General features: G+C 43.0%; 1 protein-coding gene across 1 annotated transcript; it reads left to right on the forward strand.

Annotated features, from left to right (window-relative positions):
* Positions 1-13,486: 13,486 nt before the first annotated feature.
* LOC145813085 (uncharacterized) lies at positions 13,487-21,252 on the forward strand. Its single transcript, XM_082908350.1, has 5 exons — positions 13,487-13,759; positions 17,950-18,997; positions 19,094-19,761; positions 19,942-20,157; positions 20,260-21,252. Exons 1-5 carry the CDS (start codon positions 13,487-13,489, stop codon positions 21,250-21,252), a joined length of 3,198 nt encoding a protein of 1,065 aa, XP_082764476.1.
* The last annotated feature ends 50,837 nt before the right edge of the window (positions 21,253-72,089 follow it).

A 72,089-nucleotide genomic window follows, 5' to 3' on the forward strand; every position in this document is an offset into this window, starting at 1 on the left:
CAGAAGCAAAAAAATCTCCCTCTCTCCCTATATTTAAGCCTTACAGTGTTGTTTCTTCATACTTTTGCACACAAACACCTACTCAAACACCTTCATCTTATTGTTGAGGTACTTGGAAGCCTTATTTGAGTAGTTTTGGCTTGGTTTTGCCTCAGAAGTTGCTGTTTTTGAAGTTGTGCTTCAAGGGTGAGTAATAGCCTCTTTAAAGTTTTATTTTCATTGCTTATTTGGCCCTATTTGCATGATGTTTTTGGCCTAACTTGCAACTACAAAAACCTTTGTTTTAGAGTGTTTAAAATGGTTGTCTAAGGCCTTGTTTGAGTTAGGGGTGGTCTACCCCCTTTTGTGCCTTGTTTTGCCTTGCTTTGAACTATCCTTGAAGGCCTTTGAGATCACCTTTGTTTGGCCTTTTCACCACTGAATTCCAGAGGAATTACAGTGGTGGAAAGTGGGTTTTGAGACCCAAAATGGATGGGGGTGGTCCCCCCTTTTTGTGCTTTGTTTGCATGTGTTGTTGGCTTAACACTTTGGCATGTTTTTCTACTTTCTCAAGGCTCTATCTTAGCATGTTTTAGGCCTTCTTTTAACATGATATAACTCTATTTTGGGTTCGTTTGATTACTTCTTGCATGCTTCACACACTTGTAGTGCAATCCTCCTTATGCATCATGCTTTGTGCCTTTAATTCTAGCTTGTTTTAACTCTGCTCCAGCAGGTTCTTAGCCTTGCTTTGACTTGCTTAAACTCTGTTTGGAATGATATTGGCCCTTTGAGGCTTGCCTTGTATGGCCATAGTGTAATGCCCTTTGCTAGTCTTGTGTCTTGAGACCCCTAGCATGCCCTATTTGTGACATTTGTGTGATATAGCATCATTTGGTATGTAAATTCAGAGCATAAACTTCTATCATACTCTCATGTTTATCACTCTTTCATTGCGTTTAAGAGTTGTGCCTTTATGCCTTGTGTTGGTGGCCTAATACATGAGCATGCATTTCTCTCATTTGCTAGCTTAGTCCAAGTATGTTTTTGTGACTTTTTGGACCTGCCACAACTTTGTTTTGGGTTGGTTTGATCATTGGTTTCTTGCATCTTACACTTGTAGTGCAATCCTACATGTTGGCCTAACATGCATCATGCTTTATGCATTGCATGTGTTTGGATCGGACGTTAATCCAATCATGAGAACGAGGGATGTTTCATACTTGAAGTGATGAAACGTGCCTCATTTCTTTGTCGCTGTCCCCCTTGATTGTGCATGATAGGGTGGAGGCCTCTTGAGTCTTGTGTGTTACTTGTGCATTCGTTAACTTGTACAAACTCGACTTCTTGGCCATCGTGCATTGCGATGCTCGGTTGGTGGCTTGAGAGTAGAGTAGCGTACTCCTTTGAGTTTGAAAAATGATAAGGAGTTAGGTTGTACACACATACCCTGCAAATGCCTTGCCTTACCCCTTTTGTACTCTGTTTGTAGCAAAACTGGAGTATGCAGAATCAACTGGCCGACCGGCCAGAGGAAGTGGGCTACAGCCTCCTTAAGTGGTTGACAAGTGGCCTATAGCCTCCCCTGGTGGCCGACAGTCCACCAGCTTGAAGATGATTCAATGTGATTCTGGTTCTGGAGCAGAAGTAGTCTGGGAATTGGTTCAGTGTTCAGGAATCAAAGCGAATGCAAACAGAGGCAACCAGTGGCAAGGCAACGGGATTTCAGGATGAAGCAACCGAGCATGCATGCATCCCTCGCCCTCGAGGCCTTTTAACTGCTTTACTTAGCTAGTCAATTTGTTGGTTCTGTACTTAAATAGTTAATGTGCTTAGCTATTCATTGGTGTTTGTAATTAGTTAACTATTTAGTTAATTAGTTTTGTTTTGTAATAAGTAGCTTAGCTTAATGTAGCTTAGCCTATTTATTCAGACCCTCCATCGAGAGGGCAAATTTTGTAATAAGGGTGCATGTGTGTGTGCATGTCTTCCAACCCCACTTTTTTCTCCCTTTTACTTAACCGCTTTTGATGGCTAGTTTTAGGGCATTTTTCAATTAGCATATCTTATGCTTGCATGCGTGCATCATTCATTTGTCATGCATGCACCGGGCTCGGCGCACCATTCAAATTACATCGTATTTCAATACACTTTCTTGAATACGTGTTTCAAAGCATGTTATCAAGTGTTGCATTCATATGCCATCTTAGATAGCCGAGCCTATTTTAGTTGCATTTTTGCATGTGTTGCATTAGACATCTTAACATCGCTAGGATCATACATGATTTCTAACTAGTTTTCTATTTTGGCTCGGAGTACACTGTAAGTGTTTATACTTTAGCATCCTTGCATGCGTATAAGTGACTGCCATGATAGCATGCTTGCCATGAAGCTATTTGCTTAAATGCTAAACTGCATGAATGCCTATGGATGAAGGCTTCATTACTTGAATTGGAACAATTCATCAAAATGTGAGTTTTAAACCCACTTGGAGTGGCAAATCATCATGTTTTAAGCCCACCTTGTTAGGTGGCAAATCCGCGTTTTAGCCTATTTGCGAGTACCATCTTCAAACCACTTTCGAAAAATAAACATGAGATGTTTTGTTCCAAATCGAGCGATTTAGTCTATACTTGTGTGTTGTGCGCATCACATAGTAAGTTAGCTAATAATCAAACAAGAACACATGTGTTTTCAAAAACGGCATATCATGTTAGTAGAGGCCGGGGGTGCTCATTTCAGGACCTTCCCCACTCGTACCCAAGTTCCCAAGCCGAGGCAACTTTGGTGACGACAGACACGTGGCCTTAGGCACAAGTCAAGGCTTCCTAAATTTCCCAAAACAAAATATTTAGGTGGCGACTCTAAAATCTGGCAAAGCAGTCCATGTTTGGCGCTTTTTGATTAAAATCGATTTTCCAAAACGATTTGCCAAATTTGGACTCTTTGGTGATTTATCAGTCTTACATTGCACTTTGTGAGATTAGATTCAGAACCGTTTGTATAGATGTTAACTGGTTGTTTTTGTTCTTTTGGGCGTTATTTCCTATTCCTACGGGCTGTGTAGGAAATTTAATTTCTTGGGTTATCTTGATTGTGCTTGAACTTGCGGATGCACCAGTTTTGTTTCACTTCCCTGGTGGGTGCTACAGTTGCGTGGGTTTTGTTTTGGCATGGCCGTAGGTTCCTGGACCAAATGTTTGGTTTTTCCTAGTCTGCTAAAATCGGTTGTTGCTCTTGTTCACTCTCTCTATCTCTAATACATATGGATGGTGAATAGGCTGGTGGGTTCAAGTTTGGCTGTTTGTTTCTTTAGCTTCGCTTTTTCCTGTTTGGTTTCTTTGTATAACTGTGTTAGGTCCTTGGGTTTGCCCCTTGTATTCTTGTAAATTTTCTTCGTTTATTTATGTCTTATTCACCCAAAAAAAAAAAAAGATTCAAAACCGTGACAGGAATTTGAATTGTAGTTGCTAGTACCCAATTTGCGCCCTCGCACACGGAGAGTTTCAGGCAGTCTATAGATGCCACCCATCTCAGGATCGAGAGGTTGTCTTTGTCCTCTTCCTCGGCTGTGCGGACTCAGAGTTATCACCGTCGGCACCGCTGTCTAAATCTGAGTCGAAGCCAGAATCAGAGCTACCTCCACTCCTACCCTCAGAACCAGAGCCGATGTAGCCACCTCCACCCTCAGATGACTCTGACTGGGGACTCGTTGGCTCCTCATCCGCACTGGTCTCGTCATCGTCATCGCGCGTGGCAGGCTCCCGACCTCTCCCTCGGCTACATTCCAGAATCTCTCTCCCTGCAGCTGGAGAAGGCTTTGATGGTCCCGTCTATAAGGGTGTGACCTGAAAAGACAGTTTGAATACATCATCTACAATATATGTATCAAATGCAAGTATGGTGTGCAGAGTGAGTACATGCAAAAATCAAATATAGTATGTGAATGTAATGTGTCAGATGTGAACTACGCATGCAATGTATCAGCGCGACGGAGCAACGTTCAGGTGAGATGTTAGTTTTGGTATATCAGTAGAAATATGATAAACAGAATGCAAGAAAACTAAAAAATTACCTGAATCCCGTGGGAGTTCAGCATCATCTCTGTCCTCAAGATTATGCCCTCGAATGAGGCCATCACCTTGTGTAATCCCTCGATAGACTCTACGTAGGGTTGCGAATGCAAGTTGAAATCATGAGTGCATGAATGAATAAGAATCTAAGTGAAATTGAAATGAATGAAAGCTGTAAAGTGTACCGGTGGTGCACCGGGTGTCCTGACATATCGGTGATCAGGCAATAAAGGCTCAAGCAGAATCTGATAAGGCACCCTGGAGTACCGCCAGGTAATTAGTTCGGTCGGAGGATCAGGCCATCCAACACGCTGCCTGGAGGGAGGTATCTCACTGGCCCTACCCCTCGGTGCCTGGGTCCTGCTTGTCGAGGGGACATCTGCTGCATGGGCCCTGCTCGTCGAGGGGACATCTGCTGCCCGAGCCCTGTTCGATGAAGCAATATCAGCTGCCCTCTCCGTGTGACCGCGAACACCTGTCAACGGGGGCATCAGGTATGTCTGGAGATAAGCAGTGTAGTCCCTCTCCCCGATGAATCGATCTGCATCTGCGCCTCACATGAGGTCAGCCATCTCTTGAGGGGAGAGATCCTCTGTAGCTCGCACAGAAGGCGAGGGCAATAAGGGAACTGACTATAGTGGCAGGCCTAGTGTCTTTCGCATGATGCACTCGCTAAGGAACTAGGCTTGGCCTACCCGCTCCCCGAGCAGGATCCGATTCCGGGAAGCACCCCCAAGCACCGGCAAAGTGAAAGTGGGCAAACCCTGGCATCGATGTCCAAGGCTGCGATGTGACCTGCAAATAGCAAAGTGTATAGATTGATCAGTTGCCATTAGATATGCAAAATGAACTTAATCTGAAAGCAGAAAAACTGTGAGTTTTGAGTTACCTCGGTCACTCTCACGGTGTCAAAATACTGACAAAGATATAAGAGGGTCTCCCGGGCCCTTGGCTGGCACCGACCATCATATCTATGCGAGTACGGTACCTCGAGCGGCGGCTCGACCTCTGGCCCGGGAGCAAGCGCTGGGAAATAGGCGTATACCCACAGCTGTGAAAAATAAGACAGTGGCAGTGAGAATACAAAATATACAGAAAATGCAGAATACATAATACAAAATGTAGTGTGTACAGTGTGTGGAGTGTCCAGTGTACAGAAAGTGCAAAGCAGAAAGCATGGTAGAAAACTGTAAAACTGAAAAGTAAAGCATACCTCCTAGGCTCTCTAATAGCCGCCCACCCTGTTCTCGCCCCTGCAGGAGGTCGAGCTCATGTAGCAATAGAGGGTAGTGAGGCCGGTGCCCCCCCAATCATAGTGTCGAACCTGGGATATGTCCACTAAGGCGCTCAGAAGATACAGTCCGACTGTGTTCGCCCTGTCGACGAACAATGTAGTGTCGAAGAGAAACATGAAGAAGCCTCAAGCGTACTGCTCTGTCGTCTCGATTGTCGTGTGCTCTCCCCCTCTAAAGTGGTCTGAGAACCAGGTATATCGGACCGTGCCTGATCGGAAGAGGAGCTGGTGTGCTCCCTGCAGATAAGTCCAACCAGCCTCCCACTCATCTATGTCAGAATCGTATGGGATCGGCCGGCCTCCCACCCTTAGGCCTATCAGCATCGCGAAGTCGTATGGGGTCATCGTCATGTCCCCGGAGGTAGAGAAATGGCAGGAGATGGTGGGACCATCTCTCTACCAGTGCGCCTAAAAGGGTCTTGCTCGCCATAAGACTTGAGAGCCCCAAACAGAATAGGCCAAATCCTCCGTCGTCAACAATCTGTCGGACGCTGCCAGGGAGGTCCATATACCACTCCCTTGCCGTGGTGGACCCGTATCCATGGGTGAAGCGAGAGTCTACCTGTGTGAATGAGAAGAAATGCAGTGTGTGAGATGTGTTCAGAATGAGCAGAAATGTAGTGTGTGCGATGTGTTCAAATGAGCAGAAATGCAGTGTGTGAGATGTGTTCAGAATAAGCAGAAATGCAATGTGCGAGATTTGTTCAGAATGAGTAGAAATGCAGTGTGTGTGATGTGTTCAGAATGAGCAAAAATACAGTGTGTGAGGTGTGTTCAGAATGAGTTGAAATACAGCATGTGAATGTGTTCAAAACGAGTAGGTGAAATACAGTAGGAAAGTGCGAGCTATGCAAGAAATGTAAAGTGCATCACGGAAAATGTAAGAGTGCAGTGTATATGTAAACACCCCATTTTTGACCGTCCTTAAGACTTGGATGTTCTTGTAGCAACAAGTTTGATTGCTCGTTGAGTACTCGACTTTCGCGACGGAATGCTCTAGGTTTGATCCTTCCAAACCCTATTTCCATTTTGTCTCATAGTTGGACCATGGGTTGGTCTTTGCATAGTGATGTTCTTGATGGACTGCCGGCCATCATTGAGGGCTGCCGACCATGGGATTTTCCATGCCGGCCATCAATAAGGCCTTGCCGGCCACCACTGTTTCAGTAGATATTTTTGTAGATATTTTGACAACTGTTTGCACAGATGAGCTCATCTGCTTGCACGTGGATGGCTGGATTTGTTTGAAGGCTTCTTGTATCTCCTATATAAAGAGCTCATCTATATGCATGCAAAGGTTTACAAAAATTGGTTGTGCTAATTTCTCTCTCACTCTCTCTCTCTCTCTCTCTCTCTCTAGAATCCTCTCTCTCTATATTTTGTGCATGAAAGTGTGCTTTCTCTACATATTTGGACTTGCACCCTTAGCCAAACACCATTACCTCAGAGTTGAGGTTCTTGGAGGCCTTGTTTGAGCTCCTTGGAGTGGTTTTGGCTCAGAAGTTTGGTTGTTTTCTTGCTATTTTCTTGTTGTGCTTCAAGAGTAAGAGTTTCACCCTTTTAAGCTTTGCTTTAGTTCATTGCTTGGCCACCTTTGTATGCTACTTTAAAGCTGGTTTTAGCTTCAAAAAAGTTCTATTTTTAAGGTCTTAAAATGTTGGTTTGTGCCTTGTGTGGTTAGGGGGTGGTTCCCTCTCTTGGTCTTTGGCTTGTAAAGCCTTTTGAGCCATCTTCCTAAGCTTTTGGAACACCCTTTGTTTGGCCTTTCTACCACTAAAACTCAGAGGTTTTTTTAGTTGTAGAAACTTGGTTTTGAGGTCCAAAATAGGAGGGGGTGGCATCTCCTCCTTGTATCTTGTTTGCATGTGTAGATGCCCTAATAGTTGAGCATGTTTTTCTACCATCTCATGGCTTGATCTCAGCATGTTTTTGTGACTTTTTTGACATGTTATAGCTCTGATTTTTGCTGGTTGAGTCATTTGTTGCTTGCTTCTTACACTTGTAGTGTAATCTTGCTTACTAGCTTAACATGCTTAATGAGTTAGCCTATCATCTTAGCTTGTGTTAGCTCCATCTCGACATGTTTATGCTCATGTTTCAACAAGCTTTAACTCAGTTTTGAGTGGTCTTGGTCATATGAGGCTTGCTTTGTATAGCTATATTGTAAATACCCTTGACTAGCCTTGTGTTTTGAGGCCCTTAGCATGTTTTTCTTGTGATGTTTGCATGATATAGCATCATTTAGCATGTGACTTCAGAGCATATTTCTCTGTCACACTCTCACACATATCACACTTTCATTGTGTTTCAGGATTGTGCCTTATGCCTTGTTTATGAGCAAATACATGAACATTTTTTTCTTACTTTTCATGCTACCATCTCAACACATTTTGGCCACTATTTTGGCATGTTTGACGTCTGTCCGTAGTTGGTTTGGTCGTTTGTGCATGATATTGCATGGTTCTAGTGTAAAGCTCTTCACTAGTTTTAATGCTTAAGTCTTCTAACATGTTGTACATGAGTTGTTTGCATGTTAGAGCCTTGTGTTTCATGCCATTTCAGCACTAAAATTCTGCAAACTCCCTTATTTCCTCACTTTTGATTTGTTTTGAGGGATGGTTAGTCTTAAAGTTGCGCTTAAATGGCTTTAACCCTCTTTTGAGAGTTCCTCCTAGTCAAAGGCATGGTCTCTCTCATGTCTTAAGTCATCTTTTGATTGACCTCTCTCTCATTAGAAGACTTTCACATTGGACAAATCAATTAATGAATGGCTTAGTAAGCTAAAATGTGTAAACAAGAATTGAATCAAGTAAAACATGCCAAGATACCCATGTTATGTGTGCATTGCATTGTGTTCAACCGGACGTCATATTGAACACAAGGAAGATTGGTTCATTTCATACTTGAAGTGATGAAAATGAGCCAATCCCCTTTTTCTCCATTACCTTTGACTATCCATGATAAGGTAATGGTCCTAGAGTCCTGTTTGTCTTGCATTTATTGAATGTGTACATGTTGGATCTTTGGCCATCATGCGTTCAAAATGCTTGATTGATGGTTTTGGATCCAGTGGTGCAACTCCTTTGATGTTTTAAGATGATAAGGAGGGACATGGTACAAACATACCCTCGGGAGACACTCCATTTTCCATTATTTTATGCTTTGTTGTAGTTTGGTGTTGCAGCACACCAGTGGCCGGCAATGCCACACCAGTGGCCGGCACTGCTTCAGCATTGGCCGGCAGTGCACATCCTTGGTCAACAGATGGCTGGCAGTAGCTTCTCATGGTCAGCAAGCCACTGGTGCATTCTCCAATAGTGTTTTGGTAAGGTTCAGCAGAAATTTCTTGGAGACACCCTGCAAACAGAGCCTCTAAAGAGCAAACCGGAAGGCGTTTCGGGGCAGCAACCGAGTGCAAGCATCTTCCATTATCCGAACTAGAGCTGAGATAGTGTAGTTTGTAGTTGAATGCTTTACTTGTTAGTTAGCATGGTTTTCTAATTTAATTAGTTAGTTTGCTAATTAGTTAAAGTGTTGTAATAATTAGTAAGTAGTTTACTAGTTATTTAATTTGGTTTGTAATAATTAGACTAATTAGGTTAATTAGATTATTTGATTAGCCAAGCATGCGTGTGTGTGTGCATGTCCTCCAACCCCACTTCTTTCTCCCTTTTACTTAACCGCTTTCGATGGTTAGTTTAGGGTCATATTTTGATTAGCATACCTTATGCTTTGCATGTTTGCATCATTCATTTCTATTGCATGCACCGGGCTTGGCGCATCATTCAAACTGCATCGTATTTCAATACACTTTCTTGAATACGTGTATCAAAGTGTTGCATTCATATCTTAGATAGCTGAGCCTATTTAATTGCATTTTGCATGTGTTGCATTAGGCATCCTATATAGTTAGGATCATGCATGATTTCTAACTAGTTTTCTATTTTGGCTTGGAGTAAATAGCCACATGGCAAGCATGCTATCATGACAACACTCACACTCATGCAAGGATGCTAAAGCATAAACACTTACAGTGCCCACTTGAGGGTGGCAAATCCGCATTTTAGCCTACTTGCGAGTAGCGCTCTCAGACCATTTTCAAAAACAATCCAATTCTCAGGATTGAGTCTATACTTGTATGCGCGTCACATAGTAAGTTAGCTAATAATTGGATAAGAACACATGAGGTTTATAAAACTACATATCATGCTTAGTAGAGGCCGATCCTTTGATCGGGCGAGCGGGGGTGCTCATTTCAGGACCTTCCCCTCTCGTACCCAAGTTTCCGAGCTGAGGTAACTTTGGTGATGACGGACACGTGGCCTTTGGCACGAGTCAGGGTTTCCTCAATTTCCCAAAAATAAAATATTTAGGTGCCGACTCTATAATCTAGCAAAGCAGTCCATGCTTGGCGCTTTTTTTGATTCAAAATCGATTTTCCAAAACCAATTACCAGTTTTGGACTCTTTGGTGTTTATCAGTCTCACATTGAACTTAGTGAGATTAGATTTAGAACCGTGACAGGAGTCCAAACTGTAGGAGACCAATTCGTGCCTCTCCGAAAGAGGGGCGTGCAAAGAAAGTCGTGTGCTACAGTTTCTGGTGACTCTGCTGGGGATTTAGAGAACTTCACTTGAACATCATGATATGTTGTTTTATTCACACTTATGTGTTTCTTTGCATTACATTTGCATTGGTGCGCCTAAGTCACAGTGTTTGTCGTCTGTTATTCTTGAACATTTGCTGGAGGCTTGCTTGGAAAAGCGTGCCATGAGGTTGACTGGTTGCGGGCTCTGCCATGATGGGAACACAAACCTTGGATCTGGATCACCGCCGTACCGTTTGATCTACCTTTCACTTCTTGGTGTTAGGTGCGAGAGGTATATTAGGTGGTCTTACTGAGGCACCCTTTTCGACTATTTGACCTAGTTGCACATCGGAAGCCATAGAGACCATTCCAAACTAGGATAGGTTGCTTACCCAAATGTAGGTTGTTTGAAACCATTTGCTTGCGTAGCAAACCCCTAGTTCCTGACAAAATAGAACAAGGAAACCCTACCCCACTATAAGGGTGTTTTGGCTCTCACTTGCTTGATATGTGTTGTTAGGGTGTGTCTTTACAGGAATGTATGTATCAGTTGCAAGTCTGGGTATCAGTCTGAGGACATTAGTGTTTGAGGGCATCAGTTTTGAGGCAGAAATTTGGGGGCAGAAATCAGTGTTTGAGTGCAGATCGTTTAGCTTATGATTGTCAACTGTGTTGTCTTTATCAGAGCCGAAATGCTCTCCGTTTTCTGATTGTTGTTTCTTTTCTTTTTTGCATTATTTTCCTTCTTGCAAGCTAGTGTTTTCATCATTGCTTCTGACGAGGCAGATACCCCCAGAGCACTCTAGATCAGAGGTAGGAGACTTCGTAGATCTGGGGATCTTATTGACGAACAACCAATGTTTACTTCATTACCCCCAGTTACAAGACGGAGGGCAGTCAGGCATAGAGTACCAGTACATCAGTCACTAGTTCAGCGATCATTATCTGTTTCACCTGTGCGCAGTTCGGATCAATTTTCTGTTTCTACCTTAGAAAGAGGGTGTAAACCGATTCAGACAGATCAGCACTTTACAGACAGTATGGAGGAAATGATGCGTTAACTCCAATAGACCGTGGAGGCTAAGCAGCGTGATGTTGTTCTCCAAGCAGAGGTTATCGCTCGTCAGACAGAGGTTGTAGCCCAGCAGGCAGAACTAATTGCTAGGCTTCAACAACAGCAGCAACCACAACAAACCGGGGAATCTTCTTCGCATCCACCCCCACTCCTACCTAGGGTTCCAATACCCAGGGATACAGTTACCGTCCAGGAGAAAACGGATGTTCCAATAGGGCCGGTCCAACCACTAGTTCTACCACAGATTTCAAAAGCACCGGTCTACCCAACAGATACACCGTTCGAATTTGAGGTTGATCCAACAGCTTTGAAAGTCAGTTAACTTGAAAAGTTGTTCAAGCGAGCTCAGGGAGTCAACTTGATCCCAGACATAGAGGATGGATATACAGACTCGGCGGTGACATTGCCAGATAGATTCAAAATGCCCCACATAGGCCGTTTTGACGGTTCGGGTGATCCTATGGTTCATTTGAGGCTATTTTTTGACATTCTGCGCCTGATGGGCTTGACTAGACTCCAGAAACTATCTCTCTTCAGTTGGACCCTGTCGGGTATTGTGGTCATCTGGTACCCCAAACTGGAGGATCAGTGAAGAGGAGTTGGGAGGAGATGGCCGAGGCCTTCATCGCCCAGTATGCTTACAACACCCAAATCGAGGTCACGACTCGTGATCTCAAGGCGACCCAACAGGAGCCAAAAGAAGCCTTTTCTAACTTTGTCACTCGATAGAGGGCCGTGGCCTCCATGATGACAACTCGGCCACCTGAAAAGGATCAGATAAGGATGGTTGTGCGCAACCTACAACCCAAGCTAATGCAGAAAATGATCGTCTTACCCCTCCCCACTTTTGTTGATTTGCACGAGATTGGGGTACAGATTGAAGATGCTATGAGGCAAGGTCTGATCGACCAAGAAAGGGAGCAGCCCAAGACGGCGTTTACACGCAATTCGAATGCATCTGCAAGTAGTAGCACAGCCGGAAGAACTTCTGACGTCGGCATGGTCACCACCACGCCAAAAATAGCTACACCCTTCACCGATGCATCCAGAACCAACTCGCAACCGACAAAAAATCCACTCCGGGGTCAGAGGACTTTCTCCCCGATCTATATGTCTTTATCAGCGGCCTTAAAAGTCTTGATCAGGAAGGGGCATTTGAAGCCCTTGGAACCTCGCCCGCTATTAAATAACCTCCCTCCAACACATAACCCGGCCAAATATTGCGCCTTCCATCAGCAGGACGTCACGACACCGACCTCTGCTTCAGACTCTGTCATGAGATCCAAGATCTCATTGACGACAAGGTGATTGCGCCTCCTGAGAAGCCAAATGTCACCACTAACCCTCTCCCACCACATAACAACCCCCTCCTCCACCCAGGTAGATAAACTTGATCCAAACCACGACCGTTCCATACAACCCTGGCATATACATCACTCCCTTCAACCTGCCTAAGCATGAGGTGTTCATTCCAGATAGCACAGACTTGTGCATGATGAGCAGCTCTTTAACCCAACCCACGCCAGTGGTGGTGACTGTTGAAGACAAAGCTGGGGTGACCTTGGTGGAGAATGAGAATGTTGGTTCAGAACCTAAGGGATCTGAGGGCTTAACGGAGGAAGCATACAACCCGTGCGGTTATATTGTGTCAATAGACCAAGCTAAGCTGGGGATAGAATTGCCAACTGGGATGGAGGTACATGTTGTTCGGGAGGATGGGCCGAGTCAAGGGTTAGATGACCTTGCCGAGCAGGAGGAGACATTGCTAATCTGCAGTTTTTTAATGAGCAGGATATAGGGGATGTGAGCATCAATTGGTTCGACCTGAATGGATCGACAGATAATGTAGGGTGGCTCGGTGACGAGCTAGGTGTTGTTGAGGTGTCTCAATCAGAATAGGGTCAGTTAGGAACAGGAACAACTGCAGAGGCCGGAACGGCTGGGAATTAAGAGGAGTCGCCAGAGAGCACCGGTGCTGAGAATTTTGCTCGGGACTTGGGTAGTTTGTGTACAGTAGACACCGAACAGAAAGCCGCGCTAAAGTGGTTTGAGCAAGAAAGAATCAAGAATGATGACAGGGCTAGAAAAGCCAAGGCACCTGAGGGGGCAGAATGTGTTGTGAACACAGAACAGCTACATCGGAGCTGGATAGTTGTCTGTCGGTTGTCGAGGGGATATGGTGGGAAGACGATGACTTACGTCTTGCCCATACTGACGAGGACTGGGGTCAAAATCAATCAGATGACACCTGGTACACTAAGGAGATTGACCATATGACCCAGACAAGGCGGTACTTCAAGCCCCCACATTTGGACAAACCGGAGGCGTCAGTGAAAGACAAGGAAGTAGAGAAACAAAAAGACAGACTGCTAGAGGAGGAAGTTGTACTGAAGTAGCTACAGAAAATTTAGGCAGACATCTCCATCTGGGGACTGCTTATGGCCTCAAGAGTTCATAGAGAAGCCGTCCTTTTAGCCATGGACAAGGCTAAGTTTTCGATCGATATGACTCCGGAGCAGTTAGTGGGATTGGTGTTCCCGGGTGGCGGTTCACCAACCTTGACATTCACAGACAAAGAATTGCTTCCTGAGGGCTCTGAACATAACAAACCGTTGTATATCTCTGTTGAGTCTAAGGAGAAATGGATACCGGTTGTCCTGGTTGATACGGGATCTGCAATCATCGTATGTCCGTCGCAAACGGCGTATGCTATCGGGTGGAAGCCTGCAGATTTCGCACTAACAGCCCAAGTAATCTGAGCCTATGATAACACCAGTTGAGAGGTGATAGGGACGGTACGGATCAAAACTCAAGTTGGCCCGGTGTAGCATGACATTAAGTTTCTTATCTTAGATGTTCCAGCCACCTTCAATTTGCTACTTGGACGGCCTTGGCTGCACCAGGTGAGAGCTGTCTCTTCCACCTTACACCAGATGCTGAAGTACCCCCATGGGAAGGGGATGGCAATTGTTTTTGGGAACTCTTCCATACATCCACCGCCAGAAGTTTCTATACCGATTTTGGAGATTAAATATAGCGTGGAGGATGTCTTCTTGTCAGGATTCACCTTGGCTAAGGACTAGGTAGTACAGGATATGCTGGCTGTTGATGAGGGACTGTATGTCAGTGCATAATCTATTTACCTAATGAACAATCTTCAATACATGCCCAAAATGGGACTATGAAGGAGTGGCCGGAAGGGCGTCGCTGCATTGGCCGAAGTGCCACACAACCCTTATACCTTTTGTTTAGGTTATTCGCCTACCAAAGAGGATTAGGCAAGGAAGGGAAGAGAAATAGCTGGAAGAGCCAAGGCTAAGCAAGCCGGGAGGCACTACGACTTGGTGCACAGACCTATCTAGGGAACCCTGAATGGATGCTTTGTCCGGGAGGGGAAAGATTTCCCATTTTGCGGCTTTCCGGAGCCATGGCTGAATTCAGAGAAGCAGCGTTTGCCTAGCTTCGAGATCTTTTTTGACCTTCAGTTACCAGGGGATGAAGTTGCAGAAGAGCAGACTAACCCACCAGCTATGGCTGAGCAGTGCAAGGAGGCTGAGTTCGAGGGCACAAAAATTGAGATGGGGTAGCGCTGGCTTGTCTCCTCTTAGATCCTCAGATCACCCCAGAGTGCTTGGGGGACGATTTCTCTGTTTCCATGATTGGGGATCAAATGGCTGTGGGCCTTTCTTCTGGCATTTTGGATGCATCCATCGCACCCTCCCTTGTCTGCAATATGAGGAAGGCTCTTTATCTAGCAGTTTTGAGTCAGGTAGCGAACCAGAATCTAATTCCATAGAGTCTGTGGAGTTGGAATCAGATTCTAGTTCGTCTGAGTTAGAGTCCGGTATTCCTAGGGTTGATAACCTGGATGCCATTGTTAAGTCCAGGTCTTCTTTTTCAATTTCCTTTGTGTCGGTTGTAACCGAAGAATCAGACGAGCTGGAGGCTATTAATGAGAATTGTATAGCTGTGGCTTCTGAGTACCTTTTTGTGCCTTTAGTTTATTGCATTAATTAGGACTTTCAAAACTTGATGAAATCAACGAGGAAGAAATTCCTCCAGTTTTGAAACATTTGATTGATCAAGAGCATGAGAGGTTTGTAAAACCTTTGGTTGATGAAATCATCTGAATTAATGTTGCCACTAAGAAGGATCCACGGCTGGTCCAGATTGGGTCTACGTTGTCTTCGGAGGAGCGCAAGTGCTTAGTCGCTTTATTAAAAGATTTCAAAGATGTTTTCACGTGGTCCTATGGAGACATGCCTGGAATCGATCCTGAGATTGTACAGCACCGGATCCCTCTTGACCAAGAGGCCTGACCTATGAAGTAGAAACTCCGACGAATCTGCCCAGACTAGGCTATGAAAATCAAAGAATAGGTCACCAAGCAGATTGATGCAGGGTTCCTGTTAGTGTCTGAATATCCAACTTGGTTGGCCAAAATAGTTCTGGTGCCGAAAAAGGATGGCAGAATTCGGGTATGTGTGGACTTCAAGGATTTGAACAAAGCCAGCCCGAAGGACGACTTTCCTCTGCTGCATATAGACGAATTGGTGGACTTCACTTGTAATAACCCAACCCTCACACGTGATTTCTGTTATATTCTTAGTCCTCGATTGGTACTTTTAAATGCTTACTGTGTAGTTCCGTGAAAAAAAAAAAATTATGATTAAGGAAGTGAAATCCATGTCTATGAATGTCTATCTGTCTCACAAGGAAACTATCTGTCACCATTAACACGTTTGAATTAGAAATTGGAAGCCTTAACAGCTTAATTAGCTGAAATTGATTATATATCCGTAATCAGCATAATTTTTAGGTAATATTAAGCATGTTCGCGAAATTTTAATTTTGGAAAGATTAAATGATTCATTTTTGTCTTATATGCCTTACTTATATATATATATATATCTAAGACTTTAGGAGCCTTGATCAAAAAAAAAAAAAAACAAACGAGAATACTATTTTGGGGGAAAAAGAGGAGAAATCGGGGGAGAAGGGATTCAACAAGAAAGCTTGGCAAAATTGTTAGAGGTGTAGGATTGAATTCAAGGTAAGCTCAAATCCTTCTTGTTATGGCCACTTAGAGTTTGTAATTGATGTGTATGTTTGATTCATGTCTAATTCATGCTTGATTAATGAGGGTTTCTCTTAATTGGTTGCTTAGGCATCTAGATTGGGTGTGGTATGAAAGTATACTTCAATCTATGGTTTTCTATCATCACTTCATGGAATTATGCATATATCATGTGTTATGTTTCAAGGATATGAAGAACTTGAATCCAAGAATGGAAGTAGGGAGAGAGATGGTTTGTTGAAGTTTTTAATCTTGGTTAATTTACTATACTCAAGGTAGAATCCATGTTATAGTGATGTTAGGTGGGAATATTGCATTAACCTAACCTTAGGTTGCATGTAAAAATGGAGTGAAAACCAGGTTGGGACTCGAATGGAGGTTCAGAATTTGCAGAATCCGCTTGGTCCGCTCGAGCGGCGGAAAGCCTGCTCGAGCGGGAAAAACCACCTCTCAGCAGTTTTGTGTATTTTACAGTCCGCTCGAGCGGCCAAAGTGGCGCTCGAGCGGGGGACTCATTTTCAGGAAAAATTAAATGTTTGTTCAGTTTTGAGTGCTTGCTTCTCTGATATTTTTGGAATATTTTACAGATGATTTTAAAGCGGTTGTAAGCATGCAAGGTGTAAGACTCAGGAAATGCTTTATAAAAAAAAAAGGAAACTAAGAAACTAATGTATTAATTGTGTGCAGGGCCCATTCCAGAAGGAAGCAACACGCCACCTCAACACTGTGAGTAGTAGAACCTATGTAATATTCTGTAATCATGTCAATGTTTCAAGGCATGTAAGGCAATTATGTTAATGTCTCAAGTATGTAATATACTTATGCATGTTTAAGATATGTTGGTGTTAAAGCATGTAAAGAAAAACATTCACAAGTTTCAAGTGCATTTTCAAGGGCCAAGTGCCACAAGTTTCAAGAGCATTTTCAAGGGCCATGTGCCACAAGTTTCAAGTGCATTTTCAAGGGCCTCGCGCCACAAGTTTCAAGTGTAATACAAGGGCCTCGTGCCATATGTTCAAGGGCTTCGTGCCATCATGTTTCAAGGGCTTATAGCCACATGCTTATGTCACGGGAATAGGCCTAGCGCCACTATGAGCTAACCGCAGAATCAGACAAATCATGTGCATGCTGCATCTTTTTATGTATTGATGTATTTAAGCTTCAAGTCGGACGTCTTTCATTATGTATTACTACTCATTGAGCCCGACTCACTCTCCATTATGTTTGTTTCTGTAGGTTACCAGTCAGGGGGTCAGTCCTAACTTCGACGCTGTCCCTTTTGTCAACCTTTACATGTCCAGGCACTACACCAGGCCATTTATTTTTGGGAAGCTGCTAAGATACGGGTCTACTTTTTGAGAGCCACCTATGAACGTTGTACATAACTCTCATATTCCTTTTGTTATGCCCAATTATCGGGCTAGGACTGTAAATGTATATGTTTGTACACGATATTCAAGGATATAGTTTTAAACTTTATCCGCTTTTGATGGTGTATGTAATGCATGAGATCCTGGCATATTAGGAGTAGCTCAATGGAGTATGCTTGTAATTATGTTATATGGATATTTTTTGCTTCCGATAAGGCCCCGTACAGTGTGTACATCAGTTTTTATGTCAGTTTTTGCTTAGGTCATGCCCAAACCTTTAGGGGCGGGTTTTTGGGTTGTGACAGCGGTATCAGAGCACGAGTTGCTATCTTACACACGGATCCATTGAGCTGTAGGGTGTCTAGAAAGGATTTAGGCCTCATGCATGACATCCTAAAAATGTAAGACAAGTTCGATGGCAACATTAAGTGTACTCTGATAATACTAACCATGTAGCATTATGTCAATAGTATTTAAATTAATTGTTGTGTAGATCATGGTGAGAACAAGAACCGAAGATGTGGAAGATGCCACCTCAGCACGACTGGATAGGATGGAAAGGATGCTTACGGAAATGGCAGAGACTTTACGGCAACAACAGCAACAGCCTCACCAACAACCGCCACCACCACCAGTACCCCCACCTGTAGTGCAAGATTTTCACGCTAAAGACCGAACTATCACTCTTACTAAGGAGTTTAAAAAGATGAAACCGCCAACTTTCAAGGGAGGAATAGAACCGATGAAAGCTAAGGCCTGGGTGTTAGGCATAGAGAAGTTATTTGAAGTCTTTCCCTGCACCGAAGCTCAAAAGGTACAACTAGCTGCCTTCACTCTTGAGGACGAGGCACGGAGGTGGTGGATGCTAACGAGGACAATCCATCCAGAGTTAACATGGGACAGATTTTTGGGGCTGTTTTATGATAAATATTTTCCCCAAAGCATGCGGGACAAAAAGGTGACTGAATTTGAAACGCTCAGACAAGGGAACAAGACTGTTGCTGAATATGAGGCCCAATTTGTAGAGTTAGCCCGGTTTGCACCGCATATGGTGGACACGGACTATAAGAAGGCACAAAAATTTGAAGGGGGCTTACGGGGTGCTATCTTGGATCGAGTTAATATGTTAAAGTTGCCTACCTACGTAGATGTGCTGGAGAGGGCTGTTATAGCGGAGGGAAACCTTGCTGCTCAGAATTGGATTGCCGAATGGAAAGGAAAGAGGCAAAATAATCATTGGTCAAAGGGAGCGGCTACTCCACCAAACAAGAAACAAAACTTAGGGACTTCGAATACTTCTGCCCCTAATCAGGGTACAATTCCTGTTTGTTCGGAATATGGAAAGAGGCATCATGGGATATGCCAATGGAAGTCTGGAGCCTGTTATCAGTGCGGAAAAACGGGTCATTTGATAAAGGATTGCCCTCAGAGGAATCAACGAAATGGTAACAGGGCTGCTACTAGTTCAGCAGGGTCTACACCAACTACTAACACCAAGGCACCGGTCAAACCTAACAACAATAAAGACATAGCGAGACAAGGCAGAGTGTTTGCATTGGTTCCAGGAGATGTGCAGAATGCAGCAACAGTGGTGTCAGGTACATTTATGGTTCACGGTCATTCTGCTTCTATCTTAGTTGACTCTGGCTCTACTCATTCCTTTGTGTCAAAATTATTTGCACAAAATTTAGATAAAACCGAAGAAACACTGTCTTATATGTTATGTGTATCTTCACCTATGGGAGATTCTGTACTTTGTGCTTCTGTCTATTATGGTTGCGAACTCGAGCTTGGGGATGTCCGGGTGTATGCCAATCTATTACCTCTCGACATGACTTATTTTGATATTATTCTGGAAATGGATTGGTTGGGTGAATATGGTGCAACTATAGGTTGTCTAACTAAACGAGTCAGTTTCCACTCTCTGGGACAATTAGAGTCTACCTTACAGGGGCATGGTGTAATTTCTCCGCCTTATTTGATCTCGGCAGCAAAGGCATGTAAATTAATTCAAAAGGGGTGTCAGGGGTATTTATGCAGTGTTTTGGAGGGACAAATAGTGAATGGAACGGTTGACATGATCCCAATTGTGTGTGAATTTCCGGACGTCTTTCCTGAAGAATTACCAGGGCAGTTGATAGACCGTGAAATTGAGTTTACCATTGAAGTAGCACCGGGAACTCAACCCATATCAAAGACTCCGTATAGAATGTCGCCAGTTGAGATGAAGGAGTTGAAAGTGCAGTTGCAAGATTTATTGGACAAGGGGTTCGTTCGTCCGAGTGTGTCTCCGTGGGGTGCACTGGTTCTGTTTGTAAACAAGAAGGATGGAACACTCCGGCTTTGTATTGACTATAGGGAACTTAATAAAGTCACAATCAAGAATAAGTATCCATTACCAAGGATTGATGACCTATTTGACCAGCTGCAGGGGGCACAAGTCTTTTCCAAGATTGATCTACGGTCTGGGTACCATCAATTAAAGGTCAAGGCTGATGATATTGAGAAGACAACTTTTCGAACCCGGTACGGTCATTATGAATTTTTGGTTATGCCATTCGGAGTTACTAACGCGCCAGTAGCTTTCATGGATTTGATGAACCGCGTTTTCAAGCCCTATTTGGATGACTTTGTAGTGGTCTTTATTGACGATATTCTCATCTATTCGAAGAATGTAGATGCTCATGAGAATCATCTTCGGGTGATCCTTCAAACCCTCCGGGAAAAGAAATTGTATGCAAAGCTGAAGAAATGTGAATTCTGGCTACTAGAAGTGGCATTTCTGGGGCATATCATTACAAAGGAAGGAGTTTCTGTGGATCCACATAAGATTGAGGCAATCGTGAATTGGCCAACTCCCACTAATGTGACTGAGGTGCGTAGTTTTATGGGGTTAGCTGGTTATTATAGGAGATTTGTTCAAGATTTTTCTAAAATTGCTGTGCCACTTGCACAACTAATACGAAAGGGAGTTGCATTCGAATGGTCAGAGGAACGAGAATCTGCTTTCCAGGAATTGAAGACATGGTTGACAGCAGCACCAGTTTTGGCCTTACCATCTGGTGCAGAAGGATTTGTAATCTACAGTGACGCTTCGCTCAAAGGGCTTGGTTGCGTACTTATGCAAAATGGAAGAGTCATCGCCTATGCATCTAGACAGCTGAAACTCCATGAGAAGAATTATCCCACACATGATCTGGAGCTAGCAGCAGTAGTCTTTGCTTTAAAGATATGGAGACATTATTTGTATGGTAGCACCTGTGAGGTATACACTGATCATAAAAGTCTCAAGTATCTTTTTACTCAGAAAGAATTAAATATGCAGCAACGACGGTGGTTGGAACTTTTGAAAGATTATGACCTGAAGATTCATTATCATCCTGGTAAAGCCAACACAGTTGCAGATGCACTCAATCGGAAAAATATGGGGATTTTGGCAGATATGGCAAGTATGGTTACAGGACAAAAGGACTTGGCAATTGAATTGGATAAGGTGGAACTGAACCTTGTGTTACATGGTCAAAAAGCCCTAATAGCAACGATAGTAGCACAACCAACCTTACCTGAAGAGATTAAAGTGCACCAAATGGAAGATGAAACTTTGAGGAAGATACATGATGAGTTCGAAACAAAACCAAAACCGGGATTCGGTGTGGTAGATTCAGTGCTCAAATTTCAAAACCGACTATGTGTTCCCAATGTGATGAGTCTTAAACAAAAATTGATGGAAGACGCGCATACCTCAAGGTTCTCAATGCATCCAGGGAGTACTAAAATGTATCAAGATTTAAAGTAGAATTTTTGGTGGCCAAGTATGAAGAAGGAGATTGCGGGGTTTGTTTCTAAGTGTTTGCAATGCCAACAAGTAAAAGCGGAGCATCAAAGACCTGCCGGATTATTGCAACCTCTTCCCATCCCAGAATGGAAATGGGAACATTTGACTATGGATTTTGTTATGGGGTTGCCACGGACTCCTCGAGGTATGAATTCAATTTGGGTCATTGTGGACCGATTAACTAAGTCCGCCCACTTTCTGCCAGTAAAAACTCAGTATAATGCAGATAAATTAACAGAGATTTATGTAAATGAAATTGTGAGGCTTCATGGTGTTCCGGTCTCAATTGTGTCAGATAGAGATCCTAAGCTTGTTTCTAGATTCTGGCAAAGCTTACAGGAAGCAATGGGTACAGAATTAAAGTTCAGCACGGCGTTCCACCCTCAGACCGACGGTCAATCCGAGAGGACGATACAGACCCTTGAGGATATGCTCCGAATGTGTGTACTAGATTTTCAAGACAGTTGGGAAACCCATCTCCCGTTGATAGAATTTGCATATAATAATAGTTACCATTCAAGCATAGACATGGCACCTTATGAAGCTTTGTATGGAAGACCATGCCGTTCTCCCGTGTGCTGGGCTGAAGTTGGAGATAAATCCTTATTAGGGCCTGAAATTGTACAGTTGACCACTGAAAAAGTTCACGTTATTCGGGAAAGATTGAAAACTGCTCAAAGTAGGCAGAAAAGCTATGCTGATAACCGACGGAGAGATTTGGAATTTGACGTGGATAGCTATATTTTCGTGAAAGTCACTCCGATGAAAGGGCACCCAAGATTCGGAAAGAAAGGTAAGTTGACACCCCGGTATGTCGGTCCTTTTCAAATTCTGGAAAAAGTGGGTCCGGTAGCTTACCGAGTTGCCCTTCCACCACATATGAGTCAAGTGCATAACGTGTTTCATGTCTCTATGCTTCCTGGGTACCTTCCGGATCCGTCACATGTTATTGACTACCACCAAATTGAGTTGAACGACAAGTTGATTTATGAAGAAAGACCGATTCGCATTTTGGACCGACAAGTAAAACAATTACGAACCCGTGAGATTCCAATGGTAAAAGTTGAGTGGCAAGAACATTACGGGATCGACGCAACATGGGAAAGAGAAGAAGAAATGCAACATCAATACCCACACTTGTTCCAACCCTAAGGTAACCCAAGTTTGGAGGACCAAACTTATTTAAGGGGGGGAGAGTGTAATAACCCGACCCTCGCACGTGATTTTTGTTATATTCTTAGTCCTCGATTGGTACTTTTAAATGCTTATTGTGTAGTTCCGTGAAAAAAAAAATTATGATTAAGGAAGTGAAATCCATGTCTATGAATGTCTATCTGTCTCACAAGGAAACTATCTGTCACCATTAACACGTTTGAATTAGAAATTGGAAGCCTTAACAGCTTAATTAGCTGAAATTGATTATATATCCGTAATCAGCATAATTTTTAGGTAATATTAAGCATGTTCGCGAAATTTTAATTTTGGAAAGATTAAACGATTCATTTTTGTCTTATATGCCTTACTTATATATATATATATATCTAAGACTTTAGGAGCCTTGATCAAAAAAAAAAAAAAACAAACGAGAATACTATTTTGGGGGAAAAAGAGGAGAAATCGAGGGAGAAGGGATTCAACAAGAAAGCTTGGCAAAATTGTTAGAGGTGTAGGATTGAATTCAAGGTAAGCTCAAATCCTTCTTGTTATGGCCACTTAGAGTTTGTAATTGATGTGTATGTTTGATTCATGTCTAATTCATGCTTGATTAATGAGGGTTTCTCTTAATTGGTTGCTTAGGCATCTAGATTGGGTGTGGTATGAAAGTATACTTCAATCTATGGTTTTCTATCATCACTTCATGGAATTATGCATATATCATGTGTTATGTTTCCAGGATATGAAGAACTTGAATCCAAGAATGGAATTAGAGAGAGAGATGGTTTGTTGAAGTTTCTAATCTTGGTTAATTTACTATACTCAAGGTAGAATCCATGTTATAGTGATGTTAGGTGGGAATATTGCATTAACCTAACCTTAGGTTGCATGTAAAAATGGAGTGAAAACCAGGTTGGGACTCGAATGGAGGTTCAGAATTTGCAGAATCCGCTTGGTCCGCTCGAGCGGCGGAAAGCCTGCTCGAGCGGGAAAAACCACCTCTCAGCAGTTTTGTGTATTTTACAGTCCGCTCGAGCGGCCAAAGTGGCGCTCGAGCGGGGGACTCATTTTCAGGAAAAATTAAATGTTTGTTCAGTTTTGAGTGCTTGCCTCTCTGATATTTTTGGAATATTTTACAGATGATTTTAAAGCGGTTTTAAGCATGCAAGGTGTAAGGCTCAGGAAATGCTTTATAAAAAAAAAAAAGGAAACTAAGAAACTAATGTATTAATTGTGTGCAGGGCCCATTCCAGAAGGAAGCAACACGCCACCTCAACACTGTGAGTAGTAGAACCTATGTAATGTTCTGTAATCATGTCAATGTTTCAAGGCATGTAAGGCAATTATGTTAATGTCTCAAGTATGTAATATACTTATGCATGTTTAAGATATGTTGGTGTTAAAGCATGTAAAGAAAAGCATTCACAAGTTTCAAGTGCATTTTCAAGGGCCAAGTGCCACAAGTTTCAAGAGCATTTTCAAGGGCCATGTGCCACAAGTTTCAAGTGCATTTTCAAGGGCCTCGCGCCACAAGTTTCAAGTGTAATACAAGGGCCTCGTGCCATATGTTCAAGGGCTTCGTGCCATCATGTTTCAAGGGCTTATAGCCACATGCTTATGTCACGGGAATAGGCCTAGCGCCACTATGAGCTAACCGCAGAATCAGACAAATCATATGCATGCTGCATCTTTTTATGTATTGATGTATTTAAGCTTCAAGTCGGACGTCTTTCATTATGTATTACTACTCATTGAGCCCGACTCACTCTCCGTTATGTTTGTTTCCGTAGGTTACCAGTCAGGGGGTCAGTCCTAACTTCGACGCTGTCCCTTTTGTCAATCTTTACATGTCCAGGCACTACACCAGGCCATTTATTTTTGGGAAGCTGCTAAGATACGGGTCTACTTTTTGAGAGCCACCTATGAACGTTGTACATAACTCTCATATTCCTTTTGTTATGCCTAATTATCGGGCTAGGACTGTAAATGTATATGTTTGTACACGATATTCAAGGATATAGTTTTAAACTTTATCCGCTTTTGATGGTGTATGTAATGCATGAGATCCTGGCATATTAGGAGTAGCTCAATGGAGTATGCTTGTAATTATGTTATATTGATATTTTATGCTTCCGATAAGTCCCCGTAGAGTGTGTACATCAGTTTTTATGTCAGTTTTTGCTTAGGTCATGCCCAAACCTTTAGGGGCGAGTTTTTGGGTTGTGACATCACTACTGGGCATGCGTTGCTCTCATTTACGGATGGGCTTTCGAGCTACAACCAGATTTTGATGGCACCGGAAGACAAGTAGAAGATTGCTTTTACCACCTCGTGTGGAACTTACTACTATAGGGTGATGCCGTTCAATTTGAAGAATGTTGTGGCTACGTATTAACGGGCTGTAACCACGATCCTTCACGACATGATCCACAAAGAGGTTGAGGTGTACGTAGACGACATGAATGTCATGTCCATGGAAAGAGAGGACCACTACACCGCCTTTAAATTTTTTTTCCAACGGATCAAAGAGTATCGGTTGCGACAGAATCCTCAGAAATGTAATTTTGGTGTTACTGCAGGGAAAATGCTGGGGTTCTTGATCACACAAAGGCACATCGTGGTCGATCCTTCCAAGATTAAGGCTATCTTAGAAATGCCACTGCCAAGGACTGAAAGGAGGTGCGCGACTTTCTAGGTAAAGTGCAATTCATAAGACGGTTTATTGCAAAATTAACCTTCACTTGTGAACCACTATTTGGTCTCCTAAAGAAGGGGAAGAAGTTCTAATGGGATGACTGTAGACACCCCATTTTTGACCGTCCTCAAGACTTGGACATCATCGTTTGAACACTCGATGATCATCCATGCTCGTGTTTGTTTTGAGTTCTCGGAGGTCTCAGCTATGTGCCTCGCCTCATGATCTCTCAACTTGTCTGTTTTGTGCTTGGTTATGGACCAAACACTTGTGTTTTTGCTTCTAATGGAAAAGGGAGGCTTGTTTTCCATGTCCTCAACCCACCGGCCAAGGCTTAAGGCCACTGGCCCTATTTTCTTTCCATCGGCCAAGCGCATTGGCTGATTGGCACTGTTTTTGGTCAGCCGGCCATTGTGTTGGTCGATCGGCCATTTTTGCTGGCAGAACCCTGTTCATCTACTTTATACAGATATTTTATGCCAGCTGGATTAGCTGGCATGCACATTTGCTCCCTTCCATACACGTGGAGGGATTTGCCTCTTGGTTTGGCTTGCTATGGAAGCTTTGTTATTGAACTTCTATAAAGAGGGAGCTCCTCCTCCCTCCTCAAGGGTTCATAAATTTGCCGTAGAAAAGATAGATATAGCCTTGTATCTATCTTGCCTTGTTTCCCCATTTTTATGCTTCAAAAGTGAGTTTTTGTCTTACTTTTGCTCCTGAACACCTAGCATTACACCATTCTTGGGTTATTGAGGTACTAGAGGGTTGTTATTAGTGTTCTTGAGCTGTTTTTGATCAGAAAAACCTGCTGGAACTTTGTTATTGAAAAGGTTCTACAAGGGTGAGCATTCTTGCTTTAGATACCCCATTCTTGCATAAGCTTTTAACCCATCTTTCTTATTGTTTTAGGCTAAGATATAAACTGATAAAAGTTTTGTTTTTACATACTTTTGATCTTTGTTTAAGATCACTTTTGTGTTTGGGGTTGTTTACCCCGACTTAGGCCTTGTTTGGCCTCAGTTTGTGCTTTTTTTTGTGACCTCTGGGACCACCTCGTATTAGCCTTCTCACCACTGATGGGGATGGTGTTTTGAGGTCCTAAGAAGGAGAGGGCCATCCCCTCTCCTTGTTGTCTTTAATACTTGTCATATTTGCCTCAAATGTGAGCACCTTTGTTAAGTTCATGTTGGCCATGTCTTAGCTGGTATTTCTGGTTGTTTTGCCATGATATAGCACTGTTTTGACTTGGTTTAGACAAACCATGCTTGCTTTGTTTATTTGTCTTGTAATCCCATGACTTTGCCTTAACATGCACCATGTTGTAACATGCCTTTTTAGCATGATTTTGGCACAACTCGATGAAGCTTTTAGCCATGTTGTGACATGCTTAAGCTCTGATTTTGGTCATCTTAGTCATCCTTGCATTGTTTTGTATAGCTACCATTCAATCTAGCTTGTTAGCTTTAAGTATCCAAGTCATTAGCATGCTCTTTTTCAATCATTTCAGTGGTTTGGCATCACTTGTAATGTTATTTCAGTCCATATTCCATGCTCATATGCTTGCACTTATGACTCCTTTAATGTCTTAAAGGGTTAGTGTCTTATGCCTCGTAAATGTGTCATTGTGTATGCCATCACGCTTAGGCATTTGGGATGCCATCTAAGTGGGTTTTTGGGCTCATTTTGACATGCCATAACTCTATTTTTGGTTGCTTAAGTCATGCCATGTTTGGATTTGATAGGTGCAGTGTAACACCTCTTTTGTAGCCTAGTTTGCTTCATGCTTTTGGTCCTTTGTTCTAGCATGTTTTGGCTTTTTTCCTTGCATGTTTTAGGATCATCCAAGCGTGATTTAGGACTGTTTTGGATTATGCTTGCCATATGCTCTTTGTTTTGTGTAGCTTTGGGTCGAATCCCTTCACTAGTCTTGGGCTTTAAGCCTTGTACATGCTTCGATCATAATTCGTCTATGTGATTCGTTAACGCCTCTAGCTTTATTTCAGAGCATGTAATGTTGTCATATTTGCATGCTTTTCATTCCTTTTAAGTGTTCTTGAAAGTTGTCTTTTATGCCTTAGTCTTTAGGCCAATTAGCATGCATGTTTGCATATGCTTTTGTCCCTCATTTCATAGCATCTTGGCCACTGATTTGGGCCTATTTGAGAGCTGTCTGTCTTGGTTTACATCCATCCGTACATGTTGTTGCATGCTTGCCTTGCATGTTGTCGCATTCTTATGGCATATTTAGTACCTTGCATGTTGTAACATGTTAGTGTATTGCATGTTGTTGCATGTTGTTGCATGCTAACCCCATTGTATTTTGTTGCTTGCCATGTTAGCTTACATGTTTAGGTTGTATGCCTATTGCATATTAGTTGTATGCTTGCCCCACATGTTGTTGCATGCTTGGGTTGTTTGCATGCTTGCTTGCATGCTTAGGTTGCATTGCATTGAGTGTGCATTCCCTTGCCTCTTGATCAACTATGATGGAGGTTAAGGGCCCTTGTATGTTTTTGTGCATTTCATTTTATATTAATTGCACACTTGGCCTCTTTGGGCCATCATGCATTGAAATGCGTGATTGATGGCCCGAGAGACGAAGACCATACTCCTTTGAGCTTTAAACATGATAAGGAGGGTGGTTGCACAAACATTTCCTTGAAAATGCATTGCCATGCTCTGTCTGTCCTTTGTTGCAGCCAAAACAGGATTCTGCAGGAATAGATGGTCGGTCGGCCATCTTCAGTGCCGGCCGGCTAACTTAACCTGGTCGAGAGCTCCACTTTTGGTCGATGATAATGTTCCCATGGCCGGTGACTTTATATCTTGGCTGCTGAACTCCCCCAGTGATTAGGGAGTGGTTCAGGAGCATCCTTAAGACTTGTGCAGTGTTCAGAGGTGCAAAGCAGTGTAAACAGAGGCAGCATGAGCATGGCGATGGATTTCCTAGCAAAGCCGTCCGAGCATGCATGCATCACTCTTCTCGAGGCTGCTTTACTGCTTTACTAGCTTAGTTAATTTGTTTAATTAGTTAAGTGGTTTTGTAATAATTAATTAGCCTTGTTAGTTAGTTAATTTGTATTATTCTTTCAGACCCTCCGAGAGAGGGCCAATTGTTGTAATAAGCGTGCGTGTGTGTGATGCATGTCTTCCAACCCCACATCTTTCTCTCTTTTACTTATCTGCTTTCGGTGGTTAGTCTTAGGGCATGTTTCATTTAGCATCCTTATGCCATGCATGTTTGCATTCATTCATCAGTGTTTCATGAACTGAGCTCGCCGCATCATACTAACTGCACTGTATTTCAATACCTATTTGAATACATGTATCAAGTTGAATTTCCCATGACATGATTACGATAGCCGAGCCTATCTTAGTTCCATTTTGCATGCGATGCATTAGCCATTTTAACATGAACTAGGATCGTGCATGATTTCTAACTAGTTTCTTGTTTTGGCTCATACTACACTGTGAGTGTTTATGTGTTAGCATCTTGCATATATGTAAGTGTTAACATGAAAGCATGCTTGCCATGAGGCTACTTGCTTATATGGTATAACTGCCTGAATGCCTGTGGGTGTAGGTTGGATTACTTGTATTGGGACAATTCATTGAAATCCGCATTTTAGCCTACTTGCGAATAGCAAACTTCAAATCATTTTCCAAACAAACGGATATGCAATGCTTTGTTCCAAATTAGGCAATCAAGTCTATACTTGTGTGTTGTGCGCATCACTTAGTAAATTCTAGCTAATTAACTGGAATAAGAACACAGGTGTTTTCAAAAACTAGATATCATGCTTAGTACAGGCCGATCTTTGATCAGGCGAGCGGGGGTGCTCATAGATGACCTTCCCCAATCGTAACCAAGTTCCTGAGCCGAGGCAACTTTGGTGATGACAGATATGTGGCCTTAGGCACGAGTCAGGGTTTTCTAAATTCCCCCAAAATAAAATATTTAGGTGGCGACTCTGTATCTGGGAAAGCAGTCCATGTTTGGCACTTCTTTCTAAAAATCAATTTTTCCAAACGATTTGCCGGATTTGGACTCTTTGGTGATTTATCAGTCTTGTATTGCACTTTGCGGGATCAAATTAAGAACTGTGACATTGAATCCGAACTGTAGTAAGCCTAACGGACAAAACGGGATTTTCCCGGGACGTTCGGGGACGTCTACAGTTTTTGGCGACTCTGCTGGAGAGTTAGAGAACTTAACTCGAACTCATTATATCTTGTTTTGATTACACTTATGTGTCGCTTTGCACTGCATTTGCATTAGTGCGCCTAGGACACCGTGTTTGCCGTATGCTATTCCTGAACGGTTTGCCGGAGGCTTGCTTTGAGAAGTGTGCCATAAGGCTGACCGATTATGGGCTCTGCCATGATGGGAACACAAACCTGGATTTTTACCGGGGCACCCCTTTTGACCATTCGACCTAGTGCATATTCGGAATCCATCGTGACTATTCCAAACTAGGACAGGTTGCTTACCCGATCATAGGTTGTTTGAAACCGCTGTGTGTATAGTGAAACCCTAGCTCCTGACAAAATAGGACAGGGAAACCTACCACAACATAGCGGTGTTTTGGCTCTCATTTGCTTGTTATGTGCTTTAAGAGTATATCTCTATAGGGAATGCATATATCAGTTTGCAAGTCTGAGTATCACACCTGCGGACATCAGTGTCAGTATTTTGAGAATCAGTTATATCTACGGGTATCAGATTCAGATTTCGGGCAGTGATTTGGGGAACAGTGATCAGTAGTAGAGTACAGTTATTCAGCTATGCCTACGTCAGTTCTGATGAAATTGGGCTGATATGCTGTTTGTCTTCTCTTTCAGTTCAGAGATTTAGTTTAGAATACTCGGTGTTTTCCTTTGCTGAGACAAGGCAGACGCCTAATCCGTCAGTCACCGGTCACATCACCTCCGTTCAGTTCAGCAGACCTATGATGACACAAAATTCAAAGGAAATTGTGGTTGTGGCAGCCGCGTTAAACTAAGGAATCATCTTGCAGGGCAAGACCGAAGTCGAAGTGCCACACCCACCAAGATCACCTGCCGCACATCCGATTTAGGAACCCCAATTCTTCCAAGCTCGTGAGCCCACCACTTTTGACCTAATGGGAATGATCGGTGATCTTCAAAGATCTGTGGTTGACCTAGCCTACGGAATGTCGGCTCCGCCATCAACCACATCATATGCTGGGAACTTCATACCAGAGGAGCCTCCGCTATTGGGGCGAATTGTAATTGAGCTCAGCCAACCTAAAGCTGTCTCAAACTTCGGCAATGACATGTCGACAACAACAACGCTCCACTCTGATCAAGCAACCCAAACCTTCCACCAAGCTGACGCTAGTGGAAAGAACAAGATGAAGGTGGACACCGATCCCTATGAACAACCTCAGAAAGCAGTTGAGGCTCTAAACGCTGGGGGGTTGAATAAGCAACAAGTACTCGCAGTTGTGGCTAAGACTGTGGATGACATCTTCCCCGCTCAGACCGGGAGCGGTTCAAGCCAGAGAAAAAATCGGGATAAGGACCATCGTACCAGAACAGTTCCTTCCAATCCTAACCTTGCACCTGGAAAAGATCAGAGAGCTAAGGCGGCACCTGCCGATCCTTTTGCTAGCACGTCCAGCAAAGGTCCACAGACTTCGAAGTATCTGCCCCGAGCGTGCAGAGTCTTTCATGCCCTCTACATGCCTTTGTCTAAGGCTTTTCGAATCCTTACTGAAAAAGGTCATCCCGAACCTCTTGAACCTCGGCCTCTTCCGAGTAACCTCCCTCTCTCATATGATGCTACCCAGTACTGCGCGTGCCATCAACAGATTGGTCATACCACCGACAACTGCTTCCGACTTCACCACAAAGTACGGGATCTGATTGACAATGAGGTCATCCTTCCACCTAGCTCAGCGAAGTTCATCGGCACCGGGTTGGTGGACTTCGAGGATAATACAAGTATGTGATCAGAGTTGGTCCACCTACGGGCGGCACTTGGTTTACCTCAAATGTGGCGTATGGCACGCACTGTTTTGAGCATTTGCGAATGCTAGCTTTTGTAGTTTTTGAATCAGGTATTGAGTCAGTTCTTTGGTTTTGTTTTGAATCTGTCTCTTTGTTTGGAGTCAGTCTTTTTGCTTAAAAGGTCTGTCTTGCTGTATTGAGTCAGTCCTGTTGTATAGAAGTCAGGTAATTTTGGGGTTGTTACCTCGGACGTCATTGTCTTTTTGTGATTGTCTTTTCCTTTTCATTTGAGTCTGTCTCTGCGGTGGAGCCAGTTGCAACCAGAAAATCTGAATGAAATAGCTATGGCTATCATGTTTTGTACTTGTTGCTGCTTTAAGCCTGTCGTGCCAACGATGTCTAGAACAAAACGGCAGTGCCTTTCACTTACTTTTTTGTGCCTTTAAATCATTGCATTGACCTAAGTTTTTCAAAAAAATTTTTTTTAACAAAAACGAAGAGGGAGGGATTCCTCGGGTTTTGCAAAATTTGATCAATTGAGAGAAAGAGAGGCGTGCTGAGCCCTTAATGAATGAGATCATGTTTGTTAACTATGAGTACTGAGAAGGATCCTGGCTTGATCTAGATTGGTTCTACACTGTCTTCAGAGCGAGCGATTAGTCGCTTTCTTAAAAGATTTCAAAAAATATTTTGCGCCGTCCTATGAAGACCTGTGTAGAATCCCTCTTGAGATGGTGCAGCTTAGGATCGCTCTCAGCCTCGACTCGACCCCTTTGCTTTCAAACCTTGAACTCGGATTCAGAATGTTCAACGGTCAACCACAATATGAGGCCTGTGTGGCCAGATTTGAAGTGGCCCACGGACTAGAGGCAAGAAAGTTAGATTAAGAAGGTCAGACGTCGTCAAAAGAAGCTTGCGAAGCTAGATCATAAGCACCCCCTCGAACTAGGGGCAAAAGAATTTCAAATGTACCCGAAAAGCGAAAAATTAGGATGTTTCTCAAGCTAACGAAGATCGACAAGAATGCCAAATCCCAGAAGGGAGGAAAGAAGAAAGTATTGCTGAAGAACAACCAAGTTCTTGTCTGCAACACTAGGGTCAAATTCAGCCCCCATTGGATGGGCTCCTACATTATCAGCGAATAACAGCCATTCTCCTTGATTCAAATGGCTTCGAAACCCTAAAACCATTTGACATGGACAAAGCTACACTTTTATCCTTGAGAGGCTCGCTGGGCCGAAAACCCGGAAGGGCGACCCAGTCAAAAGTTAGAGAAAGAAAAAAAGAAAAGAAAAATGCAAAAAAAATGAAGAAAAAGAAATAAAAAATACTGAAAATATTGAAGAAAAGAAAATGAAAAGAAAAGAAGAACAAAGCTCGCAAGGTTGAAAACCTAGAAGGGCGGCCTTGGCAAAAGTTAGAGCGTAAAACGAGAGGTTAATACTCGAGTGTACCTTAACCCGGAACTACTTAAGGCTTGATTCCCATGTTTGGGATACGTAAGCAACTTCATTCGGGAGGCCAGCCACAAACACTTCCAAATCGATTGTGTCCATGTAATGGTTTTGATTATCTTTGCCTTCTCTGTATCCAAGAGTTCCGTTGAGGACTGGTTACAGTATGCCGCGGCGCTATTCGGACAAGGGGCAATTTTCCGTTGTCGTCAGTTGCCATTCAAACAAGGGGCAACTTTCTATTGCCATGCTGTGTCTTTCAGATAAGGGGCAGTTTTCCATTGTTATAGATCTGAGGTTGTGCATCTCAAGAGTAGGTTCCATGCTCGTTGAGCGGTAGCCGTTTGCAAAAGTAGTTTTTGAGAATTTTTAATGAGTTGACTTATTCTCTCGAAAATTATTCCATTTTTTCCAAAACTGGACCTTTTTTTTTTGACCCAAAAAAGGAAAATTTTTAGTGCTCAAAGCCTCACTTACGTGATTTTAAATCAAAAAATCGAATAAGCATGTTAATCTAACTCTCATATTGGTCTAAATTATTTTAATAGAAAGCCAGAACAAAAAAAAATGGTCAAAATGATGAATCAGGAGCACAGTTTAGTCAGGCTTCCTGTCTTTTCCCTGTTGTCAACATACTTGTCAGAAAGGGCACCTTGTTCGCCAAAAAGGGCACTGCTGAAGCTGTCAGAAAAGGGCCGAAAGCTCCCTCATCCTCCAAGCAGCGAGTTATCAAGCCAAGTGTGAAGCACGGATTAGAACAGATCAAGATATTCCACTCCCTCATCTGGATAGATCTAATCACGTCCGAACTCCCCAGCAGAATATCGGCAACCGATGTCAACTGCAGATTGGCTACACACCCAGTTGTAGCACAACCCCTCTGCGGGAAAAGCTTACTGTTGTGAGCGGATGAAAGACAATCTAGCAGAATGCTGGGGGTGAGAGCTCGCAACTTCTTGTTTATCCATCAACCACCCATGGGAGGGAAAAAAAAAATGAGGGATTGAAGAATAGAGAGATGTGCGTTGAGAGAAAAAGTGAGAATAGGGTTTTTCAAAAAAACAGAGCCTAAGGGCCGAGTGATGTGTGAATCACAAATGAGAACGGGTGGGAAACAATACCCAGAGAAACAGGCTCCCTGTGCACGTCTGAGTGTCGTGTCTTTTGTTTTGTCTCGATTCTTATGTTGAGTCCTTTCGAGTGTTTCTCGTTATGTTTAGGTTGTTTACCTTTTGTTTTTCCTTGTTAAGTCGTTTTGACTGTGGTCAGTTGTAGGCTCAATACCCGGTCGAGAACTCATCTCTCAATTTCATGATGAATCGGTTGTGCTCGGAGCGCTGTGCCATTCTCCACATTTGTGCAAAACAAGATTTGTCCGCAGGGTTTAACCCAGGTCATGTGAGAATAGTAAAGACACGACCTATCTGAAGCTGTTTGAGTTCCAGACTATGAAGCAAAAGAAAAGAGGGAAGATTTGGAGCATCTTAAGGTTCCGAGTGGATTGTCCGTTGCAGGAGCCATGTGCAGAATAAACAAAGTACTGTGTTATGGGCTATGTGTTCAGAATAAGCAGTTTGTTATATGAGTCGTGCGCGAGAATAAAAAGTGCACTGTGTTATAGGCTGTATGTTCAAAATGAGCAGTGTGCAGAGTGGGCTGCGTGTTCAGAATGAGCAGTGTTCAGAGTGGGCTGTGTATTCAGAATGAGCAGTGTTTAGAGTGGGCTGTGTGTTCAGAATGAGTCATGTGTACAGAATAAACTGTGTGTTCGGAATGGGTCTTGTGTACAGAATAAACTGTGCATTCAGAATAAGCAATATGCTGTATGAGCTGTGTGTTCAGAGAAATAGAATACCGTGTTGATTATTTCAAAGCCCGAATGGCGATCAGAAGTGCCCTCCCTGAGTATCGTTCCATGCTAGGGGCATCTTGGCTGCGCTTGCGATGAGTTCCTAGGAGATCAATCACGACGACAGAAACTAGAGTTCGAATGGTTCTTGCCTAGAATACAAAGGTTTGGAATTTCTGAGACTAAAGTCTGGTTTGAATACCCAGGGTTGTATCCCTAGCTTGAAATCCGTATGGAAGCCCCGTAGATTGAAAAGCATGTATGCCCCTCAATTCTGGATACCGATCCAACCTAGTCTGTCACCCCGTTGAAGAACAGGGAAAGTTCTTAATATGATCAAGAAGAAGAGCAGCATCTGTGGTTTCCCCAACAGATGTTGCTCCTTGCCTGCAATTCAGAAGCTTTGAACTGTGAGTTGAGGGTTGGTGTTTGGGGAACACAGGGAGGATCCCCATCAGAATAGAGCAGTTTATCGCCACTCACCCAGTGAGCTACTTGCTAAAGTGCCGCTACGTTTGTTCATTGCATTCCTTGAATGTCATGCATTGTATTGCATCCTACATATCAATTTCGTTTTCATTCATGCACAGTATTGTATGTTCTGTTCATCCGGAGAAATTCTGGTTTAGTTTTACTGATACTTTTCCTCTCTCGAGCGTGATACATTGAGAGGTACTTCCTTTCCTCTCTTGTGTGTGCTACGCTCGGAGGTTTTTCTCTTTTCCTCTCCCGCATGTGCTACGCTGAGAGATGCTTTCTTTTCGTCTCTCGCATGTGCTACGCTGAGAGGTTCTCCCTTTCCCCTTGCTCTATGATCAGTCTATGTGTGAAATATGCTGAGAACTTGTGATTGGCACTGCTTCCAATGCCTTTTGATTGTTGTACATTTGTTTATCGAGTTGTTGTACATTTGTTTATCGAGTTGTATTTCGTCCTCTTTAAGTCTTTGTCTTGCTTATCGAGTGGTAAACTTGTCAAGTTCTTTGTTTTGATTCTCAAGTTGTTTTTGTTGTTACTCGGTTCACTACCTGATTATTACGGTGCAAATGCTTAATTTTCAAAAGTTCAAATCTCTTTTACATTGTTATGTAATGCGATGCAATGCATAAAATGTACAAATGTAACACTTTTTGAACCAAAATAGCTATTTCATTTCATCATCTTTTGCAAAGGTACATAGCTTTGAGAAAGTAAAACCTGCCTGAGGCAGTGCAATGTGCTCGAACTACCAGCAAAAGAAAACTAAAGCAAAAAGAGAGGAGAAAAGCAACAAAACATCTGAACAAAGCGAGAACAAAAGAAAAAAGCAGCAGGGTGTCTGAACAAGCATCAATCATATCAGGCACGAGAGTCTGTCCTTGTCCTCTTCCTGGATGAAGGCCTAGGAGTATCACTGTCAGCTCCGTCATCTGAGCCCGAGCCCGAGCCATCCCCAGTCTCATCCACGGGTGAATCCACCTCCACCTCAAACTCATCGTCGTCTGGAATCGGTGCCCGTGAGCTGCTCCCAATGTGAGTACATCCAGCTTTGGTACGGGGGCGTACTGTGGTCCCTCGCGCTACTCTCCCCGCTCCTTGGGCAGATATAGACGGTCCTCTTGGTGCACCCCAGCAACCGGTATCTTGAATGGGGCCTGAAAAGGACAAATGGTAAATGCATCTGTTATGCTATGCAAAGCAGAGTATGAATACCGAGTACAATATATGAGTATAGTGTATGAATGCTGTGAGCAGTGTATCAGTACAGAATGCAGTGACTGAGTGCAGTATATGAATGCCGTGAGCAATGCTGTGTGTAGTCTGTGGGTTACAGTGTATCAATGCCGCGAGGGCCGTGTATCAAGTGCTGTGTTGATAGTGCGATGCATCAAATTATGTAGAGTTTGAGATTGTGCTTGAAAAAGCTCACCGGGATACTGTAAGTAGCCAGCAGGTCGAGGCTCCGCTGTAGCATCCCCATCACAAAGGCAGTCAACTCCAGAGACTGGCGAGTGTACTCGGCAGAAGCCTGCAAGAGTGTTAGAAGCATCAGTATTCTGCGGAATATCAAGAGAAATGAAATGAAATGACTGTACGGGATGCAAAATGTAGTAGTACATACTGGGGGCAAGCTATAGAATACGACTAGCTCATGATCAGCCAGAGGGGGAACGATAGGGATATGGTAAGTCTCCCCACCCTGCCCTCGGCATGTCATCATGGCAGGCAGTTTGGTCCACCCAGCTCCCTGACCCACTCCTGCCTCAGCCCTGAGGTGCCCGCGATGCCCCTGCTCTCACCGCTGGCGCTACTGGTCTCTCTCTCTCAACTCGGCCGGCACCGGTCAGAGGCCGCATAATATAGGTCTGGACGTACTCCGTATAGTCTTCCTCGTCTACAAAGCGATCATGGCTCCAGCCGATAGTGTAACTCACCATCTCTGCTAAGATATACCTCTCGGTGTACCTCGTGTGGGTAGGAGGAGGCGCTGGAACTGGCTACTTTGGCACACCCAAGGTCTACCACACGAAGCGCTCCCCGAAGTACCAAACACGATAGACCGGGCCCTCCAGCAGAATCCTGAATCGGGCAGTCTCCTGAGTGCCCGTATATCGATCCCTCACCGCATCAGGCACCACCGCCCACGGCTGCCAGGTGATCTGCACATGACAGGATATACAGTTTGTTATCTGTTATTGAAAGTACATTGTAAGGCGAAGCTTAAATGAACTGTAAAGTTTAACATACCTCGGCTGTGGTGATGGTGTCAAAGTAGCGGCGGAAGAACATGAAGGACTCCCGCGATCTCCGCTTGCATCTCACGTCAAAGCGGTGGGAAAATGGGACCATGGGGGGCATCTTCTCATCTGGTACTGGGGCAAGCCTAGGGAAGTAGGCGTACACCCACAGTTGTAGAGTGTAAAAGAGCAGACATGAGTAGCCTTATCAGATAAAGCAGTATGGAGAATGAAGCAGAGGTCAGGGGACATGGTGTAGTGTATTGTGCAATGTGTGCAGTGTGTTATACAGTGTGTGTAGTATACAGCCAGCGTAAGGCAAGTTGCGTGCGCGTAGTGCGTATGGTGTACAGATAATGAAAAGCATAACTGAAAAGGCAGAAAGGGAATATGTACCTCCCAGGTTCGCCAATAGCCTCCAAGCAGCTACCCGCTGCGGCGGGACGATGAGCTCATATAACTGTAGAGAGTGGCCAAGCCGGCGCCGCCCCAGTCATAAAGGCAGATCCGCGTCACGTCCACAAGCACACTCAGCAAATAGAGGGTGCAGAAACATGATAAAACCGCCGGCGTACTGCTCCTCCTCCTCCCGGGTAGTAGGCGCTTGGATCCGGAAGTGATCCTCGAACCATAAATACCTCACAAACCCCGGCCGAGAAAGAGATGGCCGATCGCCGAGCAGGTACATCAGAGTAGTGTCCCAGTCATCCATATTCGCATCAAAAGGGATCGGATCACCCTCCACCCCGATGCTGGTGAGCATCGAGAAGTCAAAGGGAGTCATCGTCATCTCCCCAGTGGCAGAAAGGTGGAGGGAGTCGGTGGTATCCTACCACCTCTCCACCAGAGCAGCAAGAAGGGCTCTACTCGCAGTGAGGCGTGAGAGCCCCATGCAGAACGTCCCAAAGCCAGCCTGGTCGACAATCTGGCGGACTGCGTCGGGCAGCTCCATATACCATCCTCGGGCCATGATGTTCCCATACCCTCAGAAGGCATAGGAATCTCCCTGTGATCAAATAAAAAAACAACAACAAATAGTTGCGAAGCAATGTTAGAAATACAATGTTTGGAAACGTGCAAACTTGATGAGATACAGTGTGTGCACGAGTCTGAATGCCTTCAGAACCTAGGAAAATGCAGTGTGTGTGCATGTGTCTGAATACCTTCAGAATTTTTGAAAATACAGTGTATGTGTGCCTGTGTTTATGCTCAGGATCGATGAAAATGTAGTGTGTGTGCATATGTTCAAGTTTAAACAGATATTGGGTGTGATTGTGCTTCCAGTGAACTACAGCATGTGATATATCGGTCTATCTGAGTCAAGAAGTTAAAGAACAGGATCGACTACTGTAGTTATGTGTTCTACATTGTGGAAAATGAAACAGAGAAGGGTGTACCTCAGAAGTGCTGTAGGACAGATGTGACTCTGGCTCGTGCAGCAGAAGCTCCAGTGGCGCGCCTCGTGCATAGCTCCTGAAATGACGGAGGCTGTCAGGAGGAAGCACATGTATCGCCGGCCTGTAGGTTGCCGGATCAAACGGTCGGATGTGGAGAGGTAGGAGCTCGACCTGGGGGTCCATGTCCATCTTTGGGGGAGCCCCACTCTATGGAATGCCGTCAGCCATCTCAGAAAGAGTGCGAAAATGGCCGAAAATGTGTAAAATGGGCGAGAATGCGAAAAGTCAACTAAAAAGTCAACTCTGAGAGGGTGGGAAATGGGAGAAAAGTCAAAGTGTGGGAAAAGGCACAAAGGTCGAGGTAAACTCGGGGGAAACAAACCCCAAACGGTGGAAACCAAGAAAAGGGCACTGAAACCAAGATTTGTTTGGCTCAAAGTGTGCGAAATAGTGAGAGTTTCGCGAATCAAACGACAGAAAAGCGCCGAAAATAGGAGAAAAACGAGGATTAATGGTTGGAAAATCACCTAGAGAGAGAGAGGAGGGTTTTTCGAGCTAGGAGGAAGTGAAAATGTAGGGTTTGAGACCCTATATTTAAAGACCCGTGGCTAAATGTCAAAACTGCCCTAACATAGCCATTTTTGGCTGGTCGGCCAAATTGTTGGCCGGTCGGCTAAATAGTTGTCCGATGGGCTTATTTCAGGGCCGATGGATGGCGGATGGCCTGCCCTTGTGGTCGGTGAACCTCCTACACCCTTGGTTGGGCCAATTATGTGGTTTGGGACCTTCATCTCTCAAGGCAGTGCAAGCAAGTGGACTTCTGAAGTTTAACCGGCTACCGTGTTGACCTCGAACCACGTCTTCCATATGCGATGCTCGGTACGCACGGGGTGTATCCTTTTCGTATCGTTTGGAAACTTAGGAGATTCAATAACTGCTTTAAATGTGTTGCATTACAATGTTTTGTCTTGCTTCTGATAAACATACATAGGTTGCATCGTTATGCACGTCTACACGCGTTGTAGCGCACACAACTTGCATTGTTATGCATTGTTCACTTGCATCGTTATGCATGTCTATATGCGTTGTAGCGCACGCCATGCTTGCATTGTTATGCACTTCCCTTGGGTCGCATTGTCTCGCACCCCCTCTCCATCCGCGTTATTTCACTTGTTTCATTTGCATCATCATGCACCTTATCAACAACTTGTATCGTCATACGTGTCTCATTTGCATTGTCATGCATTCCAATAATTTGCATTGTCATGCATTTCAGTTCATGCATTGACATGCGTGTCTCATTTGCATTGTCGTGCATTCCAATAATTTGCATTGTCATGCATTTCAGTTCATGCATTGTCATGCGTATCTCATTTGCATTTTTTGAGCATTTCAATAATTCGCATTGCCATGCATTTCAAACAACGTGCGTTGTCGTGCATCTTTCATCTACATTGTCATGCATTTCAACAACTTGCATTGTCATGCATCTTTCATTTGCATTGTCATGCATTTCAACAACTCGCATTGTCATGCATCTTTCGTTTGCATTGTCATGCATTTCAATCTCTTGCATTATTGCATATTTCATGTACGTTGTCTTGCGCCCCTCAAACTCATCTAACTTGCATTGTTTTGCAAACTTCTCGAACTTGTGTTGTTTCGCGTACTCTTAACTTGCGTTGTTACATTCGTTATTTACATTGTTATGTACGTCTTTAACTCGCGTTGTTTTGCATGTTTTACCTCCATTGTTATGCACACCTCTTCACTTGCGTTGTCACACATATTCCACTTGCATTGTTTTGCGCATTTTTTCCGAAACACTGGGACACGTCCCTATGTTTATCCTTCTTTTTCTAAAATACCGGGATATGTCCCTATGTTTCTCCTTCTTTCTCCAAAACACCGGGATACGTCCCTATGTTTCTTCTCCCCTTTTCAAAACACCGGGATACGTCCCTATGTTTCTTACCCTTTCTCCACTCACGTGTCGCGTGTGGACATAACCCTTTCTCCACTCGTGTGCCGCGTGCGGACGCAAACCCCTTCTTCACTCGGGTACTGCGTGTGGACGTAAACCCTTCTCCACTCATGTGCCGCGTGTGGACGTAAAACCCTTCTCCACTCGGGTGTTGCCTGTGGATGTAAACCCTTCTCCACTCGCGTGCCGCGTGTGGACGTAAACCCCTTCTCCACTCACATGCCGCGTGTGGATGTAAACCATTTCTCCACTTGCGTGCCGCGTGTGAACATAAACCCCTTCTCCACTCGCGTGCCGCGTGTGGACGTAAACCCTTTCTCCACTTGCGTGCCGCGTTTAGATGTATCCCATTTCTCCACTCGCGTGCCACGTTTGGACGTATTCGCTTCTGCACTCGCATGTCGCATTTGGACGTATCCCCTTCTCCAATCGCGTGCCACGTTTGGACGTAACCCTCTCTCCACTCGCATGCCGCGTTTGGACAAACCCGCACTATTATGTGCATCACGCTTTCTTACACAGTCTTTTCCTCTCATGCGTGTGCCACGTTGAGAGATGCTTCCTTTCCTCTCATACGTACGCGATGCTGAGAGATGCTCCTTTTCCTCTCATGCGTGTGCCACGCCGAGAGATGCTCCCTTTCCTCTCTTGCGTGTGCTACGCTGAGAGATGTTGTGTTTTGGACTCCGGGTGTCCTCGGTAGTCGCTTTTAGTTTTCTCTGCATGAGATGTAGCGAGAATTGCATAATTTTCTTACATCCTTTCTGTTGGAATGAGTAGGATCGTTATCTCTTATTCACTTGCTTAATTTGTTGTATTTATTTTGCGTAAATGTTTTATTATAGCTCTCTCTGCATGATCATAAGTTATGCTCGGCTTTATGCGTTGTTCTTGCATCTTGCCCCTGCCTTCGAGCGCATATCTTTATCTGTATTTAGTATTCTTGTCTCAGTGTTCAGCCTTGTCGAAAATGGGTCGTCTCTGGGCTTTCACATTCACTCTCGTCATTGTTGTGATTTTCGAGTTCTGTCAAAGACGGGCAACTGTAGACACCCCATTTTTGACCGTCCACAAGACTTAGACGTCATCGTTTGAACACTCGATGATCATCCATGCTCGTGTTTGTTTTGAGTTCTCGGAGGTCTCGGCTACGCGCCCTGCCACAAGATCTCTCAACTTGTCTGCTTTGTGCTTGGTTAGGGACCAAACACTTGTATTTTTGCTTCTAATGGAAAAGGGAGGCTTGTTTGCCATGTCCTCAACCCACCGGCCAAGGCTTAAGGCCACCGGCCCTGTTTTCTTTCCATCGGCCAAGTGCATTGGCTGATTGGCACTGTTTTTGGTCGATCGGCCATTTTTGTTGGCCAAACCCTGCTCTTCTGCTTTATGCAGATATTTTATGCCAGCTAGATTAGCTGGCATGCACATTTGCTCCCCTCCATACACGTGGAGGGATTTGCCTCTTGGTTTGGCTTGCTTTGGAAGCTTTGTTATTGAACTTCTATAAAGAGGGAGCTCCTCCTCCCTCCTTAGGGGTTCAGAAATTTGCCTTAGAAAAGATAGATATAGCCTTGTATCTATCTTACCTTGTTTCTCCATTTTTATGCTTCAAAAGTGAGTTTTTGTCTTACTTTTGCACTTGAACACCAAGCATTACACCATCCTTGGGTTACTGAGGTACTAGAGGGTTGTTATTAGTGTTCTTGAGCTGTTTCTTGATCAGAAAAACCTGCTAGAACTTTGTTCTTGAAGTGGTTCTACAAGGGTGAGCATTTTTGCTTTAGATACTCCATTCTTGCATAAGCTTTTAACCCTTCTTGCTTATTGTTTTATGCTAAGATATAAACTGATAAAAGTTCTATTTTTACATACTTTTGATCTTTGTTTAAGATCACTTTTGTGTTCAGGGTTGTTTACCCCTTCTTAGGCCTTGTTTGGCCTCATTTTGTGTTTTTTTTTTTTTTGTGAGCTCCGGGACCACCTTGTATTGGCCTTCTGGATTTCAGTGACGGGGATGGTGTTTTAAGGTCCTAAGAAGGAGAGGGCCATCCCCTCTCCTTGTTGTCTTCAATACTTGTCATATTTGCCTCATATGTGAGCACTTTTCTTAAGTTCCAGTTGACCATGTCTTAACTGGTATTTGTGGTTGTTTCGCCATGATATAGCACTATTTTGACTTGGTTTAGACATACCATGCATGCTTTGTATACTTGTCTTGTAGTCCCATGACTTTGCCTTAACATGCACCATGTTGTAACATGCCTCTTTAGCATGATTTTGGCACAACTCCATGATGCTTTTAGCCATGTTGTGACATGCTCAAGCTCTGATTTTGGTCTTCTTGGTCATGCTTACAATGCTTTGTATAGCTACCATGCAATCTAGCTTGTTAGCTTTAAGTGTCCAAGTCATTAGCATGCTCTTTTTTAATCATTTCAGTGGTTTGGCATCATTTGTATTGTTATTTCAGTCCATATTCCATGCTCATATGCTTGCACTTATGATTCCTTTAATGTCTTAAAGGGTTAGTGTCTTATGCCTCATAAATGTGTCATTGTGTATGCCATCACGCTTAGGCATTTGGGATGTTATCTAAGTGGGTTTTTGGGTTCATTTTGACATGCCATAACTTTGTTTTTGGTTGCTTAAGTCATGCCATGTTTGGCTTTGATAGGTGTAGTGTAACACCTATTTTGTGGCCTAGTTTGCTTCATGCTTTTGGTCCTTTGTTCTAGCATGTTTTGGCTTCTTTCCTTGTGTGTTTCAGGATCATCTTAGCATGAATTAGGACTGTTTTGGATTATGCTTGCCATATGCTCTTTGTTTTGTGTAGCTTTGGTTCGAATCCCTTCACTAGTCTTGGGCTTTAAGCCTTGTACATGCTCCGATCACGATTCGTCTATGTGATTCGGCATCGCTCCTAGCTTTATTTCAGAGCATGTAATGTTGTCACATTTTGCATGCTTTTCATTCCTTTTAAGTGTTCTTGAAAGTTGCCTTTTATGCCTTAGTCTTTAGGCCAATTAGCATGCATGTTTGCATATGCTTTTGTCCCTCATTTCTTAGCATCTTGGCCACTAATTTGGGACTATTTGAGAGATGTCCATCTTGGTTTAAGTCGATCCCCGCATGTTGTTGCATGCTTGCCTTGCATGTTGTCGCATGCTTGTGGCATATTTGGTACCTTGCATGTTGTAACATGTTCGTGTATTGCATGTTGTTGCATGCTAACCCCATTGCATTTTGTTGCATGCCATGCTAGCTTACATGTTTAGGTTGTATGCCTATTGCATATTAGTTGGGTGCTTTCCCCACATGTTGTTGCATGCTTGGGTTCTTTGCATGTTTGCTTGCATGCTTAGGTTGCATTGCATTCAGTGTGCATTCCCTTGTCTCTTGATCAACTATGATGGAGGTTGAGGGCCCTTGTATGTTTTTGTGCATTTCATTTGATATTAATTGCACACTTGGCCTCTTTGGGCCATCATGCATTGAAATGCGTGATTGATGGCCCAAGAGCCGAAGACCATACTCCTTTGAGCTTTAAACATGATAAGGAGGGTGGTTGTGCAAACATTTCCTTGAAAATGCATTGCCATGCTCTGTCTGTCCTCTGTTGCAGCAAAAATAGGATTCTGCCGGAATAGATGGTCGGTCTGCCATCTTTAGTGCCGGCCGGCTAACTTAACCTGGTCAAGAGCTCCACTTTTGGTCGATGATAATGTTCCCATGGCCAGTGACTTTATATCTTAGCCGATGAACTCCCACAGTGATCACGGAGTGGTTCAGGAGCATCCTTGAGATTTGTGCAGTGTTCAGAGGTGCAGAGTAGTGTAAACAGAGGCAGCATGAGCATGGTGATGGATTTCCGAGCAAAGCCGTCCGAGCATGCATGCATCCCTCTTCCCGAGGTTGCTTTACTGCTTCACTAGCTTAGTTAATTTGTTTAATTAGTTAAGCGGTTTTGTAATAATTAATTAGCTTTGTTAGTTAGTTAATTTGTATTATTCTTTCAAACCCTTGGTGAGAGGGCCAATTGTGATAATAAGCGTGCGTGTGTGTGATGCATGTCTTCCAACCCCACGCCTTTATCCCTTTTACTTATCTGCTTTCGGTGGTTAGTCTTAGGGCATGTTTCATTTAGCATCCTTATGCCATGCATGTATGCATTCATTCATCAGTATTTCATGCACTGGGCACGGCGCATCATACTAACTGCACTGTATTTCAGTACCTATTTGAATACAAGTATCAAGTTGCATTTCTCATGACATGATTAGGATAGCCGAGCCTATCTTAGTTCCATTTTGCATGCGATGCATTAGCCATTTTAACATGAACTAGGATCATGCATGATTTCTAACTAGTTTCTTGTTTTGGCTGGGAGTACACTGTGAGTGTTTATGCTTTAGCATCTTGCATATATATGAGTGTTAACATGAAAGCATGCTTGCCATAAGGCTACTTGCTTAAATGGTATAACTGCCTGAATGCCTGTGGGTGAAGGTTGGATTACTTGAATTGGGATAATTCATTGAAATCCGCATTTTAGCCTACTTGCGAGTAGCAAACTTCAAATCGTTTTCCAAACAAACAGATATGCAATGCTTTGTTCCAAATTAGGGAATCTAGTCTATGCTTGTGTGTTGTGCGCGCCACTTAGTAGATTCTACCTAATTAACTGGAATAAGAACACATGTGTTTTCAAAAACTAGATATCATGCCTAGTACAGGCCGATCTTTGATCGGAAGAGTGGGGGTGCTCATAGATGACCTTCCCCAATCGTACCCAAGTTCCCGAGCCGAGGCAACTTTGGTGATGACGGACACGTGGCCTTAGGCACGAGTCAGGGTTTCCTAAATTCCCCCAAAATAAATTATTTAGACGGCGACTCTATATCTGGCAAAGCAGTCCATGTTTTGCAGTTCTTTCTAAAAAATCAGTTTTTCAAAATGATTTGCCAGATTTGGACTCTTTGGTGATTTATCAATCTCGTACTGCACTTTGCGGGATCAGATTAAGAACCGTGACATTGAGTCCGAACTGTAGTAAGCCTAATGGACAAAACGGGATTTTCCCGGGACGTTCGGGGACATCTACAATGACTGATGCCAAGTTTCTTTCGAACAAATCAAGCAGTATTTACTGAACCCACCTGTGTTGTCACCACCAGAGACGGGGAAACCGTTGATATTGCATTTGTCAGTGACCGAAACGACAATGGGCTACATGCTTGCGTAGGAATCTGAAGATAAAGTGGAGAAGGCTATCTACTACATGAGCAAGAAAATGCTGGAAGATGAGACCCGCTACAGTCCGCTGTAGAAGGCTTGTTTGGCCTTGGTATAGGCTACTAAGAAGTTGAGGCACTACTTGTTAGCTCACTCTGTAATTCTGTTTTCGGGATTAAATCCCATCAAATATCTCTTTGAGAAACCAGCGCTTACAGGTAGGCTAGCTCGTTGGTTGCTTCTTCTCTCCGAATTTGATTTGAAGTACATGACGCGCAAGTCTGTGAAAGGGAGAGCAGTAACGGAGTTCCTAGCCGATCACCCAGTGGAGGGAGATGAAGCAGTAGAATATTTGTTCCCAGACGAGGCCATTCTACAGCTTGAAGAAGAGGTCTGGACTATGTACTTTGACGGAGCGTCTAACCATTATGGGTATGGGATAGGGGTGTTGCTAATAGCACCCGACAATTCCCACATACTCTTAGCTTTCAAACTCCAGTTCAAAGTATCGAACAATGAAGCAGAGTATGAGGCATGTATCGCTGGCTTGGAAGCCGCCATGGAACTAGGGACATAAAGGTTGGACGTCATTGGGGACTCGAACCTTGTTGTATCTTAAGCAAAAGGAGACTAGAAGGTTAAAGAGGAAAGGATGAAGATCTACCACCAAACCCTGGACGTTGTAGTTCCCATGTTTGAGAAGTTAACCTTCACCCATTTGTTGAGAGTGAATAATCGGTTCGCTGATGCTTTATCAACTCTATCTGTTGAGAGACATCCCTTTGGAAGTCCAGATGCACCCGATCATCATTGAACAGCGGTATGTGCCGGCCTACGAGCTGATTGCTGCCATAGATGAAGTACATGATTACTATGTAATTTACTGAGAATTTTCTAAAAACTTGCTGAGTAATTCACTCAGAATTTACTTAGAATTTAATTGCAATTTACTGAGAATTTCCTAGGAATTTACTGTAACGACCCCAAAATGCGTATAAGGAATTATCTTTATTTACCTATGAGTTAATGTGCTTTCATGTGATTATATCTTTTGAATTGAAACATTGTCTGTTGAGTTACGACTTTAAAATTGGAATTACCGACCTTTATGGGTTCAGAAATCAAAATTGAGTACTTGCATATGTTAATGGAAATTTTTAGAGCTACTTGGAAAAATTAATTGGAAATTTAATTCGTCTGATTCGTTAATGCATGTTTGAGTGGCTTACTTTGTACTGCAAATTGAGGGCCTTAGAGGCTTCAAAAACCAGAATAGAGGACCTATTTATGATCATCATAATTTTTAAAGTCATCTGGGAAGCTTAATTGAAATTCAATTTTGTGCGATTCGTAAGGGCGTGTTTGGCCCTCTCTATTTGTGATAAGCTTATATAATTGAATGTATAGGTATGTATGAGATATAAGAGTTGGACTTATCTCTAGGAGCTCAAAAATATCTAAGGAGAGGGGAAGACACATGAGAGGGAGAAGGGAGAGAGTTCTAGAGAGTACTCAAAAAGAAGAAAAGAGAAAGAGAGACAAAGTTTCTCCACATCCATGGGGGGTTTGAAGATAATTGAAGAAAGAGAAAGAAAATCAACCATGGAAGCTTGGGGAAATTGAAGAGAGCTAAGAGAAAGACAAAGATTGAACTAGGTATGAAAATCTATCTTGAAACCTTATGTTTAAAGCATCAATTTGGTGAAATCATAATGATATTGGAAGGATTGAACCCGTTTGGGTTAGGGTTTTATGTATGTATTTGCTTGAGCTAAATTTATGGAATTAGAATTTGAGTTCTATAATTTTGTTATGATTGGAGCTCAATCTTATGAATACCACATGAAAAGGACTTTAGAATTGTCCAAAGAATAGGATCAAGCAAGAATTAAGTGTATTTGTGGGTTGTGTTTTGAGAACTTTAAAGATCATGAAAGTTAAAGCATTGATCTTGAAAATTGAGGCAAGGTTGGTTTGTTTAAAATGGAATTACACTTGATTGATGTTAGTTTATCATGTTGTGGGTCAATTTTACATGTTTTTGAGTGATTTGAGTTGGAAACCAAGCTTAGAAATGAAAAGAGCAAGAGTTAGGGCAAACAACATTTTCGGACTGCAAAACTGACCCAGAGCTGCACATGCGGCGGGTCTTCCTGCACGTGTGGCAATCCATTTCCAGATTCTTCTAAAAAAGCATGTGGTCCCGCACATGCCGCCCAATTCCTGCATGTGCGGCCCTGTTTCCCGCACGTGCGTGGACAACTCTGTTCAACCAACTTCAAATAAGCATATCTTTTGCATCCGGACTCCGTTTTGAGTGATTCTTGTGCCTAAATTCAAGCCCCGGAAGTCTAGTTTCCAATGGTTGTGTCCTCACTCTCAAATTCTTAGTATACAAATCGATATGTCCAAATTAGTGACGATTGTTCACTTTCTGTCTACAGGTTTAATACCATTTATTCTTCTAAACCATTTTCCTTTCGATTCTTCTTATTTTCTAAGACATGGGTTTTAACCTATTGAGGACTAATAAGTTTAGAATTACCTTGGCTAATTGATTAAAGGACAACAAAGAGATTGATTATATCTCATATTGTGTTTTGTGCATCGAGTTTGTAGGTCAAGACGAGGATGTCGTTCCATTACTACCGGAAGCCATCACTGTGATTAATAGTAGTGTAACGATATGTTTCACTTACTTCCTGTGATTATGATTTATCTATTGTTACTTGTGAATGGCATTTACCATTGGTATTGTGCTTTGATTGAATTAATGGACATGATTGAACAATGGCATTAATATGGACCTAAGGTCATTCTGTTTCTCTTAATAAAAGTGGGCCCGAGGCTGTTATGATGTGAATTGTCCATGACTCATGGCCCTAAGGCCGAGGGGGTTGGAGACATGCTGATATCCCACCAACCCTAATATGGTTCGAATTGATTATCATTCATGGCCAGAGGCCAAGGGAGGTAGTGTACACGTCGATGTTCTACCTACCCTCCAATGTGTGGACAACTGTTGTTATGCTGGGCCCAAGGCCGTTCTGTATCAAACGTGGGCTTGAGGCCGTTCTGTATTGCATATAGGCCTGAGGCCATTTTGAAATATGGTATGAATAAGACTATGGTTGGGTTTGATATGCATATGTACATTCTCTAAGTCTATGCTCGTTTAACTAACCTCCTTACATTGCTATTATTGACTGAGCCTTACTCATTCCATTTTTATGTATATTTATGTAGGTGAGCCATCGGAGACCAACACTAGAGTTGTATTGAAGTTCACCTATCTGTCAAACCACCGGGTTATGCCTCCACATTGAGGCTTAAATTTTGTATTGGAAATTTTGTGGCTCATTAAGTCTTATGTAAGTGTGTGTGAGATCTATATAAATTCTGTGATTGTACATGTAAATATGGAGATATATTTAAATGCTTAATTTGTTTAAGCCATCATGTATGCACAAGCTTAATGGATGGTATCTTATATTGTTATTTGCTTCCGCTAAGGCCTCGTATTTGAGTAAATATTTGTTTGAAATTCTGTTTTGAGGCCTATGTACAGGCCGGTCATGGACCAAACTTTAGGGACGGGTTTGGGTCGTGACATTTATTAAGAATTACTGAGAATTTACAGAGAATTTATTGAGAATTCCTAACATAGTGATTGACTTAGAATTTACTGAGAATTTACTGTGAATTTAATGAGTCATTTACTCAAAATTTATTGAGAATTACTTAGTAATTTACTACGAATTTACTAGGAATTTATTGTGTAATTTATTGAGAATTTACGTTGAATTTCCTGAGTACTTTACCGGGACTGTGTAATTTACTTAGAATTTACTAAGAATTTACTAGGCATTTACTGAGTAATTTATTTAGAATTTACTGAGAATTTACTGAGAATTTAGTAAGAATTTTTTGAGAGTTTACTGAGAATTTATTGAGAATTTAATGAGTAATTTTTTGAGTAATTTACTGAGAGTTTACTGGGAATTTATTGAGAATTTACTTTGTATTTACTAACTAATTTACTAACAATTTATCAGGAATTTATTGACTAATTTACTGAGAATTCATTGGGAATTTGCAGGGTAATTCACTAAAAATTCACTGGGAATTTATTGACTAATTTATAAAGTAATTTAATGAGAATTTACTGTGAATTTACTGAGTAATTTAATGAATAATTTATTGAGAATTTAAAGTGAATTTACTGACAATATGTTGGGAATTTTCTAAGCAATTTACTGAGAATTTACTAGGAAGTTACTGAGTAATTTACTCAGAATTTATTGGGAATTCACTCAGAATTTATAATGAATTTATTGGGAATTTACTGAGTAATTTACAGGGAATTTACTGGGAATGTACTGAGTAATTTACTAACACTTTAATGAGAATTTACTGTCAATTTTCTAAGTAATTTTCTGATAATTTATTAGGAATTTACTGAATAATTTATTTTCAATTTACTGGAAATTTATAGAGTAATTTACTAAGAATTTACTACTAATTTACTATCTAATTTGTTGAGTAATTTATTGAGAATTTACTCAGAATTTACTGAGTAATTTACTGAAAATTTACTGAGTAATTTACTGGGAATTTGCTAAGAAATTACTGAGTAATTCACTTAGAATTTATAGAGAATTTAATTGAAATTTACTGAGAATTTACTAGAAATTTACAAAGCAATTTACTAAAAATTACTGAAAATTTACTTAGAATTTATAGTGATTGATTGAGAACTTACTGTGTAATTTACTAAGAGTTTATTCAGAATTTACTTGGAATTTACTAAGTAATTTACTGGGAATTTGCTGTGAATTTACTGAGTAATTTGCGGTGAATTTACTAAGTAATTTAATGAGAATTTAATGTGAATTTAATGTGTCATTTACTGAGAATTTATTGAGTAATTTACTGGGAATTTACTTAGAATTTACTGTGTAATTTATTGAAAATTTACTTAGAATTTACTGAGAATTTATTAGTAATTTACTGAGTAATTTACTTAGAATTTACTGAGAATTTATTTGGAATTTACTGAGTAATTTACTGAGAATTTACAGTGAATTTACTGTGTAATTTACTTAGAATTTACTACGAATTTACTGATAATATACTGGGAATTTATTGAGTAATTTACTCAGAATTTAATGAGAATTTACTTGGAATTTACTACGAATTTACTGAGAGTTTACTGAGAATTTACTGGGAATTTAATGAGTAATTTATTGAAAATTTACTAGGAATTTATTATGTAATTTACTAATAATTTACTTTGTATTTACTGACTAATTTACTGACAATTTACTAGAAATTTATTGACTAATTTATTGAGAATTCACTGGGAATTTATAGGGTAATTCACTGAAAATTTGCTGGGAATTTATTGACTAATTTATAAAGTAATTTAATTAGAATTTACTAGGAATTTACTGAGTAATTGAATGAATGATTTACTGAGAATTTACTGAGTAATTTCATACCAATATGTTGGGAATTTTCTAAGTAATTTACTGAGAAGTTACTGGGAATTTACTGAGTAATTTATTCAAAATTTACTGTGAATTTATTGAGTATATCACGACCCCATTCCGCCCCTAGTAGAATGGTGTCATGATGGCCAGTAATCCGAGATTACCAAAGGCCAACTTACAAAGTTTCACCCAATCAGAGCATACAAATAGGGCTTACAAGTGCGGAAGTAACAAATTTAAATCTAAGTAGGCCATAAGAGGTGTGCATAGATCTAATGAAATGACATACATCTTAACATGGTTTTACAACATGAATACAAAACAACATAAAGTACATATTACATCTTGATCAAAAGGCTTCTCAAGACGAAATATACAAAGACATGAATTACAACTAAGAAGCATAATCTTCAAGATGCTAGCAAAACATAAATCAAAACATCTTCCAAACAAAGCTTAGGCAACATTGCTTTCTTGCTCGTTACCTACATATATATATATAAAGGGGAGGGTGAGCTTGGATACTCAGTGAATGATATAAGTAATAAAAGTTTGAATGAATAATATCCAAGATCTTTATCAAAACAGTGCATATCATAGCTTTTACATAATCAAGGGATGAACCAAGTTCATCTATCAAAGTTTTTCAAAGCTTCAAAGGATGCTTACTAACATTAATGTAATACAAGGGATGACATTCCTGACAAAACAAGGGAATAATCGACCCGGAATCAATTAGACAAACCCACCCGTACAAGACCGTCAGTGGGAAGGGAGATATCTCAAACAAGGGTACTAGTTGCATTATAGTTCCCTAGCACTAAGGACTTTCCAAGAATGTCATTAAAACAAAGGTAATACTTGATACAAAAGCTAATGGATAATCATTCTGTCATGACCCGAACCCGCCCCTATGGCTTAAGGCCATAACCGGCCAGTAATCACGAGATTACCTATGGCCTCAAACCAAATGAGACAAACTCATCAGAGTAAAGGGGCCAAACAGAAGCAAATTTAAAACATTGTCCATAGAGCCCTGCTTATATGCGCATCATAACATTTCATACATATGTATGTTAATAACTCACAACAGAAAGTATAGTAACATAAAGTTCTATACAGACAGGATCATTCAAATCTAAGTCAGCCAACACAAAGCTATATATAGGCGTACACCAAAGTCCTCCCCAACATGACAAAATAACATAGAATGGCAGAAGCGCGAAGAAGTGTCTCGTGCGTGAGACGCAAGGGCTGACTCTTCGAAACCTTAGTTGTTCCATACAGACTTCACTGGGGCTGGGTTTGGACTTCTCTTGGCTCACCAACAAACACATGAATGAGCGTGAACGAAAGCCCAGTGAATAATATCAAATAAAGAATACACATTGGAACAATATACACCAAACGACCTTGGGCCCAATTTATATTTCTACTAATACATACATGCATAGACATATGTAAGTTAAGTAACTGTGGTTCCAAACACATCATACGGCCTTGGGCCCAATTCATTAGTGTCAAACTGTTATTCGTGTCATACTGTTATTCGTGTCAAACTGGCCTTTGGCCTTTTGAAACTTCCGTATCAAACTGACCTTTAGGCCTTTTAAACTTTCATTCATGTCAAACTGGCCTGTGGCCCATTCATGCATGTCAAACTAGTCTCTGGCCCATTCATGCATGTCAAACTTTCATTTGTGTCAAAACGGTCTTTGGTCCAACCATTTATGTCAATCGGCCTTCGGCCCAATCATTCATGTCATTCGGCCTTCGGCCTAATCATTTATGTCAATCGGCCTTCGGCCCAATCATTCATGTCAATCGCCCTTCGGCCCAATCATTCATGTCATTCGGTCTTCGGCCCAATCATTTATGTCAATCGGCCTTCGGCACAATCATTCATGTCATTCGGCCTCCGGCCCAATCATTTATGTCAATCGGCCTTCGGCCCAATCATTCATGTCAATCGGCCTTCGGCCCAATCATTTATGTCAATCCGCCTTCGACCCAATCATTTATGTCAATCCGCCTTCGGCCCAATCATTTATGTCAATCCGCCTTCGGCCCAATCTTTCATGTCAATCGGCCTTTGGCCCATTCATTTATGTCAAAACGGCCTTTGGCCCATTCATTAATATCAAAACGGCCTTCGGCCCATTCATTCATTCTTATCAAAACGGCCTCTGGCCCATTAATTTATTCTTATCAAAATGGCCTCTGTCCCATTCATTTATTCTAACAACCATTGTCCACCAAACGAATCAATGAACTTATAAGACCTACATAGAAGTAAGCAATTTGGACAACAACATAATTCATACATCTTTGTTAAGATATTACTCACAGTGATCGGCTCGTGGATTTTCCCTGGAGCTTGACCCTACACATCATATAACACATATGGGTCACAAACGATTCAATCCGTTCTTTAATTCACATATTCCTCTTTAGGCTTCATTCTTATCTCTTTAACTCAATTACAATGCTTAATGCATGCCTAAGAGTGCTTGCAAGAGAAAGAGAACGGAAAACGAAACACAGAACGATCACACAAAATTTTTAGAAACGGGGTCCCTACTCGAGCGTGAACTTACCTGCTCGAGCGGACCCATGTGGTCTGCAAAAGTACTGGTTATGTCATTTTTACGCTCGAGCGTGGAACTTGGACGCTCGAGCGGAAGTACATCTTACATAGCTCCCCGCTCGAGCGTGGACTTCCCCGCTCGAGCGGATATCATGGTCTGCAGAAAATACTGGGAGAACGAAATTCACGCTCGAGCGGCGGTTTCCCCGCTCGAGCGGACATCAAATTTCTGGGTTTTCTAGAATGTGTTCTTGAGCTCAAATTCGACATTCCAATCACATTCCTTGCATATTATGGTTCCAATTTCACATATACTTGTATTAACATGGTACCAACACTAAAACACATCAACATGAAGCTCAATTTCATGACTCAAACACATGCATGGCTCATTTTCCACCAAACTCATTACCAATATAACAATTTCATGCATTCAACACTTACACCCTTGTAATTTGCACATGCATGTGGTATATTATTCTCATTCTCAACTTATATGATGAAGAGGTGGTCAAGAACACAATCTTGAACTAAAAACTCACATAGATCATGCATTTGGTGCTCAGATACGCAAATTCAAAGCAACTACATACATGCATGCAACATTGACCTTCAATTCAACATGATCAACTCAATTTCATTTCAATTCTTGTTCTTGACCATTAATCAACTTTGAACACACAAGATTAAACATTACACTCATGAATTCAAGAATCAATTGCTTACCTAGTGGCTCAATTTTTCCAATCAGTAGCAAATTCTTGAATAATCTTCAAGAGCACCAAGCTTTGAGCTAAATTGCACAATTCTCTCCCTTTCTCTCTCTATACAACCGACTCTCCCTCCTTCTGTTGGAGCCAAAATCAGCCAAATGATAATAAGGAGGGATTTTGAGTGTATAGTGCCTTTTTACAACACTCTCTACTAATTTCATTATAATAATAATAACAATTGGGCACTAATTCATTAATTTAATCAACTTAATCTGGTCTGAAATAATTTTTCAATTAAAGTTCACCGTAGGATCTAAAAATTATGCCAATCACAATGGCGTAATCAATTTCAGGTTCTGTGGCCGATAAGGCCTTCAATTTAATTCCCAAAGCAGATAAGCAAACAGATATTCCTACGGTGAACAGATAGAAATTCAAAATCACACATTTTCAAATAATGGCACACAAAATCATATTAAACATATAATCAAACTCATAATAAGGACCAATTAGCTAATTACGGAACAGGGTTGTCACACATTCATACTTGATCAAATACTTTTCCAAAGCAAAACAAAGCTAAGCTTTTATCAAAACATTATAACATAACTTTATTAGAAATATCACTCACAATAGTTCTTCGGATGACGGGATTAAGGAAAGAATCCAAGACCTACAATCATATAGCAAAGTCTACTGAATGCATTTCAAGAAGACAAGAATGAATGCTCAATGTTGGTTGTGCAATGCATTCTTAAAACAAGCTTTACATGAATGAAAATGATCTCGACATTTCTTTCCAAAACCAAGTGAAGACAAAACAAAACATGTGCTGGTTGTCAAAACACTATTTTTCTTCTAGGGAAAACATGCTGGGTACCAACCTGGTCTCGGAATGGATGCATAGAGATGATCTAGGCCAAAATGACCTAGGCCAAAATGACCTAGCGGGGTGAACTCAGGAATTCTTGGCCTAGGTCCCACACTTTTGGGTTGAGGTTCCATACCTCTTGGCTGAGGTGTGGTCTCCTAGGCCTAGGTGTGCATGCAAGATAGGCTAAGGTGCAAGTGATCATGCAAGGTAGGCCAAGGTGAGATACGATGCTTGGCGTAGGTGTGAGGTCTAGGCAAGAGGGGGTCTCAGTGACCACACTTAGGCAATTCAAGTCTGGAAATCTGGGTTTCCTCTTGAAAAACATGAACATGAAGAACATGAAGGCTAAAATCATAACTTCTTATTCGAAATCTGAGATTTCATGATATGAGTTCAAAAAGACATGGACCTGGGTACCCATACTTGAAGATTTCACGAAAACAAACACAAAAACATGGGACTTGGTATAAACTTTTGGATCAAAACATGGTTTTCTTTCAAGAACACAAGAACATCACTTTCTCTCTCTAAAAACAAACTTTAAATCATTGCATGGCTCATGAATAGATCATGCAATGTGATCATATCAACGCAAAGAACAACAAGAGTAGATCAAGAATCTAACCTCAAAACACGAATCAAACGGTTCAAACTCTAAGAGTAGATCAAGAATCTAACCCCCAAAACAACTCTTCCATTTCCCATGTAGCATCCTTGCCATAATGCTCATTCCATTCAATTTTCACCATCGGTATCGACTTATTCCTCAACTGTTTCACTTGCCTATCAATAATCCATATCGGTTTCTCCTTGTAGCCTAAATCTTCATTAACCACAATCCCGAAATAATCAATCACATGCAGTGGATCCCGAATATACTTCCTCAACCTCGAAACATGAAACACATTGTGGGCTTGACTTAATTCTGGCGGCAAAGCAAGACGGTAGGAAACGGGGATAACTCTCTCAATAATTTCAAATGGCCCGATGTAACGAGGTGCTAACTTACCTTTCTTCTGAAATCTTGAAACTCCTTTCATCGGTGAATCTTTCAAGAATACATGATCCCTAACTTCAAACTCTAGCTCTTTTCTTCTCTAGCCAGCATAACTCATTTGTCGACTCTGAGCAGTTTTGATCCTTTGTTGAATGAGCTTAATCTTCTCGGTTGTCACTTGAACTATCTCGGGACCAATCAATGCTTCCTCTTACTTTGGTCCAACATATCGGCGATCTGCACTTCCTTTCGTACAAAGCTTCATATGGCGCCATGCCAATGGTAGCTTGAAAACTATTTTTGTAAAGAAATTCTACTTATGGAAAATATAATTCCCAACTTCCCTTGAAGTCCAATACACATAACCTGAGCATATCTTTAAGTGTCTGAGTCGTTCTCTCTGTTTGCCCATCAATCTGGGGGTGAAAGGCGGTGCTAAATCTCAACTCAGTTCCCAAAGCTCTTTGTAAACTCCGCCAAAATCTAGAAACAAAATTCGGATCTCGGTCTGACACAATAGACATCGAAACTCCATGAAGTCTAACAATCTCATTTATATACAAAAAAGCAAGTCGATCAGCATTAAAGGTAGTTTTAACAGGCAAGAAGTGTGCTGACTTAGTTAATCTATCAATTATGACCCAAATCGAATCCATACCTTTTTGTGTCCTCGGCAACCCAACAACAAAATCCATGGAGATGTGCTCCCATTTCTACTCAAGAATTGACAAAGGTTGAAGAAGTCCTGCTGGTCTCTGATGTTCTGCTTTCACTTGTTGACAACACAAACACTGGGATACAAACTCGGCTATTTCTCTTTTCATATTTGGCCACCAAAAAGTTTGCTTCACATCTTAATACATCTTGGTATTTCCTGGATGAACGGAAAATCTGGAACTATGGGCTTCCTGCAAAATTCTCCTTTTCAACTCTGAGACGTCGGCCACGCACAATCTTCCTTCAAACTTAAGTACCTGATTTTCAATGGTGTACCTTGGTGTTGACTTAGTGATAATCTCATCAACTACTTTTCTGAAAAATTCATCCTCCATCTGACTTGTCTTTACTTCCTCAATAATGGTTGGTTCTGCCGAAGTCATTGCCAAACATGCTAAACTCCCAACAAACTTTATGCTCAAAGCGTCGGCCACTGAGTTAGCTTTACCTGGGTGATACTGAATCTTCATGTCGTAGTCTTTCAACAACTCCAGTCATCTCCTCTGCCTCATATTCAATTCTTTCTGAGTGAACAAGTACTTCAGACTCTTGTGATCTGTGAAAACTTGACAAGAAGCTCCATACAAGTAATGACGCCAAATTTTCAAAGTAAATACCATGGCTACTAATTCTAGATCATGGGTAGGATAATTCTTTTCATGAGGTTTCAACTGACGAGATGCATATGCATTGACTTTACCTTCTTGCATTAATACACAACCCAAACCCTTATGTGAAGCATCACTATAAATCTGAAATCCCTCATTACCTGATGGTAGAATAAGAATAGGTGCTGAGACTAACCTCGTCTTTAGCTCTTGGAAAGCTGATTCCTTGTCCTCCGTCCAATCATACGCCACTCCTTTCCGAGTCAACTGTGTCAATGGCACTATAATCTTTGAAAAGTCCTTAACGAACTTCCTGTAATAACCTGCCAAACCCAAAAAACTACGAACCTCAGACACATTAGTCAGCCTCGGCCAATTCACAATGGCTTTAAGTTTGCTAGGATCAATCGAAATACCCTCTTCATTAATCACATGACCCAAAAATGAAATACTGGAAAGCCAAAACTCGCACTTGCTAAGCCAAAACTCGCAAGTGCTCAATTTTTAGACAACAGATCAATTTCATTTGAGATGTAACATGATGCAATGCGGCGCAATATATAGAAATGTATAAATGTAACACCTTTTCTTTTAGATAAAAAGTTTGTTTCATTTCACCGTCTGTTTCAAGTACATAGCTTTGAAAACAAAATCTGCCAGTGGCAGTACAAGGTACGCTAGCCACCGACAAAAAAGTACAAAAAGAAGGAGAAAAAAAATAGCAAAAATCTGGATCAATGACAAAGGATCTCAGGCCTGGGAGTCCGTCCGAGTCCTCTTCCTAGACGAAGGTCCAGGAGCATCATCAGCGCTGTTATCTGAGCTCGAGTCTGAGCCGTCTCCGGTCTTCTCCGACGACGACTCTGCCTCCGCCTCCGCCTCCGACTCCTCGTCATCGTCATCAGGGACTGGAGCCCGCGAGCTACTCTCGACGTAAGTGCGCCCCGCCTTGGTGTGGGGGAATACTCTGCCCTCTCCATCTCCTCCGGCATGAACAGAAGGCCTAGCTGGAACACCTCCCACAGTGGAAATCTGGAAAGGAGGCTGAAAAGTATAAGAGGCAAACGCATCAGTATGCCGTGAGCAGTTTATCAGTGCAGAATGCAGTGTATGAGTACAGTGTGCGAATGCCGTGAGCAGTTTATCAGTGCAGAATGCAGTGTATGAGTACAGTGTATGAATGTCGTGAGCAGCTTATCAAGTGTTGTGTTGTGCACCAGATTATGTGAAGCGGCTTATGTATATGGTTTGAGACTGTGATCAGAAGAACATACCGGAATACTATAGAGGGCCAGGAGGTCAAAAGTCCCCTGCAACATCCCCATCATGGAGGCATTCAGCTCCAAGGACTGCCGGGTCTACTCGGAAGAAGCCTGCAAAAGTATCAGATGCATCAGCATTCTGCGGAATATCAAATAAACTGAAACGAAATGCCAATACAAGATGCATAAAATGTAGTAATACATACCGGAGGCAAGTCATGAAAACCGACCAACTTGTGGTCAGCCGGAGGAGGAGCAAAGGGGATCTGGTAGGTCGCCCCACCCTGCCCTCTGTATGTCAGTGAATTGGGCAGTGCAGGCCAGCCACCCTCCCGCTCTTTCTGAACTCCACCCCTGCCGCGAACCCGAGCTCTCCTCGATGCTCCTGTCCCAGCCCACGCTCCTGCCCTAGCTGCCGGCGCCGCGGGCCTCTCTCCCTCAACTCGACGGCTGCCGCTTAGAGGCCACATAACATACGTCTGCACGTACTCTCTGTAGTCGCCTATGCCTCTGAAGCGGGTTGCATCCCAGCCGATCGTGTGGTCGGCCAGCTGCTCGGCGGTGAATCTTTCGGTATCCCTCATATGCTCAGGAGAGTGAACCGGGACTATCTGCTCTGGTAACCCTAGGGTCTGGCGTAGGAAACGCTCACCCAGGTACCAAGCCCGACAGACCGGGCCCTCCAGCAAAATCTGGAAACGCGAGGTCTCCTCAGCATCGGCAAACCGTTCCCGAATCACGGCTACCAATGGAGCCCAACGCTGCCAGGTGATCTGAAAATGAAATACAGATTGTTATCTACTATTATTGACAATATAGTGTAAAGTGAAGCTTATATGAACTGCAAGTAAAACATACCTCTGCGGGAGTGATGGTGTCAAAATAGCGGCGGAAGAAGCTAAACGTCACCCGAGGCCTCCGCACGCACCTCCCGTCGAAACGGCGCGAAAATGGAACGACGAGAGGGGTCTCCGCATCTAGCACAGGGGCGAGTCTCAGAAAGTAGGCATAGACCCACAACTGCAGAATAAATACCAGTATGCTTATCAGATAAAGCAGAATACGGAATAAAATAGAGATAGCAGAGCCGTGTGTAGTGTATTGAGCAGAGTGTACAGTGTGAGCAGTGTACAATCAGTGTAAAGCAGAGTATGTGTGTGCCATGTGTACAGTATATAGTTAGGGTAAAGCAAACCACAGTGTGTGCAGTGTACAGAGTACAGATAATAGAAAGCAAAAATGAAATGTTAAGAAGAAAAAGGAAACGTACCTCCCAAGCGCGCCAATAACCCCCGAGCAACTGTCCGTTGCCTCGGGAAGCTGAGCTCATGTAGCCGTAAAGTGTAGCCAGAACGGCGCCACCCCAGTCATAGCGCAGGATCTGTGTGACATCCACTAAAGCGCTCAGCAAACAGAGGGGCACGGTATTCGCCCGGTCAGCAAAAATAGTTGTCCCTAGCAGAAACATCAGAAAGCCGTGGGCGTACTGCTCCACCGCCTCCTGGGTCATCAGAGCCTCCTTGGTCAAAGCTGACTGGACCCTGAACTGGACCTCGAACAAGGAATATCGGACGAAGCCGGGACATGCGAGAGGTGGCACCTCGCCAAGCAAATATGTCTGAGCGGCCTCCCACTCATCCATGTCCGTATCAAAGGGGATCGGATCACCCCCTATCCCGATGCTGGTGAGCATCGAGAAGTCATAGGGAGTCATCGTCATGTCTCCCGTAGCAGAGAAGTGGAAGGAATCAGTGGTGTCCCACCACCTCTCCGCTAGAGCGGTGAGAAGAGGCCTACTCGTGGTAAGTTTGGATAGTCCTCTGCAGAATGCGCTGAAGCCGGCCTGATCTACGATGTAGCAAACCGCATCGGGTAGCTCAGTGTACCAGTCTCGGGCGGCGATGTTTCCATACCCCCAGACGGTATGGAAATCTCCCTGTTTTCAAACAAACAATTGCGAAGCAATGCTAAATATACCAATTTTGAAAGGCATTCAGAATTCAGGCAAATATAGCATGTGCGCGTATTTTCAGATTCAAACAACTATCGGTTGCCGGTGTGCTTACAGTGAACTACAACGTGTGATGTGTCAGCGTGTTTGAGTGGTTCAGTACAGATATAGCGTGTGTGCACGTGTTCAGATTCAAATAGGTACCGAATGCCGGTGTGCTCGCAGTGAACTACAACATGTGATGTGCCAGCGTGTTTGAGTGGTTCAGGGCAAATGCAGTGTGTGTGCACGTGTCAGTTTCAAATAGAAATCAGTTGCAAGTGTGTTCACAGTTAACTACAGTATACAGTGCATCAGTGTATCTGAGCGAAGCAGTTAAAGAATATAATCAGCTATGGCAATTGGCGGTTAAGTGTTCTACGTCGCGGAAACTAAAATAGAGGAAGGAAAGTTACCTCAGAAGCGCCAAAGGACAGATGAGATGTAGGCTCACGCAAGAGAAGCTCTGGAGGCATCGCCCTGTCAAAGCTCCGAAACTGGCGAAGTCCGTCGGGAGGCAAGACGTGGATCGCCGACCGGTAGGTCGCCGGGTCGAACGGGCGGACGCTCAAGGGGAGGAGCTCGGCCTCAGGGTCTGTCTCATGATCTGGGGAAGTCCTGCCCCGTGGAATATCGTCTGCCATCTCAAAGAAAATGAGGAAATGGCCCGAAAAGTGAAAACAGGGCTAGAATGCGAAAGGTCAACAAAAAGTCAACCCCGGGAGGGTGGAAAATGGCCAAAAAAGCCGAAATGTCGAAAATGTGATGAAATCAAGAAAAACTTGGGGGAAACAAACTCCAAGAGGTGGAAATCGAAAAAAACTACACCGAAACGAAGTTTCGATCGGATGAAAGTGTTCGAAACGCGATGAACTTCGCGAATCAAACGAAGAAACGGGCGTGAAATGCAAGAAAACGGAGAAGGGAAGAGGGGAAAATGCTCTAGAGAGAGGGAATGAAATTTCGGCTAGAGGGAAGTAAGAAAATAGGGTTTAAAACCCTATTTTAAAAGACCCATGGCAAAAAGTCAAAACTGCCCCGATTCAGCAACATTTGTCCGGTCGGCTACATTTTTGGCCGGTCAGCCAAATATTTGGCCGGTGAGATGTTTTGATGGCCGGTGGATGGCCGGTGGCCTCCCCTGATGACCGGTGAGCATCCTATAACCTTGTTTGGGTCAGATGTATAGTTTGGGGCATTTATTTCTCAAGATAGTGCAAGACAGTGCCTTTCCAAAGCTCAACCGGCCTCCGTTATGACCTCGGACCGTGTCTTCTATGCATGGCACTCGAATATGTGCAAGGTGTATCCTTTTTGTATCCTTATGTCTCTTTTAAGATTCGAAAGTTGCCCCACATACGTTGTTTTGCAAACACGTGTTGAGTTGTACGTCATTATGCTTGCATTGTTATGCATTCGCCATGGCCTGGCGAGACCTTAAATACGCTCGGTCTAGGAGACCTTAAATGCTCTGAAGGTGCAAGTCCTTCGGTGTTTGTCGTGCCAGAACGACTTTTGGTAAGTTGCATTGTACATGTATTTCAAGCGACTCGCGTCGTCGCATATTCAAGTTCACATGCATTATCATGCATTTCAAGCGATGTGCGTCGTCGCACATTCGAGTTCATAAGCATTTTGAGCGACACACGTGGTCACACATTCAAGATCATTTGCATTGTCATGCATATCACAAGACGTCCGTTGTCACGCGTTTACATCAGCATGCATCAACATGCATTTCAAACAAAATCAAAAAAAAAAACAAAAAACAACAACATGCATATGTCATGCATTTCATTGTAATTTATTGCATATGTCATGCATCCCACTATATCCATTCCATTGCATATTGTAGATGTTGCATTGTAGCTTGCATGCATTCATTGCATCACCTCCATCTAGGGTTTGCACCTTTCCTTGTTGAGCTTGGTCCGGTATGTGCCCATACTTTTCACGTCTATACACTCATAGTTCTGTATGACCGTTCTATGTTAGACGTGGTTTGTTTGTGTCCATGCCTTTCCTAGGCAAGATACGGTTTGGCCGTAGGCCTTAACCCACTATATCCATTCCATTATATATTGTAGATGTTGCATTGTAGCTTGCATGCATTCATTGCATCACCTCCATCTAGGGTTTGCGCCTTTCCTTGTTGAGCTTGGACTGGTATGTGCCTATACTTTTCACGTCTATACACTCATAGTTCTGTATGACCGTTCTATGTTAGACATGGTTGTAGACACCCCATTTTTGACCGCCCTTAAGACTTGGGCACTACTGATGGTTTGCTCGGTGTTGAGAGATGTGCAGGGCAAAGAATCAGTTTCTTCGGCTAGAAGAGAGGCAAATCTTTCAAAACACTTTGTTTAGGGTTTTGGAGTTGAAGAAGAGAGGAAAGGAGAGGAGAAAACTAGTTTGGGAGAAGTTCGGCATGAATCCGGATAGAAGCGAGTCTAGCAGCCCTCGCTGAATCGGGCTTATCTATCTGTACACTTGGAGTTTAGTTATGAGGTCACCACCGTTGGAAAGAAGACTTCCGGGGCTTCATTTTTTACTCAAGAATCTCCTAGAGCCAAGTCCGGGTGGGGGAGATATGATCAGTTGAAGTCGGGCATCATCCCGGTTGGATCGAATCTGCGCGGCTTCACGAAAAAGGGCATAACGTTTTGCACAGAAGGAATTTTAATGCAAGGTTTGCGCCATTGGAAAGCTAACTTCCGGGGCTTCAATCTGGACATCCACCGGCACTTTTTTGACCTCATCGGCTACCCATCGGCACCTTGTTTATCCGACCGGCAATTTATTGTGCCGACCGGCCAAATAAATGGCCGACCGGCCCGTAAAAGTAGCCGGCCGACAGATTTTGCTAGCCGACGACCTTCCGGAGCATTCTACAGATTGAGTGTATGCCAGCTGTGCCAGCTGGAGGGCACAGACTGGATCCTCCATACACGTGTATGGAGGATCTTGGCTCTTGGTTTTGAAGCTTCTAAGAGAAGTCTTACTCCTTTGGCTCTATAAAGGAAGCTCTCTTCTTCCTTATGCTAGGTTAGAAGAAAACCAGCTGGAGCATTATACATACAACCCTATATCTATACATTCAACTCTCTCTTCCAAGCTCAAAAGTCCATTATCCTTGGCCATTTACACACCAAGCCATAGCACAACACCACCAATTCCATTTCCAGCAGCTGGAGGCTGTTCTTCAAAGCCTAAGGAGCCACAAACTCAAGCCAAGAAGCCATCAAAGTTTGGTCTTCAAGGGTGAGTAGCATTTCATCTCTTTTGAGCTTTTTCTTGCATCATATCTAAGCCATAGTTGCTTGTATATTTGAGCTCCGGCCAAAACTGAAAGTAGCCTTTTTTTGAGCTGTATTTCATCTTTTATTAAGGGTCTTACCCTGTTTGACACCTCCATTTTGCACTTGCCTCTTTACACCTTTGTATGCCATCATTTTTGCATAGAATTTTTGGCTTGCGTGTGATCTGTTTTAGAGCCTGATGTAAACTGAAAATAGGCTTATTTTGAGCCCCTCTTCAACATTGAAGAAGGGCTCAACACTGATTGGGACTTCCATGTTGTACTTCCCTTTATATCCTCTTTTTGGTCCCATTTTTGTATGTCTTGGCAGCCCCTGATGTTGCTGTTTTTGGACCTTGGTCCGAACTAAAAGTGGCTTTATTTTGACCTCCTGAACATGTTTTATTAAGGGTATTTTCTTTTTTGGTGAATTTTTTGTATACCTCATGATATAGCCACTTTTGAGCCTCATTTTTGCATTGCATTTCTAATATATTTGTATACTGTTTTCGGGGCTGCCATGAACTGTAAATGTGCATATTTTGGGCCCCTCTTCAATGTTGTTGAAGGGCCCTAACATGTTTGGGGACAGCAGCTGTGAGTTGCTTCATAATCTCATGTTTAGGGCCGTTTTTGTATGCCATTGTTGCCCTATCTTTGTTTGCTTTTTGGCCATGAGTTGTACTAGTAAAATGCTAATTTTTGGGCTGCCTTGCTACTGTCTATTCATTGCATATCCATGTTGTGCATGTTTGATATAGCTATAGGCCATTTCGGGTGCCAAAGTCCATGTTTCGGGACTATTCCATGCATCGGGTGTGTTTTCGCCTCATTCCGGGGCTGTTTTCCCCCACATTTCAGTGCTGAAATCCCTTTGGCATGTTTGCATATCATTTTCCATGCCATTGCATTGCATATGCCATTGCCTCGGTTTGCGTGCCCGTGTGCACGCATTTCGAGGCACTTCATTTTCATCCATCGGCCTCTCATGTGAGTGTGGGTGAGGCTCTCTCATGTTAGTAGAAGTCCATGTTGCATTCTATATGCCATTTTAGCCATTGCATTGCATATGCCATTGCCTCGGTTTGCGTGCCCGTGCGCACGCATTTCGAGGCACTTCATCTTCTTCCATTGGCCACTATTTTGGGCCTAACTAGAGCTGCCTAATTCATGTTTAAGACCATCCCTTGCTTATTTGCATGCTCACCTTGCATGTTTGCTTGTATCGGCATGTTGCATCCTTAGCTCGTATGCCTAGGTTGCATTGCATTGGCATGCATGCCTTGCCTCTTGATCATGTGATAGAGGTTGGGCTTTAGTTTGTTTGATTGGTTTGCATTTCATTTGACATGAAAGTTGCATACTTGATTCCTTGGGCCATCATGCATGGAAATGCGCGATTGGTGGTCCGAGAACCGAGACACATGTCCCTTTGAGTCATTACAATGATAAGAGACATGGTTGGTGCATACATGCCTTGAATTGTGCTGCCATGCCTTGTTTTGCCCTCTGTTGCTGTGAGTTGCAGGTTCTGCAGGCTTTCTTTGCCGACCGGCAGTGTAAGGTGCCGGCCGGCAATCTTTTCTCTGCCGACAGCTTCAATTTTGTGCCGATGGATACACACCAGTGCCGGTGGTGATTCCACTCAGCCGGTGGTACTTCCCAATGCCCAGGGATGCAACCCTGAGGTTTTGACAGCCTCCAGAGGAGTGAAAGAAGGAAAACAGAGGCAGCTTGCGCATGGTGGCACGCTTCTCGAGACGTTTTACTGTTTTTCTTAGTCTATTTAATTTGTTAATTAAATTAGGCAATTTGTAATATTAATTAGCCTGCGTAGTTAATTAATTTGTAATATTTATTCGGTCCCTCCGAGCGAGGGCAAATTTGTAATAAGTGTGTGTGCGTGGTGTGCATGTCTTCCAACCTCCACTTCTTTCTTCCCTTTTATTTACCTACTTATGATGGTAGATTAGGGCATATTTATTTTAGCATACCTTATGCTATGCATGCGTGCATTCATGCATTTGTTGACATGCACCGGGCTCGGTACATCATACAAACTACATTGTACGTTTTAATTCCAAGTTGAGTACTTGTTAGTTGCAGCATTTCACATGCCATCTTTAGGATAGCCGAGCCTGTTTAGATTGCATCTTTGCATGTGTTGCATTAGCCATTTTTAACATGAACTAGGATCATGCATATGATTACTAACTAGTTTCTGTTTTCGCTCGGAGTACTAGGTAAGCTTTTATGCTTTAGCATCCCGCATGCGTGTGAGTGTTGCCATGACAGTATGATTACCATGAGGCTATCTGCTTATGTGATATAACTGCTTGAATGCCTGTGGATGGAGGTTGAATTACCTAAATTGGAATAATGCATTAAAACTGTGAGTTTTAAGCCCACTAGACAGTGGCAAAATCATCTTTTCTAAAAGCCCACTTGAGGGTGGCAAAATCTACATTTTAGCTTGCTTGCGAGTAGCAAACCATTTTCAAAACAAACATGAAATGTTTTGTTCCAATTTGGGCGATTTGGTCTATACTTGTTTGCTGTGCGCATAACATAGTAATTCTAGGCTAATAACTGGAATAAGAACACATAAAGTTTTCAAAAACGGATATCACGGTTAGTAGAGGCCGGTCTTCGGACCGGGCGAAAGGGGGTGCTCATAGCTGACCTTCCCCAATCGTACCCTAGCTCCCGAGCCGAGACAACTTCGGTGATGACGGACATGTGGCCTTCGGCACCGAGTCAGGGTTTCCTAAATTTCCCCATTTAAAAAATATTTAGGTGGCGACTCTGTATCTGGCAAAGCAGTCCACGTTTGGCACTACTTTTTCAAAAATCTGTTTCTCAAAAGGATTTGCCAGATTTGGACTCTTTGATTCAGATTAAGAACCGTGACACAAATCGAGTCCGAACTGTAGCATGAGGCCCACGCGGGCGCGTCTACAGTTTCTGGCGACTCTGCTGGGGATTTAGAGAGCTTGACTCGAACTCGTGATATCCTATTTTGATTCCATTTATGTGTCTCTTTGCATTGCATGTGCATTGGTGCGCCTAGGAACATAGTGTTTGCCATCTGCCATTCCTGAACGGTTTGCCGGAGGCTTGTCTTGTCAAGGCATGTCCATAAGGCTGACCGGCTATGGGCTCTGACAGTATGGGAACACAAACCCCGGTTTACCGGGGCACCCTTTTTGACCATTCGACCTAGTGCATATTCGGAATCCATAGTGACCATTCCAAGCTAGGACAGGTTGCTTCCCCGATGTTAGGTTGTTTGAAAACTGCTGTGTGCATAGTGAAACCCTAGTTCCTGACAAAATAGGACAGGGAAACCCTACCCCAACATAGGGGTGTTTTGGCTCTCTCTTACTTGCTATGTGCTTTTAGAGTGTATCTCTACAGGAATGTACATACCAGTTTGCAAGTTTGGGGCATCAGGCCTAAGGGCATTGGTATCAGAATTTGAGAATCAGTTATATCCGTGGGTATCAGATTCAGTATTTTGGGAACAGATATTTGGGGAACAGTTATCAGTATTGAGTACAGTCGTTCTGCTATCCGTTCTAGTGAAATTGAGCTGAGATGCTGTCTGTTTTCTTTTTTGCAAGGTAGTCCTGGAACTATAGCTTCAGAAGGCTCCAATATCCCCCAAGGTTCATTGGATTTGTACTGATAGACTTTGTCAGGTCAGAGACTCAGTTCAAGGATAATCAGGGCCAAAGAAGGCTAGTCAGGCACAGACCACCAGTACAACAGCTACCAGATCAGTGATCTTTGAGCAGTCAGGCTGAGATTTCCGAACCTATTGCCGACACAGATATACCGGTTGCTCAGTTAGATTAGAACAGTATGTCGAGTCTGGAAGAGATGGTGCGCCAACTCCAGGATGGTATGAAAGCCATGCAGCAAGACACTGTCCGTCAAGCAGAATTCGCCAAGCAACAGGCTGTGGTCATAGCCCAACAGGCAGAGACAATTGCCAGATTGGAGCAGCAAACTGGAGTATCTACTTCGCACCAGGCTCCTCCCCCACCAAGAGTTCCCATACTCGGGGAGGCAACCCATGTCCAGGATGATACGGACATTCCAGTCGGGCCAGCTCCACCCCCGATTCTGCCTCAACTATCCAAGGCACCCACTCCTATCAACCAATCAGATTCTCCCTTCGAGCTCGAAGTGGAGCCCGTGGCATTAAAAATGAGCAAGCTTGAAAAGCTGTTTAAGAAATCTCAAGGTGTGAAGTCCATTCCAGACATTGGAGATGGGTACACCGACGCAGCCGTGACGCTGCCAGATCGGTTCAAAATGCCACAAATTGATCGTTTTGATGGGTCTGGAGACCCCATGGTGCACCTAAGATTATTTTCAGACATCCTAAGGCCCATGGGCCTCACTAGACTGCAGAAGCTGTCTTTATTTGGCCGAACCCTGTCAGGGGTAGCGGCCGCATGGTACGCCAAATTGGAGGATGACGTCAAGAGAAGTTGGGACGAGATGGCTGAGGCCTTCATCCTGCAGTACTCATATAATACGCAAATCGAGATCACGACCCGGGATCTCGAGACAACGAGGTAAGAACCCAAGGAGAGCTTTTCAGAATTTGTAGCCAGATGGCGGGCCAAGGCCTCAATGATGACCATTAGGCCAACAGATAAGGATCAGATACGGATGGTTGTGCGCAACCTCCAGCCCAAACTAATGCAGAAAATGATCGTGCTCTCCTTCCCTACCTTTTCAGATTTGCATGAGATGGGAGTACAGATCGAGGATGCTATGAGGCAAGGTCTGTTTGACCAGGATAAGGAGCAGCCCAGGAGGGCATTTTCTCGCAATTCGAATGCGACCACCAGCGGTGACGCAGCTGCAAGGTCTTCTGAAGTGGGCATGGTCACCACCACCGCATCAAAAACAGCTACCCCATTCACCGGTGCATCCGGAAGTAGCTCACAAAAAACCAAATATCCACCTCGAGTCAAGAGGATTTTTACCCCACTCTATATGCCTTTGTCAAAGGCTCTAGAGGTCTTACTCCGGAAAGGACATCTGAAACTGTTGGAACAACGGCCCCTACCCGATCCTATCCCTGCAAAGCATGACCAGACTAAGTACTGTGCGTACCACCAACAAACCGGTCATGAGACCGATAGCTGCTTTCGTCTGCGCCATGATGTACAGGATTTGTTTGACAACAAGGTCATTGCCGCACCAGCTCAGTAAAGTCTATCACCACTGGATCAGTGAACTCGGGGGATAGTACGAATATGTGATCAGGGGATGAACCACCTGTGGGCGGCACTCAGTTTACTCCAGATGTGGCGTGTGGCACGCACTATTTTGAGCATTTGCGAATGCTGGTTTTTGTAGCTTCTGACTTGGGTGTTGAGTCAGTTTTGTGGTTTTGTTTTAAGTCTGTCTCTTTGTTTTGAGTCAGTCTTTTTTTGATTAAGGGTCTGTCTTGTTGTATCGAGTCTGTCCTATTGTACAGAAGTCGGGTGATTCCGGGGGTGTTACTTCGGATATCACTATTTTGCTTTGTGTTTGTCCTTTTGAGTCTGTTTCTGCCGGGGAGCCAGTTGTGCCAACAGATTTGAATGAACAGTAGTGATTTTCACACTCTTGTATTTGCTTCTACCGTGTGCCAGTTGTGCTAGAAATTCTAAACGAGATGGCAATATTTGACTAGAAGCTGTGCCTTTTCTGTGCCTTGAAGTCATTGTAAGGACCTAAGCTTTTCAAAACCTTTTTTGAACACTGCGGTGATAAAAATGGAGAGGACGGAATTCCTCAGATTTTGCAAAATTTGATCAAACTGAGGGAAAGAGAGGCGTGCTAAGCCCTTAATGAATGAGATCATGCTTGTTAATGTGAGTACTGAGAAGGATCCCGGCTTGATCCAGATTGGTCCCACACTATCTTCAGCGCGAGCGATTTGTCGCTTTCTTAAAAACTTTCGAAAAATGTTTTGCGCAGTCCTGTGAAGGCTTTTGTGGAATCGCCCTTGAGATTGTGCAGCCGAGGATCGCTCTCAGGCTCAAGATTCTGTCCATTTGTTTTCAAACCTTGGACTTAAATTCAGAATGTTCAATGGTCAACCGCCATATGAGGCCTGTGTGGCCAGATTCGAAGCAGCCCTCGAACAAGAGGCACCAAAGTCAGATCAAGAAGATCAGATCAAAGGAAGCTTGCAAAGCTAGAACAAAAGTACCCTTCAAACTAGGGGCAAAAATGTCAGCTATGCTCGAAGAGCCGAAGATGGATCCTTCAGTAAATCAATACAACAGCCACTCTCCTGGATACGGATGGCTTCAAAACCCTAAAACCATTTGGCATGGACTTGTTACACTTTTACCCTTTGAGAGGCTCGCTGGGCCGAAAACCCGGAAGGGCGACCCAGGCAAAAGTTAGAGCAAGATAAAAATACAAAAAAGAAAAAAAAAATGCAAAGAAAAGAACAAAAAAAGAAAATCAAAAAAAAGAAATGAAATGAAAAGAAATGAAAAGAATTGAAAAGAAAAGAAAGACAAAGCTCGCAAGGTCGAAAACCCGCATCGGGCGCCTTGGCAAAAGTTAGATCCTAAAAAGGAGAGGTTAAATACCCGAGTGTACCTTAACCCCGAACTACGTAAGGCTTGATTCCCATCTTTGGGATACGTAGGCAACTTCATTCTGAAGTCCAGCCCTAAAACACTTCAAATTCAACTGTGTCCATGTGATGGTTCTAGTCATCTTTGTCTTTTCTGTATCCGGGAGTTCGGTTGCAATCATCGCTCTGAGGACTGATTACAATACACTGCGGTGCCATTCAGACAAGGGGCAACTTTCCGTTGCCATTCAATGCGCTGCGGTGCCGTGCAAACAAGGGGCAACTTTCCGTTGCCATGTAGCTCTCTTCGAGCAAGGGGGCAATTTTCCTCCAAATCCGAGGTTGCGCATCTCGAAGAGTAAGCTCCATGCTTGTCGAGCATCGGCTGTTTGAAAAATAGTTTTTGAGAATTTTTACTGAAGCTGACTACTTTTCTCGAAAATTGTTCCATCTTTTCCAAAAAATGGACCATTTCTTGGACCCAAAAAAGGAAAATTTTCAGTGCTCATAGCCTGACTTACATGATTTCAAATCAAAAATTGAACAAGTGTGTTAATCTAACTCTCATGTTGGTCAAAATTGTTTTAGTAGAAAACCAAAACAAAAAATGGTCAAAATAATGAACTAGGGGCACAGTTGAGTCAGGCTTCCTGTCTTTTCCCTGTTGTCAATGCATTTGCCAGAAAGGGCACCCGACCTGCCAAGAAGGGCACAACTGAAGTCAACAACAAAGGGCTAAAAGCTCTCTCATCCTCCAAGCAACGAGGAATCAAGTCAAGTACGAAGCACGAACTGGGATGGGGCGAGATATTCCACTCCCTCATCTGGACAGATCTAACCACGTCCGAACTCCCCAGCAGGGCATCATCAACCGATGTTAGCTGCAGATTTGCTACACACCCAGTTGTAGCACAACCCCTCTGTGGGAGAAACTTACTGTTGTGAACAAGAGTCTGGTAAAATACCAGGGGCAAGAGCCCACAATTTCCAGCTTATCCATCAACCACCCAGGGGAGGGATAAAAAAACGAGAGATTAAAGAATAGAGAGATGTGCGCTGAGAGAAAAAGCGAGAAAAGCGTTTTGAGAGAAAAACCGAGCTTGAGAGCCGAGTGATGTGAGAATCACAAACAAGAAAGGGTGGGAATAATACCCAGTGAAACAGGCTCCCTGTGCACGTCTGTGTGTCGTGTCTTTTGTTTTG

The sequence above is a fragment of the Camellia sinensis genome, chromosome 15 (genome assembly GCF_055761805.1).
Source record: "Camellia sinensis isolate YWXY chromosome 15, ASM5576180v1, whole genome shotgun sequence".
Lineage (NCBI taxonomy): Eukaryota > Viridiplantae > Streptophyta > Magnoliopsida > Ericales > Theaceae > Camellia > Camellia sinensis.

Excerpts from the sequence above, each read along its gene's own strand:
- LOC145813085 (XM_082908350.1), top strand. The coding sequence starts at position 13,487 with ATGGACAAGGCTAAGTTTTCGATCGATATGACTCCGGAGCAGTTAGTG. Across the intron at positions 13,760-17,949 it reads ATTTCGCACTAACAGCCCAA|ATCATGGTGAGAACAAGAAC; the intron begins GTAATCTGAGCC and ends ATTGTTGTGTAG. Across the intron at positions 19,762-19,941 it reads TGTCTCCGTGGGGTGCACTG|GTCAAGGCTGATGATATTGA; the intron begins GTTCTGTTTGTA and ends CATCAATTAAAG.